Source organism: Littorina saxatilis, linkage group LG2 (genome assembly GCF_037325665.1).
Source record: "Littorina saxatilis isolate snail1 linkage group LG2, US_GU_Lsax_2.0, whole genome shotgun sequence".
In the NCBI taxonomy this organism is placed as follows: domain Eukaryota; kingdom Metazoa; phylum Mollusca; class Gastropoda; order Littorinimorpha; family Littorinidae; genus Littorina; species Littorina saxatilis.
Genome location: NC_090246.1, coordinates 80,170,726 through 80,242,094, shown reverse-complemented (window position 1 = coordinate 80,242,094; position 71,369 = coordinate 80,170,726). Strand labels below are relative to the sequence as shown.

The 71,369-nt window shown below is 43.8% G+C and overlaps 2 protein-coding genes across 4 annotated transcripts; one reads left to right on the top strand and one right to left on the bottom strand.

Moving 5' to 3' along the window:
* Window positions 1–15,963: 15,963 nt before the first annotated feature.
* LOC138959847 (uncharacterized) lies at window positions 15,964–34,801 on the bottom strand. 2 transcript variants are annotated; one of them, XM_070331489.1, is made up of 9 exons: window positions 34,716–34,801; window positions 32,324–32,510; window positions 31,542–31,771; window positions 25,847–26,093; window positions 23,890–24,127; window positions 22,002–22,177; window positions 20,113–20,328; window positions 19,132–19,354; window positions 15,964–17,730 (listed from the first exon to the last, which is right to left on the bottom strand). In XM_070331489.1, the coding sequence occupies exons 2-9, from the start codon at window positions 32,432–32,434 to the stop codon at window positions 17,222–17,224; spliced, it is 1,950 nt and encodes a 649-aa protein (XP_070187590.1). In that variant the 5' UTR covers window positions 32,435–32,510; window positions 34,716–34,801; the 3' UTR covers window positions 15,964–17,221. The 2 variants fall into 2 exon arrangements, with proteins under 2 accessions (XP_070187590.1, XP_070187591.1); XM_070331490.1 differs by lacking the exon at window positions 34,716–34,801 and adding an exon at window positions 34,183–34,316.
* Window positions 34,802–34,879: 78 nt separating this feature from the next.
* On the top strand, window positions 34,880–56,271 carry LOC138959846 (uncharacterized). 2 transcript variants are annotated; one of them, XM_070331487.1, is made up of 9 exons: window positions 34,880–34,931; window positions 37,486–37,619; window positions 50,625–50,749; window positions 51,309–51,411; window positions 51,957–52,045; window positions 52,429–52,486; window positions 52,890–53,017; window positions 53,884–54,123; window positions 54,729–56,271. In XM_070331487.1, exons 2-9 carry the CDS (start codon window positions 37,505–37,507, stop codon window positions 54,846–54,848), a joined length of 978 nt encoding a protein of 325 aa, XP_070187588.1. In that variant the 5' UTR covers window positions 34,880–34,931; window positions 37,486–37,504; the 3' UTR covers window positions 54,849–56,271. The 2 variants fall into 2 exon arrangements, with proteins under 2 accessions (XP_070187588.1, XP_070187589.1); XM_070331488.1 differs by having other exon boundaries at window positions 34,923–35,038.
* The last annotated feature ends 15,098 nt before the right edge of the window (window positions 56,272–71,369 follow it).

Below are 71,369 nucleotides of genomic sequence, written 5' to 3'. Positions count from 1 at the left end.
TGGAAAAGAACTCAACACCAATTGCGCCCATTCCCGGCATAATAGGCAATTTCACTTTTCACTGGAGTGGCGCGATGCAAGAGGAACGTACTCTACTTACTTTTCTTTTCATCGCAATGGCACAGTCCAGGGGCGGACGAGGGGGGGGGGGGTGCACAGGGTGCAGGTGCACCCCCCCTCCAGCAAAAAAAAAATAAAAAAAATTGGAAAGCTGATTCTATGACCATTAATTTTCTAAGTTCAAATGGCACCAGATGGCACCATTTTGCTTCTTTGGGCCAACATTTTTTCCAGGGGAGCATGCCCCCGGATCCCCCTAGCAAATTCGGGCGCTTTGCGCCCATCACATTCACTTTCGATTCAAAGTGCACCCCCCCTTACAAAGCAACTGATCCGCCCCTGCAGTCTGCAAGATCTCCATTGTAGTTCGCTGCAAGGCCAGTCAAGTTAGCGGTGAGGTGTGTTTGTGTACTTTGCTCAGGTAGATACAAAAGAGCCGCCGTTTGCCTTCTAAATGACGGTCAGTTTTGGAAGGTAGTTGGGTAATGTGTTGGCTCAGGTTGCACCAGATCAGTCAGTGTTCCTTGTTTTGATCCAGTTTTTTAAATTAACTGTTGGAAGGTGTATTAGGGAAAGTTTCTTGGCTCAAATTGCACCAGATTGCTTGATTTTCCTTGTTTTTATCAACATTTTCGTGGGGGGAGCATATGTTGGAACCCCCCCCTGGGAGAGCACTGGACTTGTGATCGAAAGGTCGCTGGTTCGAATCCGGGCCGGAACGGACACCCACCCCCGTGTCACCACAATGGCACGTTAAAGATCTTGGTCATTCTACCATAAGTGCAGATGGCTGATACCACCTAAACACGCATACACCAAAAGCCGTGAGGGCGTAAAAACTCGAATCGTATAAACCAATTCATGTCCAATATAGGCAATTAAGACCTGACGGACAATAAGCCCCTTAAAATTTACTTTACCCCCCCCCCCCCCTTTAAAAATTATGTGATCCGCCCCTGGTTAAAAAAAAAAGTAACCTTTCTTGTTTTATTGTTGTTCTGCAGTCTATCTGTTTCGGTTTTCACTACATGAAAGCAACAGTCTGTTAAGAAATCAGTACACAGATGAAATTCGTAAACGAAAAAGAGATTATTTCTTAGAACTTGATGAGAGGATAAATTGTAAACAGAACTTCGGAAGCAAAAATTGGTGGCAATTTGTTAATTCCTTTCTGAAGAAAAAAGGTGTTGCATGTAATGAAATCCCACCGCTAGAGGATAATGGAAAAATTATTGATAACATTTGTGAAAAAACGATTTTGTTTAATAACTATTTTGAAAGCCAGTCTAAAGTTGAAAATCCAGACGATCCCCTGCCCGAGGCAAATTGGTGCGGTATGTCTTTACTGACTTTTGAATTGACAGAAGCAGAAGTTGTCCAAGTGCTAAGGAACTTAGATTTATCCAAGGCCGTGGGCCCTGACGGAATCTATATATATATACGACTTGTGTCTGTGTGTCTGTGTGTCTGTGTGTTTGTGTATTTGTGTATTCGCCATGCACGGCCAAAGTTCTCGATGGATCTGCTTCAAATTTGGTGGGCTTATTCAGAGAGACCCCGGACACAACCTCATCGATGAGATATTTCAACACGTGCTCTCAGCGCGCAGCGCTGAACCGATTTTGGTTCCACATCAGCTATTTTGGTTCCACCTCAGCTACCCGGGCCCCCATACCGACACACCATAGCCGCTACACCACATCACCACGCCAAAGTTCTCGGTGGATCTTTTTCAAATTTGGACACCGTATTCAGCTACACCCCGGACACAATATCATCGATGAGATATTTCAACACGTGCTCTCAGCGCGCAGCGCTGAACTGATTTTGGTTTTTGTGTTCATTTCACCATTATAAGTAACTCTTCCTTATCTTCTCCAGTGTTTGGCGTTTATCTCCCTTCCTTCGTGTGGCTTTCCCGTTCAGTTGTAAGTTACTACTATTTTTAGAATGTCACTGCGCTGTCCACTGCGCTGTCCACAACGCTTCCCTTGCACCCGTAAGTTGTTCTTACTGTCAAAGTGAAAAGGTCGAATCAATTTATAGCCACGCGAAAAATACACTCTCACCTATCTCTATATATTTATAGATACAGATATGCATATATATATATACGGCTTCTCTGTGTGTGTGTGTGTTTGTGTGTGTGTGTGGGCAAAAACCTGTGGATTGTAGAGTTCTGTTTGTGATGTGGTCTAGCGGCATTGGTGTGTCAGTATGTATGCGGACCACATTGTGCACGTCACTGAAAAAATCAAAAAGACCTTGGCACATAGTAATAATTCTCTTCTTGGAACCTTCTTTGATATTAAATCTGCGTACGACAGCGTCTGGCATGCTCGTCTACTCCTAAAACTCGGCAGAATCGGTGTCTCTGGCCACATGTACCAATTCATCAAAAACTTCATCAGCAATCGCAAGATGTCTGTCCGAGTGGGCTCTTCGGTGTCCGAAACCCATGCGCTGGACATGGGGGTTCCCCAGGGCAGTATCATCGCGCCAAACTTATTCAGCATCATGCTCTATGACATTACTTCTGTTGAGGTTGACGGTGCCAGTGTACTTCTGTATGCGGACGACCTCGCCTTAATAGACACTAATAGACCACGCCATAACAGAGTTACCAACACTGTTGACTTATCTTCTTACCAAACTAAAATCGACAACCTCTGTCAATATATGTACACCAACGGCTTCCAACTAGCCTCAAATAAAACAGTCTTTCTTGTTGTCTCCCGTAGACAACTGTACAGGAACTGCAGTATAAAGATAGGTTGTGATATTATCAAACCGAGCTCAGAAGTTAAGTTCCTCGGCGTTATCATCGATACCCGACTTAACTGGACCAGTCATATCGAACATCTGATCAATAAGGCCAACAAGGATCTTTATATCATACGCTACCTGGCGTCCCAATCCTGGGCCAGAGGACGTAAGTGTGTCACAGAGGTAGTGCGGGCATTAATTCGCTCCCGCCTCCTTTACGGGTGCGAAGCTTATTTCGCGACGCGCCCGGCGCTCATGAAAAAACTGGCTATTATAGAGTGCAGGGCGCTCAAAATAGCTCTGGGACTCTCCCAACAAGCGAGTAAGAGTCGAGTCTACAGCGAGTGTGGGTGGCTGCCCCTTGTGGATGAGATAAAACTCCGTTCAGCTCAGTATGCTGTCAGAGCCCACGCGGTAGAGAACTCTGCCTGCGAGGTCCTGACTGACTTTTTTCCTCAGCACCAAAATTATGAGGCCAACACCAAACATAGCACTCAACTCTTGGCCAAAACGCTACCCTTATCCGACACAGTAAACCGCATTCTAGCCGATAGCGGGGTGAAGGTCAGTGAGCTGGCCAGGGTCCCCCCGCCCTCCTACCCGCCTTGGCTTGAGGAAACCCCTACTATCATATACGACAGTGAAGATAATACTACCAAAAAAGATAACCCCGTCTACCTAGCTACTGTTACAAAAGAAACCCTAAACTACAAATTCTCGGAGCATTTAAAAGTCTTTACTGACGGATCCAAATTTGCAGACGGCAGCGTTGGCTGCGCCTTTGTGATCCCAGATCTCAAAATCTCAAGGAAATACACTCTTAATAAAGACATCTCCATATTCTCAGCCGAGCTATTTGCCTTGCTCATGGCATGCACTTTTATAAATGACCTCCCAGTCACACCGCGTGCGGTAGTTTTCTGCTCTGACTCGCGCTCTTCATTACAAGCTCTGCATCGAAACACATCAAATCGGGCAGAGCTACAAAGAGAAATCCTCTTTATATGTCACCAGTTAATCTCATCCGGCACATCCGTATCATTTCTCTGGGTCCCCTCTCACGTAGGGGTCCGGGGAAATGAACTGGCGGATGTCGCTGCCAAAGAAGCGGCAGAATATAGCCCAGCTAACACTAACATCGGCTACTCAGTAACCGAGTTCTACAGTAAAATCCGTAAACTCATTCGAAGTCAGTACGTAACATCTCTGTCCTATCAACCCATTGATATGAACGATCTACACCCCGATCTCCCAACAAACCTCCTCACTATCTTCAGACGCCTCCGTGCCGGCGGCTGCCGCTTCCATATCTTTAACAAGTCCTGCCATTGTGGAGAACCCTATTCATTTCAACACATTTTCGCTCCATGCGCTACAAATAGAATTACCTTTAAAACCTTATATGACCATATGCAGCTCCATGGTCTGAGTCCCCAGGATTATCTGCGCAGTAGCAGTTCTCTAGGCTGGTCACACAGCTTGCTGCTGTGCCGACTGGTCAGGGACTCGGACATGGGGCTGTGGGTATAACTAAGCCCAGATTATCACATCAGCGTGTTTCAGTTTGAGGTCGAGTGGCTCCCGCCATCCCTCCTGATTCCAGCGACTACCTTCTAGACAACATATCCTCACCCAAGGCCCACTAGTCGCCAAACTGTACATATTGTTTTTATTACCACGGCCTTCGTGGCTTACATCTTAATCCTTTTATTTGTAAAAAGTTTTGAGATTTATTGTTCGTGTTCCTCTTACTTGCTCATCTATTTGGTTTTATTGGTGATCCTGAAAGGTTCCACTTTTTAACTCGATTTGAAATAAAATAAAAATAATATTACAAGCCCGTTATTCAAGATATAGAATACAGACTTATAATTCTTACCAAGAAACATCTTAACTACTTTTCATTTTAACAAATTCCACAGAGCATTGTCAACTCAACCCCACCCCCTGCCCTCCTCTCCTTATTTTTTGTTTCTTTCTTTCCTCTTTTTGAAAGCGGACAAACACTCAAGTCCTTAATGGCTCAAAACCGTAGGACTTTTAATATTAATTTTAACTAACTGTCTGTATGTTCTGGCATGTGAGAAGCCACAGCAGATAATATAGGGCTAAGAAATAAGCTCTAAAATTCTCAATCCCGTTTGACAGGACTTCGCCTTCAAAGGTGATTGTGGTGAACCGCAACGCTGTCTGTCTCTATCTCGCGCCGTTCACCCCAAATTCCCGTTTCTGAGTAACTATTTTTAGAATGTCACTACGCTGTCCAGAACGCTTCCCTTGCACCCGTAAGTTGTTCTTACTGTCAAAGTGAAAAGGTCGAATCAATTTATAGCCACGCGAAAAATACACTCTCACCTATCTCTATATATTTATAGATATAGATATACATATATATATATATACTAGAGGAATACCCGGCTTCGCCGGGGTGAATCGCGAGACAGAGACAGACAGCGTGGCGGTTCATCACAATCACCTCTGCAGGCGAAGTCCTGTCAAACGGGATTGAGAATTTTAGAGCTTATTTCTTTGCCCTATATTATCTGTTGTGGCTTCTCAAATGCCAGACAAAAGCCGCTAGACCCCATCACAAACAGAACTCTACAATCCACAGGTTTTTGCCCACACACACACACACAAACACACACACAGAGAAGCCGTATATATATATATATATATATGTATATCTATATCTATAAATATATAGAGATAGGTGAGAGTGTATTTTTCGCGTGGCTATAAATTGATTCGACCTTTTCACTTTGACAGTAAGAACAACTTACGGGTGCAAGGGAAGCGTTCTGGACAGCGTAGTGACATTCTAAAAATAGTTACTCAGAAACGGGAATTTGGGGTGAACGGCGCGAGACAGAGACAGACAGCGTGGCGGTTCACCACAATCACCTTTGAAGGCGAAGTCCTGTCAAACGGGATTGAGAATTTTAGAGCTTATTTCTTAGCCCTATATTATCTGCTGTGGCTTCTCACATGCCAGTACATACAGACAGACAAAAGCCGCTAGACCACATCACAAACAGAACTCTACAATACACAGGTTTTTGCCCACACACACACACAAACACACACACACACAGAGAAGCCGTATATATATATGCATATCTGTATCTATAAATATATAGAGATAGGTGAGAGTGTATTTTTCGCGTGGCTATAAATTGATTCGACCTTTTCACTTTGACAGTAAGAACAACTTACGGGTGCAAGGGAAGCGTTGTGGACAGCGCAGTGGACAGCGCAGTGACATTCTAAAAATAGTAGTAACTTACAACTGAACGGGAAAGCCACACGAAGGAAGGGAGATAAACGCCAAACACTGGAGAAGATAAGGAAGAGTTACTTATAATGGTGAAATGAACACAAAAACCAAAATCAGTTCAGCGCTGCGCGCTGAGAGCACGTGTTGAAATATCTCATCGATGATATTGTGTCCGGGGTGTAGCTGAATACGGTGTCCAAATTTGAAAAAGATCCACCGAGAACTTTGGCGTTGTGATGTGGTGTAGCGGCTATGGTGTGTCGGTATGGGGGCCCGGGTAGCTGAGGTGGAACCAAAATAGCTGAGGTGGAACCAAAATCGGTTCAGCGCTGCGCGCTGAGAGCACGTGTTGAAATATCTCATCGATGAGGTTGTGTCCGGGGTCTCTCTGAATAAGCCCACCAAATTTGAAGCAGATCCATCGAGAACTTTGGCCGTGCATGGCGAATACACAAATACACAAACACACAGACACACAGACACACAGACACAAGTCGTATATATATATAGATACTGCTTCTCTGTGTGTGTGTTTGTGTGTGTGTGTGTGGGCAAAAACCTGTGGATTGTAGAGTTCTGTTTGTGATGGGGTCTAGCGGCTTTTGTCTGGCATTTGAGAAGCCACAACAGATAATATAGGGCTAAGAAATAAGCTCTAAAATTCTCAATCCCGTTTGACAGGACTTCGCTTGCAGAGGTGATTGTGATGAACCGCCACGCTGTCTGTCTCTGTCTCGCGATTCACCCCGGCGAAGCCGGGTATTCCTCTAGTACATAATAAATTGCTTGTAGCTGGACTACCTGTTATTATTTCACCGCTTACAGTTCTCTTTAACAGATCCTTGTCCGAGGGTGTCTTTCCAGTTGTCTGGAAAACTGCTCACATTACGCCCATTTATAAGAAAGGCGATAGGAGTGCTTGTTCCAACTACCGTCCAATCTCTTTGCTGAGTTGTATTGAGAAGGTGCTCGAAAAATGTGTACAAATCCGTGTGTTTGGTTATTTGCACAATTATAATCTGATTACACACTGTCAATCTGGTTTTACTACTGAGTATATATGACGATTTTTGTGTTGCACTTGATACAAACATTATGTCACAGGCAATATTTTTTTATGTATCTAAAGCTTTCGATAAAGTTTGGCATCGTGGTCTGCTACACAAGCTTGAGGCGATAGGTATAGGGGGTCCCTTGCTTGTTTGGTTCGAACATTACTTGAGTGATCGCAGACAAGCAGTAGTACTGAAAGGAACCAAATCAAGTTATGTCACCCCTTCTGCTGGTGTCCCTCAGGGTTCTGTTTTAGGACCTCTATTATTTCTCATTTATATTAACGATATTGGTACTGGTCTTGAATCAGTGTTGAAACTCTTTGCAGACGATACGAACATGTATTATGTTTAGATAACGATGTTACACGAGCTGAGATTTTGAATTCTGATTTGGATAAAATTTGCGCATGGGCTTTAAAAATGGAAAGTCACTTTTAATTGTCAAAAGACAGAATTGTTGGACATTAGTAGGCAAAAAAATGTGTTACTTCCACCATTGTATTTTGAAGATGCAGTTTTGATTGATGTTGAAAATCACAAGCACCTTGGCATCATCCTACAAGGTAATTGTAAATGGGATTCCCACATAAAAAGTCTCATTGCTAAGTGTAGAAAGTCAATTGCGTGTTTTGGTTTATTCAAGTATCGTCTAAACAGAAAATCGCTTGAAGTTATATACAAATCCTTTATATTACCATTGTTTGATTACGCGGACGTTATTTGGGATAACTGTACAAAGTGTTTGGCAGACGAGTTGGAGACCTTGCATCTCGATGCAATCCGAATTATTGTAGGTGCAGTTTGTGGTACAAGCCACCAAAAATTGCATAATGAATCGGGTTTTGTGCCCCTGAAAGAAAGGCGACGTCGTCATAAACTCTTGCTGTATTATAAAATCGTATTGTAAATCGTTTAACCCCAGCATATTTATATTCCAAACTGCCGGTCTTGGTTTCCGATGTAAATCCTTACCACAGACGACGCCCTCTTGAACGTAAGGTTCCATTATGCAGAAGTGAGTTATGTAAATCTTCATTTTTTCCTTCAACGACAGCTTTGTGGAATAATCTTCCAGAAAATATACGACAAACGCAGTCAGTTGGTGAATTTAAAAGATTTTTGACCAATGGAGATGTTGTTGTTCCACAGTATTATTATTTAGGCAACCGTAAGGCACAGGTATTTCACAGCAGGTTGAGATTAAATATGAGCGATTTGCAACAAGACCTTGTTAACCGACACCTCTCTGATAATTTAGAATGCACGCGTGGAGTACGCCCGGAAGACGCTGAACACGTTTTGTTACATTGTCCAAAATTTAAAGAACATAGAACCATTTTATTCAATAGTCTGCTCTGGATTGCAAAACACTTTTGTTTGGAAATACTGATTTAACTATATCTTTGAACACGAACATATTTTCTGCTGTACAAGATTACGTTATGTCAACTGATCGCTTCGGCTGATATTATATTAACAGTGACAGCAATAGATGTAGCAAAGCATTCTCTCTCTCTCTCTCTCTCTCTCTCTCTCTCTCTCTCTCTCTCTCTCTCTCTCTCTCTCTTTTTTTTTTTCTCTCTGTCTCTCTCTCTGTCTCTCTGTCTCTCTCTCTCTTTATTTGTATAAACTATTATGAAATATTTTGAAAGAAAAGGGTTGAAGTTATTACTTGTTCGCCATGTCTTGTTATCAGAATGTGTATTGATTATCAGTTTTAGAACGTGTCCATAAGCAGGGCCGGACCCAGGGGGGGGGGGGGGGGGGGGGGGGGTTCCAGGGGTTCCGGAACCCTACCCCTGGAAAAAGCATGTACCTTGCTTTGAGTGTTGTTGTTTTTTTTACTAGTTTTAGCACCAAAACAATGCTGCTCTTAACCCTCGAAAACAAGGCCCAGAATGCACCAGATTGCACAGATTTTAACTGTTTTTCAAACATTTTCCGGGGGAGCATGCCCCCGGACCCCCCTAGTTCGAGCAGGCGCGCGCTTGTGGCTTCGCCACTTCGCTGATTTGCCCCCCCAAAAAAGGAGGAACCCCCCCCCCCCCCCCCCCTTACAACTCATTTGGTCCGGCCCTGATAAGCAGTCTGCTTACATGTTAACGTTCTTAATGTTGTTACTGTATTTAACATGTATACAAGAAATTAATAAAAACACGCTTAAACCAACAGTCTGTTAAATGCTGATGATGCCATGATGATGCTAATAAACCTTGTGGTATGGGGCATACAAAGCATGGTTTAATGCTGTGTGGAGAAAAGCGACTACAGGAATATTTTTGTCTTTTCTCCATATTATGCAATTTTCTTCTCAAAGTATATAGAGTGAAGAAGAAGAGAAGGCGTAGAGAGCAGAATATATTATCTAAGTTAGTATTGAAACTGTGTGGAATTAAGATTCACACTCTAAAATCATATTTGTTCTTTCGCTTAGTAAATGGTTTGGAAATAGGTATGATACAGTCCTTTTCCATTGTTCTCTTGCGGTAGAATTTAATTGGCTCTGACACGATGGCGCCGAACTGACTGGATTCAAGCCATGGAGGTCGGAGAGACCAGTCTGTGAACCTCCCCCCCCTCTCCCATGTAACCTAAATTGTCCTCCGGGGTCGGAGCAACCAACCTGGCTTTAAGTGTCTAAATGGTATATCGGACTCCGCCCTGTGGACTGAACTAACAGGTTTAACAAAAAACGTTCCGCAGTCCCAGGTTACCACACGGCGAGTAGAGTGGCGTCGCTTTACTCTTTTACTTTATTTTTACTCAGGCCCCGAACCCCTGCCCAAATTTTCAGCCATTTTAGGACATAGGATATTTTTTCAGTAGCGTATTTTGCTAAGGGTACCTACCGGTCATGCCCAAATTTTCAGCCATTTTAGGACTTAGAATATATTTTTAAGTAGTAGGAAAATTACAGGAATAGAGTGAACCAATGTACAGATATACTTTCTGAAAAGAACCTACGCCTTGTATTGAGTTGTTTCATAGACCTATATTCTAAATATAGGTCCCTGGTTGTTTTGATTCAATACAATTCTGAACTTCACCTGCCTCTTCTTAAGTTTATATTCTGTGTGTCTGTTTGTCCTGTCGTGCGATTGCCATCCTGACAAAGGACCTTCAAACACGTATAACATCTAAGACACAGACACAGACAGTTAGAGTTGATGTGAAGCTAAGACCGCTCGGCTTTACACCTGTAAAGTTGCAGTCGGTGATCATTCCATGATGATGCTGAGAAACCTTGTGGTATGGGGCATACAAAGCATGGATAATCAATGCCTTTAAAGTTGCAGTGATCATTTCATGATGATGCTTAGAAACCTTGTGGTATGGGGCATACAAAGCATGGTTAATCAATGCCTTTAAAGTTGCAGTGATCATTCCATGATGATGCTTAGAAACCTTGTGGTATGGGGCATACAAAGCATGGTTAATCAATGCCTTTAAAGTTGCAGTGATCATTCCATGATGATGCTGAGAAACCTTGTGGTATGGCATACAAAGCATGGTTAATCAAAGCCTTTAAAGTTGCAGTGATCATTCCATGATGATGCTTAGAAACCTTGTGGTATGGCATACAAAGCATGGTTAATCAAAGCCTTTAAAGTTGCAGTGATCATTCCATGATGATGCTGAGAAACCTTGTGGAATGGGGCACACACAAAGCATGGTTAATCAAAGCCTTTAAAGTTGCGGTGATCATTCCATGATGATGCTGAGAAACCTTGTGGTATGGGGCATACAAAGCATGGATAATCAATGCCTTTAAAGTTGCAGTGATCATTTCATGATGATGCTTAGAAACCTTGTGGTATGGGGCATACAAAGCATGGTTAATCAAAGCCTTTAAAGTTGCAGTGATCATTCCATGATGATGCTTAGAAACCTTGATGTATGGCATACAAAGCATGGTTAATCAATGCCTTTAAAGTTGCAGTGAACATTCCATGATGATGCTGAGAAACCTTGTGGTATGGGGCATACAAAGCATGGTTAATCAATGCCTTTAAATTTGCAGTGATCATTCCATGATGATGCTTAGAAACCTTGTGGTATGGCATACATGCAGTGATCATTCCATGATGATGCTTAGAAACCTTGATGTATGGCATACAAAGCATGGTTAATCAATGCCTTTAAAGTTGCAGTGAATCATTCCATGATGATGCTGAGAAACCTTGTGGTATGGGGCATACAAAGCATGGATAATCAATGCCTTTAAAGTTGCAGTGATCATTCCATGATGATGCTTAGAAACCTTGTGGTATGGGGCATACAAAGCATGGTTAATCAATGCCTTTAAAGTTGCAGTGATCATTCCATGATGATGCTGAGAAACCTTGTGGTATGGCATACAAAGCATGGTTAATCAAAGCCTTTAAAGTTGCAGTGATCATTCCATGATGATGCTGAGAAACCTTGTGGAATGGGGCACACACAAAGCATGGTTTAAAGCCTTTAAAGTTGCAGTCTTCCCTGTGAAAAGTTCTGCTCACAATCTTCGTGTTTCCACTTGTTTTCCAAAACTAAGCAAGCAAAGTGTAGGCCTACCTGTGTGTCACCCTAAATTCACGCGTAGGGTAAACCCCTTCTTCGAAGACGATCCAATTTCAGACACCCAACCCTCTCCTTTCTCCGCATAACCTCTGAAGTTACCCCTGGAGGTTTAAACAAATATAATGGGATCTACTGTTCTGGGTGTTGACATACAAATGCCTGGTTTGTGTGATTCAGTGTCGCTCCCTGCTGTTCGCTACAGGGTACCCACACACCTGCTGCCTTAAGGTGATTTTGTTTTTGAGTGGAAAAAGACAAGACAAAGTGTATAGCATGCTCAATGCCGAACAGCTGTTGTCCTTCACAGGCAGTTACACACACAGCTGCGCAACTAACTTAACTAAAAGACCACAAAATGCTATCGATTCACACACCGACATACACACATTGACACACCCACACACTGAAATACAAACACACACACACACTGACATACAAACACACACACTGACACCGACATATACACACACTCTCACACACACACACAGCCTGACGTACAGACACAAACACACACACTCACATTGACATACACACACATGCACACTGACATAAACACACACACACAGAGAAACATAACACATCTTTTAATGCTGAAAGCATGCAGTTTATTTGACTTCTCATTATGCATTGGGAACATAGATTTTGTCTCTGTTCTTTCTTTATTTGGTGTTTAACGTCGTTTTCAACCGTTCAAGGTTATATCGCGACGGGATTTGTCTCTGTGGTACAACAAATACAGACTTGGAAAAAAAAAGAATCAAGTGCCCCACAAAGTTAAATTCACGCTTGAAGCAAACATGAAAATAACTTCATAGATAAATAAAGACATAAACTGATTGTGATAAACAAATATAAGCATACATCGATAATAGATTACTAGATGCCATGACAAAAAGTGGGAAAACACATTTGATATAAATAATCAAGAATAATGTAAACAAAACCCTAACAATTCAAAACTAAAGTAAAAGTGCGTCGCATAACCTATAATGAATCTATTGACAATTTGTGATTAATCTGAGTAACAGAAAATATAATATAAAAACAAAAAACAGAAGGTGTACTCAAATTAAAAAAAAATTCAATTGCGAAATAATTAATCATCACTAACATAGCTTAATGTGCTAGCATACAAGTAACCCACAACCATAAAGAACAAACAAAAAATCTGAAAGGAAGAAGAAAAAAAGCAAATAAATGAAAGGCAAAGAAAACTTTAAAAGGATAATGACGCACAAAATCAAATGATTGTGACAAGCTACACCAATTGAGTGCTGGATTTTCTTTATTAAACCTGACGAGTAATTTTCCCCAATGCATCAAGTGACAGACACTTGAGTGAACATGACAAACACGAATGCTACATCCAACGTACCACACAACGATCACCGTTCACACACAGTACCAATGTTCACCACCGTCAGTGTAAAACTTTAAACAACCACAGCAATTCTTACTTTGTTTCCATTCAACATTCACTCTTGCACCCCTGCATTCATTCTGACAATTCTGTCAAGAGTTCGAGTTTGTCCCTTAAAAAAAATAATATATACAAAGTACCAATTTTAATTACCGTCAGTGTAAAACTTTAAACAACCACAGCAATTCTATCTTTGTTTCCATTCAACATTCACTCTTGCACCCCTGCATTCATTCTGACAATTCTGTCAAGAGTTCGACAGGGTCCCCACTGGTTTTTAGAAACAAAATTCCATGACTTTTCCATGACTTTCCATGAGCCCCAATAACATTTTCCATGAATCACAGGTCGCCATTTCCGAACACGCAAACTTTTGACGTCTTGTCACTGCCAGTTTTGACACTGGCTTGCTTTGCACTGAATTTGAGTCAGTTTCTACGCAGTTTCTACGACGAAACCGACTCAAATGCAGCGCAGACGACACGACGAGATAACGGAAGGAAGTGAGCCTCGCTTTGGCTCAAGTGCCGTTAAAAATACCGTTATTCTCGTATGCAAATACGAACGAGAAGTTGGTCATACGAACAAGCCTTGTTCTGGCGACACAAAGGGGGGGGGGGGGGGGGGGGGGGGGGAATGGCTGGGCGACGAAAATAGCCGCTGGCTTGCTAAAGTTTAATTATTTTTCTTTCTTATTTTTGTTAAATTCCATGACTTTCCATGACTTGCATTGAAATTCCATGACTTTCCAGGCCTGGAAAATTAAAAATCAAATTCCATGACTTTCCAGGTTTTCCATGACCTGTACGAACCCTGGTTCGAGTTTGTCCCTTAAAAAAAATAATATATACAAAGTACCAATTTTAATTACCGTCAGTGTAAAACTTTAAACAACCACAGCAATTCTATCTTTGTTTCCATTCAACATTCACTCTTGCACCCCTGAGTTCATTGTGACAATTCTGTCAAGAGTAAGAGTTCGCCTCCACCCACCCCCCTCCATAAACAAGCTTCCCCCAAAATGACACCACCAACCACAAAAGCCCCCAAACATTCCATCTTTGCCCCTGTGGCTGTGAATAAAACCTTGTTCCCACAAAGGAAAGTATCACAAGAATGGAATCCTTTCACACGAAACGTTCCCATTTTACTGCAGGTCATTCCCAGTCAGACCTTTGACTCGTCACAGTGTCCGAGACACAGGCGAGACACTGGTTTGGAAAGGAAAAAAAACGGGTTTTTTTTTTTCAGTTTTCAGGCATAAAAACTGAAAAAAAAAAAAAATACTGAAAAAAAAATTCGAAGGCGCGTAGCGCCAAGTTTTGCAGGCGCGTGGCGCCAAGTTTCGCAGGCGCGAAGCGCAAAGACTTCTAGGGGGGTCCGGGGGTGCATGCACCCCCGGAAATTTTTTTTTTCAAGGGTGCAATTTGGTGCAATCTGGGGCTATCTGAGCCTTAAAATTGGATTCAAACATGGCCCCAAAACTATTTTACTATAACTGTGACTAGGAAAAAAAAAAAAAAAAAAAAAAAAAAGGAAAAATACGGAAATTAAAAAAAAATACGGTTTATTTTTTTCAAAAATACAGAAAATACGGAAAATACGGAGAATTTTCATGCCTGAGTTTTCCTGGTGCCTTTCCAAAATTCAATTTTTGAAGTCCATTGATATTTGTTGTGTTATCAGCATTTCTCTGTATAAATCGACGTCATCGAGGAATTTTGGCGTAACTCGATTCTTGGCTTTTTTTAAAATTTTATTTTTCTTTAGCTTTAGACTAGGTATTCCAAAGTGCTCTTCGCGGGTGGCGAAAAGTGACGCCGAGTGTGATTTTTCACTGGTTTTTAACTTGTTCAAACTCGCCGGAATGAGATGAAATGAATAAAAAGAATACACCAAGATGATAATTGATTCTTCATAGTTACTTTAATACAAAAATGAAGTATTAGATTCAAAATCTAACATTTGAAATACGCGTGTGAAAATGGTTGCAAAGTTGTGCTTTTCTGACGTCGGAACGAAGTTTTTGCTGTGTTGTTTTGACCCCAACCGGGAAAACTCCGCTCGCGGAGATAAGCCATTAAAATTAGCAACAACCCGCTACTAAAGACATAAAGAGGAAAGATTAAGCTTTCCGACGATATCAATATTATTTTGATTGGCTTCCGTTTAAGAGTAATATTATCTAATCTAGTTTAAAACTACGCTCGAAAATTTTGCCATCTCAGAACGAACAATATCCGGTTTTATGCATGCGAATGGCAAGGTCGGAGTTTGAACTTTCACCTGGTCTATTTTCATACTACTGATGCAAACAAGGTAATTCATTCTCCATGAGAAATATTCCATGCATGATTTAAAAAAATTTCAACTTCCTATCCATACCAGGAACAAATATAAACACTATTTCATAATTATAATAATCAGTTTTGTCCTTCTCCTAAAAAATCAGTTTCAAAAGAGTTACGCCAACCTTCCATGACAACGACACACTCCTGCTGTTTTGTCCTGGGTAGTACTGAACTGTATTGTTTATATGTGAGTATTACTCAATCTTACATGGAACACAAGTTAAAGAAATATTCCTAGTACTGATCGCAAAATGAGCAGACTACGAAACTGGAAAAAAGGCATTTTTCACAACACAAAATAATTCACCTTTCCTCGGGTTAGGTGTGTAAAGGGAAGTAACTCCCTCAAGTTCAGAGCTACACTTTAGTGCTTTTTCTGAAAGCTGAATGGTTATTTTAAATTAGTGTTGGCTACCCTGTTGACCGAGTTTGATGCAATCACGAACCATGCGTGGATTGTACAGAACAGAAATATAGAGCAGGTCAGTCAAGTCAAGACGTCCACAACCTTATAAGCCTGAATAACAGAGGCGCCAGGAAGACTGCAACATTCTTACCTCCAAACAGTGTCATGTACCTGTGGTCACAGATCTTTTACTGCCTCTATTGTTTTCTTTTTCCTTAAAACCTGATACAGATGAACCCCCCTTTTAAGATTTGTATATTTGTTTGCTTAACGCCCAGCCGACCACGAAGGGCCATATCAGGACGGTGCTGCTTTGACATATAACGTGCGCCACACACAAGACAGAAGTCGCAGCACAGGCTTCATGTCTCACCCAGTCACATTATATTATTCTGACACCGGACCAACCAGTCCTAGCACTAGCCCCATAATGCCAGACGCCAGGCGGAGCAGCCACTAGATTGCCAATTTTAAAGTCTAAGGTATGACCCGGCCAGGGTTCGAACCCACGACCTCCCGATCACGGGGCGGACGCCTTACCACTAGGCCAACCGTGCCGGTCCCCCCTTTTAAGATCCCCCCAATTAAAAACATCCTGCCTTTTTAGACACTTGTTTTCTGAGACTTGGTTTTTCATAACCTCTGTAAATTTACCGCCATTTTAAGACTCCCTCATTTTTAAGACTTGATTTTCTCAGATCTTTGGAAGTCTTAAAAGGGGGGTTCCACTTTACATATATATTTGAAAAAAATATCAGTCATATCAACAGGTTTCTTCCCTGTGTCATCTTCACATGATTTTCATAATTTCAACTGCAAAGTTCAATCTTCTCTTCCCATCTCCAGTAGCCACGCCTTTCTTTCAAATATCTCCACTTTCAACTAATTCCGATCTCACCAGCAATAAGTGTGTGCATTCCTGTTTGAAATGCTCAAAAACACAATCAAATTTTAATAAGATTTCTTGAAGCAAAAGCGTAAATAAAAGGTATTCAGAAATCCATTGGTTGACCTCTCCTAAGTCGGCTGCAAAATCCCTCTTGAGTGTGAGTGTGTGTGAGTGTGTGTGAGTGTGTGTGGGTGTGTGTGTATGCAGGTAACACATTTTCAAGTATAATTGTTACATAACCTATGCAATCATTTGTCTACATACAATTTTGTTGGGTAGGGTTTCAGCTAAAAAATTAACTACAACAACAGAACTCCAAGTGAAAGTGATATTTGATGAAATCAAGGTGTTACTAGCCATTAGCCATGGGACTGTGACAAGCAGACTTGAGAGCAGAGGATTCAGACACCAGGTAGGATCCCCGACACCGGACAGGATCACAGACACTTCTGGTAGATCCAGGCGGCCAGATCCGGTGGGGGAGCCTGGCAACCGGACGAAACCGACTGCAGGGAAGATACCGACGACAGCGACGATTCCGACGAGCAGACCGTCCATGACTTGTCTGACTTGGACGCGTCGTCGTCCCTCCTCTCGCCACCCAGCAACCAATCAGCCGTGGTCATGTGACTGTGGGACTGGCGCAGACTGTCGAGCGGGGAGGAGGGGAGGGTGGTGGACTTTTCCGTCAGACGGGACGACCCTGACCTCAGCCACATGTTGCTATCCGCCTTGGCTGCGTTTCGCAGGTCGATGGCGCGTGAGGGGCTGGAGTAGCTTCCCTTGCCCTGGGTGTTTCTCAGCCAATCAGACTTGTTGCGTGATATGTGGGAGAAGAAGCTACCCGTATCGGTGGAGAGCTGGACTTCTTCCTCCTTCTCTTCTTGCTGGGGGCGAGCCAGCCAGGTGTTGTTGTTGATATTGCTGTTCAGGTAACTCTGGATGCCTGTAACATGGTGTAGTCACACAATTAATGTCAGGCAATTGCGCAAGCATTATGGAACTACCACTATTCACCTGTCAAAACATCTAACAGCGAAAGCCTCTTGTCTCTCTAAAGCCCTACCACTAACTTAATGAAAACCAACTGGACTTCTATTCAGCCCTGAAAGTGGCGAGTAAAATAGCGAGCAGAAACATGTAACTGGCTAGTAGAAATGTTCATCTACTCGCCAAATGCAAGTAAAGTTGCTGAAAAAAATGGTTGGTTTGGCTAGTAAAATTTGCTCTCTGGTTAGTAAATTTTTAGAAGCAATAGCCAAAGGCTAGTACACCATTGTTTTGACTTTCAGGGCTGCCATTACACTTGGGTTTTTTCTTATTCAAAGCACAGCTTTTCCATGAGAACTAAATCAACAAGCCCCAAGACCACAGGAACTGACTCCTCTCAACTTTCACAGCAGTGACCAACATTCACTGGGCTATTCCCACTTTATGGAACTTAACGCTTTCAAAACTCAAACAGAAACAACCTCACTGGACCTAGTTGTTGTCAGTTACACAACGTCAATGATCAACCTAATTAATCTAGCAATTTAATCTGGCTTCAGGACAAACGGTAAGAAAAGGCCCATCCTTCAATCTTCATCGTTCGTGTGTGTGTGTGTGTGTGTGTGTGTGTGTGTGTGTGTGTGTGTGTGTGTGTGTGTGTGTGTCTGCGTGTGACTATATTTTGTCATAAAAGCCCTGTTTGCTTGGTGTTTTTGCTGTTGTTGTTTTATCTCAGTTATTTGTATGCTCCAATGCTCGTTAAATTTTTGCTTGTTTGTTTTAGGATGGAATTGTAAAGCATCTGGAGCCAATTGATTGGACCCACGTCATAGAAAAGTTCTTTATTATTATTCTTATTATTCTTGTTGAATAGTTAAGTTCAGTTACTAATCAGCGCCTATAAATCCTTCCGACTCACAGTTTGCTGTCATTGTAATAATAATATGGGAGATTTATAGAGCGCTTGACGTTCTCTAAGCGCTTTACAATGAATTGGTGAGAGGTCAAGGCAGGTAAGGTAGCCCGCACGTTGAACATCTCTCATGCTGGGTATTTTCGTGTTTCTATAACCCACCAAACTCTGACATGGATTACAGGATCTTTTCCGAGCGCACTTGGTTTTGTGCTTGCGTGTACACTTGAAGGGGGTTAAGTCACTAGCAGGTCTGCACATAAGTTGACCTGGGAGATCGGAAAAATCTCCACTTTTAACCCACCAGGCGGCAGCGACCGGGACTCGAACACACGACCTGCCGATTAGGAGGCCGACGTCTTACCACCACGCCACTGCGCCCGTCGCCCATTGTACATATATTAACTAGAAGAATCCCTGTAGTAAACCTTGTGTACAACTCACCAGGCAGCTCAGACAAAGTGACGTCACTGGGAGACACAATGGCGCCACCAGCTTCCTGTTGTAGCAACCAGCACTCCATGGCCGGGGGAGCAGACGTCAGGTAGTCTTTCATCACGTCGGGGATGGAGCACAAGGGGGTGGGGAACAGGGAGGGGGTGGCCAGGTAACTGCTCTTGCCCTCAGCACCTGTCTTCAGCACGCTTCTGGCTTCCTGGGCTTGCATCTGAAAGTGTCATCTTAAAGTGCAATATGAAGAACAGACTTGAGAGACAAATTTGTGTTTGTGTGTTTAAGAGAGAGAGAGAGAGAGAGAGAGAGAGAGAGAGAGAGAGAGAGAAAAAAATTATGTGACAGAAAACTGACAATAACAAAGCAAGGGAGGTAACTAATCAAACAGCAAAAGTCAGAAGGTCTGTAATGCCAATGATAATGGATTCCTAACATAAAATGACACAATTTCCTCAGAAAGAAAAAAAAGGCACAAACAAAAAACCTGAGAAAAAAACGGAGCATAAGGTTCTGGAACATATATATGGCACTTCATGTTTTAGCACAAGTGGATTTATACGTGTATTACTGTTTTTTACCCTACACTAATAACATAAAAGCTGAACACAGCAAGGGAGGTAACCAAGTAGAGAACACCTGTCCAATCCTAAGCTCTCTTGCTCTGAGGAATATAACAGTTGCAAAACAAGGGATACAATAAGTAATGTATCTACTGAACGCTGGACTTCATCGAACCGTGTGATGACAGACCTCACTAAAACTCATCATTAGTGCGCAGGATTTCTGAACAATAAAAAGCCATATGCCAGTGTAAATAAATAAAATAAAATAAAACTTCAATTAAAAAAATAAAATAAAAAAATAAAATAAAATAGAGAAAAGGAACCAACCTACCGACCCTCTTATTTTTGCCTTATCAAATACAAACATTGGGGGGGAGGGGGGGGGCCTTAAGTACACTGTGAAGCCTACCTCCACCTCCTCGTTAGCCGGTCGGCTGAGCCATGTGTTCCTGTCACGCGTGATGTGAGCGAACATGTCGGGCATGGCTGACTGGGCGCCGGATGCACGCTTGTCATGGGCACGACGCAGCCAGGTTGACATCTCGGTGGGGATGTGACGGAACCACCCGCCACGCTTCAGCTCATCCAGAGTCTCCAGCTGACGTCGGGCCGTTGCAAGCCACACCTGGTCACATCACAAAAAGCAAGGTAAGGTAAAGGTATTCCCATAACCATTATTTGAGCGTAGGGGAGCAAGATGTAGGAAATCTCAAATTTTCCAGGGCCAGCCAAATGAGGGTGGTGCCCATCTCCTATCCATCGCTGCTTTTGCCTAAAGAAGGTCAGGTACCCATTTCATTTCCACCTAGGCGGACTAGAGAGCACTCGGAAAACTTGGGTATTAGTATTCACCCCGAGTGGGGATCCATCCCTGACTGCCAGCCTGAGAGGCAAGCACTCTAACTACTGTGCCACTCCGACTCTCACAAGCCTTGGCTATGTGGATAACTTATCGAGTGGAAGGCACTACAAAGCTCACTGCTAACATAGCCCTGTGGACATTTACCTTTGGCTATGTGGATAACTTATCGAGTGGAAGGCACTACAAAGCTCATTGCTAACATAGCCCTGTGGACATTTACCTTTGGCTATGTGGATAACTTATCGAGTGGAAGGCACTACAAAGCTCATTGCTAACATAGCCCTGTGGACATTTACCTTTGGCTATGTGGATAACTTATCGAGTGGAAGGCACTACAAAGCTCATTGCTAACATAGCCCTGTGGACATTTACCTTTGGCTTTGTGGATAACTTATCGAGTGGAAGGCACTACAAAGCTCATTGCTAACATAGCCCTGTGGACATTTACCTTTGGCTTTGCGGATAACTTATCGAGTGGAAGGCACTACAAAGCTCATTGCTAACATAGCCCTGTGGACATTTACCTTTGGCTATGTGGATAACTTATCGAGTGGAAGGCACTACAAAGCTCACTGCTAACATAGCCCTGTGGACATTTACCTTTGGCTATGTGGATAACTTATCGAGTGGAAGGCACTACAAATCTCATTGCTAACATAGCCCTGTGGACATTTACCAAGACAGCTTTCTTTTGTCTTCAAGATGCCCCTCCTACCAAGTAAAGAACATGAGCATCTTTCCACCAAATACCCAAACAAAAACAAAACAAGGAGTGAATATTCATAAATAACAATCAGTAATCAATAACACCTTAACGGTAAGCAAACATTCTTTCTTTCCTGTCAGTAAGACTTAAATCATTCAATCACAAAATAAATCCACACCTGCCTCTTGATGACATTAACAACCACAAACTACACCCCGAAGGATGCCCGACGACTTTTTACTGTACGATTCACCTTTCCGGAACAACATGTCTAAAATGACCACTGTTGGTAGATCTCATGGGAGGTTGTTATATACAGGTTCAACTGTACTTTCATAAACTCTCTATCTCATCTAACATCTTAATTGAGTAGGCAATCTCTAAATACTGAGCAGACCTGAGAACCCCTGTTTGTACTTAGAGTATTCTCAAACAAACTTGGTGTATTTTCAGAAAAATGAGCATAATCCACAATGCATTTGAACATCCATGCTTCAAACGCATCCGTCACACCGTAATATTACTGGATCGGCCTTGGGATACACTTGCAAAGAAAAGTAGTCTTGGAATTTTTCTCGTCATATTTTTATTCCACTGAACGTACTGATCATATTTTAAACAATCATGTGTACAAAATACGGCAAAATTGTACGGGTTCCCAAGTCTGCCTGAGTGAAACCACCCCACCATCAACTGAAGCACATGTACAACCTAAGACATGAACACTCACGCTGGTGTCGGTGGGGATGTGCCTGAAGAAGGTGTGCAGGTCCTCCTCCACGGGGCCAGAGTTACCTCCCTGCAGCAGCCACAGACGCATGTCGCGAGGGATGTGACGGAAGACGTCAACGTACTCCTCCTGACACACGGGGGCCAGCGGCTTGTACTCTTCCTCCACCGGGCTCGCTGACACAACAAACATGAAATATTGTCATCATTTTCTCCACTTTTCATTCATAATCAGCTGGGTAACAAAACACATTGTCATCATTTTCACGAGTTTTCATTCACAAACACCTGGGAAATAAATCTCATGTTCCCCATGCAATAAATCGAGGTGGTGAATGGGTTTGAGCTTTCAGGTGAAACGTGGATTGTCAAAGTAAAAGCCAATCAGGCTGGTTGTTTCATGTGTGGAACCATCGCGGCTTTGGATTTGTGTTTCCGAGGACAACGATTGTAAGCATTCACTCTCAAAGACCCAATCAATGTTGATAATTACCGCGGCGACTCATGGTCAATTTGCAACTTATCTCTGTAATTGCAAAATCCACAACGAAAAGTCATAAACACTTAAAAGAAAAGAAATATGCTCAACACTAATTACTGAACTCACACGTATGATCGCAGCTCTGTACATTTTCAGACTGGAAGAAAAGCGTCAACAAGCTACGTTTGACGTCACATAAAAGTTTGACATGTTATCTCGTGCGACTGTGACGATGCTTTGTGGCCCGGAGTTGGATTCTAAAAATTCGTCTCCCTGTGGGTTATTGTGCATTTTGTTGTACAACCAAAATGATGACAAAAACGATGTTTGGTGGCTTGTTGTCAGACCAGCATTTTGTTGTTGGTCCTCGGGGAGCATATCGCCTTTTGTCTCATATTTATCAACCACGGCCTTTGGCCTTGGTCGATAAAGATGAAACAAAAGACAATATGGTCCCCTTGGACCAACAAAAAAGCTGGTCTGTCAACAAGACACCAAACATCTTATAATGTTCATATATGGCAAATCGAGGTAATGAATGGGTTTGATCGTCAGGTGAAACGTACATTGCCAAATCCGCAATGACTCATGGTCAATTTGCAACTAAGCTGTGCAGCCCCAATTTCCGCAATGAAAAGTCTTAAAACAATCTTCAATGATAATAAATTGAGTAGAAGTGCAGGTGGTACCTGTTTTGTTCCTTTTTTAAATATGAGAAATGTAGGTCTTTACAGAGGGGGTCTTTGGGATGGAGGTAAAATTAGTGACGCTTGAAGAAAACATCTCAGAAAATGCAATCTTACAGTAGAGGGAGTATTATAATAGAGGGTTTCAAAAAAACACGTGTACCTGAGAGATTCAGCCCATGAACGCAAAAGAATAAGATAATAGAGGGTCTTAAAACAGAGTTTCCACTGTCCTGCATATCCAAATGGGTGAAAATAATCAGAAATAGCTTACCTCTGTGACTGGAGCCGGGGTGATCGACAATCTCAAAGTAATCATAAGCAGCTTACCGCTGTGACTGGAGCCGGAGTGATCGACAATCTCAAAGTAATCATAAGCAGCTTACCGCTGTGACTGGAGCCAGAGTGATCGACAATCTCAAAGTAATCATTAGAAGCTTACCTCTGTGACTGGAACCGGAGTGATCGACAATCTCAAAGTAATCATAAGCAGCTTACCGCTGTGACTGGAGCCAGAGTGATCGACAATCTCAAAGTAATCACAAGAAGCTTACCTCTGTGACTGGAGCCAGAGTGATCGACAATCTCAAAGTAATCATTAGAAGCTTACCTCTGTGACTGGAGCCGGAGTGATCGACAATCTCAAAGTAATCATTAGAAGCTTACCTCTGTGACTGGAGCCAGAGTGATCGACAATCTCAAAGTAATCATTAGAAGCTTGCCTCTGTGACTGGAGCCGGAGTGATCGACAATCTCAAAGTCCTCATCCTCCTCCCCATCAGGGTTGTGTTTGATCTGCGACAGCCAGTGCTGGATGGAGCACGACGTCTGGGACGCGGGCGTACCGGCTCTCTCCGAGGTGGGCGATTGGACCTCAGGGTTCGACGTGGACAGCTGGAGTACCGGTCTCAGCAGCCAGTCCTCCACTCGCGTAGACAGCTTGGGCATCGTCACACGGATCTACAACGACACACAGTGAAAATACTGCATTAAAGGCCAACATCGTCACACAGATTTCCAATGACACACAGCAACACAGTCAAACTTTTTTGCTTATAGGCCCAACAGCAAACACATTTTTTTTTCTTCAATTTTAAGTATTCAAATCTATGTCACATCCTTTGGTTTCCATGTTAAGAAGAGGATGTACTTTGAAACCCTTGTAATTTACTAAATGTGGACAAACAAAATGTGAAAGTATTTCTAATTCTTTCTCTGCAGGCCAAGGATAATAATGCAGACCTGTTTATCCTAAACCCGAGGCAAGAGTACTTTCCCCAAAAGTCGAGTATTTTTCATAAAGTTGGTGTACTTTGCAAGCAAAGCCATATGGGGCTAGGGAAAATGTACGCGTGGGTGCAAACGTGTTTGTGTAAGAATAGCATGTCTTGTGAACACCTTCAGAATTTAACTCCTTCCAATACAACAGGGATAAAACAATTTTATTTACCTGCCAGTTTATAGCATTATAACCAGTGTCTTCCAAACAGATTGATAATGAAAAGATGAAGTTCGTGAAATAACATCTGCGGTTGACAGTGGCAAGTTCATATTTACAATCATCTCAGAAAACATTGCTTCAGCGCGGACTACAGCTTTTTCTTCTGGCAGGATTTGCTTTGCGGGAATGAACTTCATAATTCCTTGGCAGCTTTCAGCGGATTTCGTTGCAGCAACCTTGTCCAGGTGAGTTTTGGAACTGCAGTGTCGTTCGATGTCATATTTCCCAGCATGGGCAACGGAGAAATCTGATTTACAATACTTGCAGTGTGCATGACTTTTTCCCATAGTAGACTCCACAATTCCTGGCTCTTTCTTATATTTCTCCAAGAAAATCTGCTGCTTCTGCTGTTTAGACTTGGTACAGTCATCCAAAACTGGCACATTTTTCTGCTTCATTTTGCCACGATTGTCCTGACGATCGCACGTGCCAACTGAACAAGGTTTCCACAGCTTAAGACTCGCTGTCATGGTTATCTCCCTTCGACCGAAACCGGTATCAGTTGTACCATTCCGTAATCAGCACACCAACACCGGAAAACGTATTCTAGACTTTTTCTTAGGTGTATTTTGTGCATGTGTCGCGTATTTGCGTACCGATAATTATTTGGCGTACAAAATACGCCCAAATCGTACTGGTAAACAGGTCTGATAATGGAACAGTATTTATCATTGAAATAAATGTGTATACCGGGGGGGCGGGGATGTAGCTCAGTCGGTAGCGCGCTGGATTTGTATCCAGTTGGCCGCTGTCAGCGTGAGTTCGTCCCCACGTTCGGCGAAAGATTTATTTCTCAGAGTCAACTTTGTGTGCAGACTCTCCTCGGTGTCCAAACACCCCCGTGTGTACACGCAAGCACAAGACCAAGTGCGCACGAAAAAGATCCTGTAATCCATGTCAGAGTTCGGTGGGTTATAGAAACACGAAAATACCCAGCATGCTTCCTCCGAAAGCGGCGTATGGCTGCCTAAATGGCGGGGTAAAAACGGTCATACACGTAAAATTCCACTCGTGCAAAACACGAGTGTACGTGGGAGTTTCAGCCCACGAATGCAGAAGAAGAAGAATGTGTATACCGGTAGTTAACATTTCTGTCAAGTAAAGAAATGTCAACTTGGTAACATGGTTTCCAATGGAACCCATTTACCAAATAATCATCACCAAGTGAAACCACTTACACTGGAGCCACCGGGCATGCCGTCCTGCAGGGTCTTGTAGAAGACGTGGTGCTCCGAGTCCTCGTACTCCTCCAGGTGGCGCGGCAGGGATGCCGATGGCTCGTCTTCCTCGTTGAACGCCGACAGGAAGGGCAGGCCGTTCGAGTCCACGCGGCCGTAGCTCAGGATGGACTCTCGCAGAGCAGCCTGTTCCGCGCGGAAAGCAATGTAGGGCGTCTCCTCTGCCTTCAGTTCTGTGTTGCTCAACCTGGATACACAGAAATCGCCAGTAAGAAACCATGTACAGTGGAGTCCAGCTATAACGAACCTGGGTATAACGAAATCCCGCTTTTAACGAACTGCCATTGATTTCCCGGCAGACAGCCTTCTATTTCTTACTTAATTGTTACTTTCCGGCTACAACGAACCTTTTGAACTCATTTGCATAACAAACCCCTATTAAAACAAACATCGCCCCAGAGCCGTTTTGTCTCTAAAAGTCACAAGGCTACAACGAACTGATGTCAATAATTCTCTCCAAATACAAAAATACACAAACACAAGTAAAAGTATAGGGGTAACAAACGGTCCAAGAATGAAAATAAGCCGCACATCAAAGGAAGAATACAGAGTGGAAATATGTGTGCTCTGTGTGTGCCGGGAGATCAAAGGCAGGTCCATTGTGATGCCTTGACACTGACCTTCTTCCCAGAGGTCAATGACCCTGTTTTTGGTTTGAGAGGTGGTTCCCCTGTCATATCTGAGAGAGGAAACACTTCCTGCACCGGGGTCAGTGACCTATGGGGTGGTCTCTTTGATGTCTTGAGAAGAAACATGGCCAGGGTAGTACCTAGTAGCTGAAACATGCATTATCACAAGTTGTTTGGCTGGTACTCAGGCGGTCTCTTCGATTTTTTTTCATATTTTGATAACACTCGAGACATTGCCCAGACATTGCTGCTAATTTTTTTCTTATGTGTTGATGGTCGTTCCACATCTGAATCAGGATTATCTTCCAAATATGGAAAAATAAGATCTGGTTAATCTTCCAATAAATTAGGCACATACCGAGTCTGATGCATTCCTTTGTTAAAAAAATTCTTAGGTAAACAAAAAAACTGTCTCTAAGGTAATTTCTAACAATGTCAACCTCCCTACTGCTGCATAATTATGAACATGCTGAACTGAAATAAAAGCTGCATGACCAAAATGACTGGTCCATTCATGATAAAATTAAAATATTGATTTTGATATAACATGTAAATATATTTATGATCAGTTATTTGTTGTTGTGTCCACTCACTACCTTTTCAACTACAATATTGTCTTTGTATTTGTGTTGGTTTTTATCCCTTTTACTACTTACCTCATGCACTCAAGCTGCTGCTGCCTTACACCCACCCACCCACCCCCCACACACACTTTTGCAAGACACAGTGTTGTGGGCTTTCTGTTGTGTTACCAGCCAGTGGTTTTTCTTACTTTTTTCCCTCTTTAAACTCATGCATATATAGTTATGACCAAACAGAAGAAATTGACTGTTGTAATTTGTATTTGTAATACAGTAAAACCTGTCTCTAACGGACACCCTTGGGGAATGGTAATAGTGTCCCTATTAGACAGGTGTCCCTTCTTCACAGGTGGAGGGGCCGGGGCAATATTTTACAAAGAGCACGTAAAATGAACAAGACACTTTTTGTCAGTCCTGTAGTATGTATTTATTGGATTGAACATGAGACTCACTGAAAATGTGAGTAAACAAATGATACATGTAGCAAACAACAACAACAACAACAACAACAACAACATATCCCCCCCCCCCCCCCCCCCCCACCCTACCCCGTTCCCTACACACACTGTGCATTCAAACTTACGCAAGTCGGACGTCACAAAGCTAAAAATAGCTGACTCTTCATCAGTCATTCAACGGGAAATTCCGCAGTGTGTCTCGACCAAATTGGGTCAGCTCTTGTTTCATTCAGTTTTTCTAGTCTCAGCATAAATGCATGGAACAGTACAAAACCACTCCCATACCACGTTGTTCAGGTCTTCATATTGCGTTTTCCGACGTTTCACAGTTTTTTGGTCGATTCGCGCACCTGACTCCCACTCCTTCATCACATCTTCTTTTTCCAATTTGATCCTCGCGATCTGTGTTTTACCACATCCCATCTCCTTCGCCACATCTCGGCATGATTGGCCGCTATCCAGTTTTTCCAAGGCAGCGACACGCTGCTCTAAAGTCAACGCTTTTCTTTTTCCTGCTGGAGATTCCATTTTCAAACACAGTAGTCTACTGTTGCTTTTGGTTGTGACTGTATCCACAATGCGGAAAAGCGAAAGTGAGTGAGCGAAAGTGGGTCTCCATCTAAACAAGCCACTGATTGGTCAGAAAAGGGACAGGACAACCAATCAACAACCATTTGTGCTACGGCTACGGCTGCCGAGCACTGACTGCATAACAGTCGAGTTTTCGAAGTTGCGTTTTTATGTACGTTGTGTCCGTTTGTGACAGTGTTTACACTTCCTACGGTCCGAAAAATCGTGTCCGCGTCCGTAAGTGGCAGGTGTCCGCCCGTTAAAGGTTAGTTATTGTTGAAATCGTGTTCGTGCCATGATAAACTGTCCGTATGTAGCAGGTGGCCGTTACAACAAGGGTCCGCTAGACTCAGGTTTTACTGTAATTACAATACAACACAATGGGTAATTTTAATGATATGAAATATCAAAGTGATAAAATTACCATACCCAAAAAATCCTATGAAGGGCATACAGAAAGTTATAACTTGATCCAATATCGTACCTGTTTCCCAATTTGACTGTGTACTCTATTCGTGTCAAAGTCAACACTGCCCCCCCCCCCCCCCCCCCCCCCCCCATCCCATCATCACCACCACCATCACCACCACCACAACTGGTCAACATGCTTCACCTTCAATTCAAACTAAACTTCCATCCGCACAGTTTCTTTTGTTTGCCAGTTTGAGAAATATCAGCGTGAACGAATCAGCCTAATCATTTCAACACGCTATCCGACTCGCTGTCTTCCGCCATGATGATGATGGCATCTTCTCACTTTCGGTTTCGCCAATGCATTCGAATCGTCGTCAGCCATTTCTTTGTTGGATTCCGTACTTACCAAAGAACAGTTTCGGCGATTTAGACTTTCATCTTTCTGAAAAAAGTATCCATACGCAGAATTGCTGTGTGAAGCGTCGGAAAAGCGCAGATGTGCCACATTGTCGGAACAACAAAATAGCAGACAACCGCCAAAATTATACCTTCGGGTCACGTGACTCTCGCTCGGAAGCCTTCGGCATTCTCCGTAACTACTTGTCGAAGAGGGGGGTAGGTCGTTTCCTCCGTTGAAATGGGAACCTTTACGGAACTTTCCCCTTATTTTTTCAGTTGCTAATGAAAGATGAAACGCCCGACTACGTTCTCATCAACTTATTTCGGTGGTGCACTCGCCCTATCGCAAAAAGAAACAAATGACAAAAGTTCGCTTGCATTTATTTTATAGAATTCTCGCGACCTGGCGAAAACAATGTCGATGCACCTCTAGCCCTATGTATCTGCCAGTGGTACCGGTCAGTATCGTCCACAACCAACCACTCAAAACGACGTACTTTGCCGTAACCTGACCCTGGGGTCCGGAGCCAAATCGCCGACCGGATTTTTGCGTGGGCGTGGTTTGCAGCGAGAGTTATCTTTTCCTAGCTTGCCCCATGCTACTATGCCTCTCTATGGATTATATTATGAAGCTGTTGAAAACATGCAGAGATTGTACTCTCCAAGGAAAGATCGATGGGACGATCATTTGAAGGTGAGTGGGAAAACTTGTCTTGAGGCCATTTAGGGTTGAAAACTCTACAGCGAATTACTGATATAACGAACTAAAATGTATCTCCCTTGAGATTCGTTGTACCCGGACTCCACTGTATATACATCAACTATATCGTTAAAACACCTCAAATCTGGTTGCTAGTAAAACTTAACAGTTCATTCCTGTCAGATTTTACAAAGGATTTATTTTCACATCAACAAAAAAGTGAGACCATGAAGTGTAGCTCTGTCACAAAAACAACAACACAGGGGCCCGGTAGCTCAGTTGGTGGAGCACTGGACTTGTGATCCTAGTGTCTCAGATTCAATCCGGGCCGGACGCGGGTCAACTTTATGTGCAGACTCAGAGACGGTATATATATGTTCCACCCCCATGTCACGGCAGTGGCACGTAAAAGACCCCCGTCAATCTGCCATAAGTGCAGATGGCTGATTACCGTATTTGACGGACTACAAGCCGCGACTTTTTTAAAAAAAAAAAAATCGCATTGCGGCTTATAAAAAGATGCGGCTAAAACGTTACCTAAACTTGAACAGCATTCACCTAATGGAAGTCGCCGCGGATTTTCATTTCGCTCGATTAGCGATTACCGGTACTTTATTAGCTCTCTACTCAAGACTCGGCGCTTTTCTCTTTCTTTCGCGAATCTTCGTTCGTCAACAAGTCGTCGTGACAAGATAGCGAACAGAGAAACACCGGATGTATCAGGATCTCGCGCGCGCGAGATTTCGGTTTTTTGTGTCTCGCGATAGTTGGAGGAGCGAGAGCCGCCATGCTGTGTTTTCGTCTGCTCGAAATGTGCGCAAAAGTCGTAAATCATCCCCAAAAAGCTTATTCTGGGCGGGACTATATGTGTGTGTTGGTTACAAATTGTGTGTGTGATATTTTTCTTCAAACTTTTTCACTTTTCTTCTTTGTTTCACTTGTTTACTCTCGGAGCCGATTTCGCCAAATACCGTACTTTTGTTTGCCTGGTTGTTTTGATTGATTGACACGATCTGATTATATTTTTTTCGACGGCGGCTAATATAGTGACGCGGCCTATACGTGGGTCGTCCCAATTTTTTTGAGTCACTTGAGAAAAAGTGACTCTATGTAATCGGTCAGTGTTAGTCTGTCCGGCCGGCCGGCCGGCCGTAGACACCACCTTAACGTTGGACTTTTCTCGGAAACTATCAAAGCGATCGGGCTCATATTTTGTTTAGTCGTGACCTCCAATGACCTCTACACTTTAACGATGGTTTCGTTGACCTTTGACCTTTTTCAAGGTCACAGGTCAGCGTCAAAGGAAAAATTAGACATTTTATATCTTTGACAAAGTTCATCGGATGTGATTGAAACTTTGTAGGATTATTCTTTACATCAAAGTATTTACATCTGTAGCCTTTTACGAACGTTATCAGAAAAACAAGGGAGATAACTAGCCTTTTCTGTTCGGCAACACACAACTTAACGTTGGGCTTTTCTCGGAAACTATAAAAGTGACCGGGCTCAAATTTTATGTGAACGTGACTCATTGTGTTGTGAATAGCAATTTCTTCCTGTCCATCTGATGCCTCATATAATATTCAGAACTGCGAAAGTGACTCGATCGAGCGTTTGCTCTTCTTGTTTTGTTAAAAGTCGGGGGTGCGGCTTATAAAACGGTGCGTCTTGTAATCCGTCAAATACGGTACACCTAAACACGCACACACCTGGGTAGCGCGACTTGTTGCTGTTAGCTTTCCACAGGGAGGAAGTGACCCGACTTTCCCAGCTTTAGGACAATAAAGTTATGAAAATGAAAAAACAAAACACTCACTGTTCCAAGGCCAGCACAAGGTGTCTGGTGGCAGACAACAACAACAACAACAAAACCAAAACACTCACTGTTCCAAGGCCAGCACAAGGTGTCTGGTGGCGGCCTCATCGTCGCTATGGGCAGCGTGGGTGAGGGAGGAGTGGAGGATGCCGAGCGCCTTGTTGAGTCGCGCCTGCTGTCCGTGCAGAACCTCCTCCTTGCCCCCCACCACCGTGTCCACCTGCTCCAACAGCCACACCTCGCGCTGACGCAGCGTCTCCAGCTGACGGCTGATGGACGTGTGGATCTGGGACTTGATCTGAACATTGATTTTAAAAAAAAGTCTCTCATTTCACACGAAGGCTTTCAAGCAAACCTCTTTCAAAAACTTAGTCTGCACACGGATGATAAATGTTTTTTAACGCCCTTGCGATTCAACCATTAGGGGCATGTTTTAGTGTTACCCTGACTTAAGATAATTTAAAAACAAAATGATAAAAAAAATAAAAAGAGCCGCCACGAAGGAGATTTGGCTGTCGTGCTCGAGCTCCTAGCCACCAATGCACGAGAGCTGGAGCATGGTGCCTGGGAGCTGTGGGGTTGGCTTAGAGATCCGGCTGGGTCATCATGTGTCAGCACATTAGCTTGACAAATACACATGAAAGCTTGGAAGGTCTCACACTTAAAAACATCAAATTAAAACCATATTCTTTGTCGGTTTTCATTTTTGTTGGCACTTCCTGTACTTTCATGCTTGCAGTTGCAGGGTAAGAATCTACATAAAGAGGACACAGAATTCAGAATTCAAATAAGAACGAATGAATTTGTTGGACGAGGCCCTCCTCGAGACATCACCAGATATTCCACCAACCTGTGATGAGTTCTGGTTGAGGTGTCGCTTGACGTAGTCCAGACGCTGAATGGCTTGCTCAAGGTCCTCGATACGCCGCTTGACCTTCTCCACCACTGCCATGTCGCTCATCCTGTTGATCTGATCACACGTCACACGATCACAGTCACAGTCCTCAAGTCCTCCTACCTGACGAGTCTCACTGGCCCTGAAAGCAAAGAAACAAACTGTTACATTGGAACCCCCTTTAAAGACTCCTTTTTAAGACCTTGATTTTTTTTAACATCTTCCATTCATAACGTAAATAAATGTACCCCTCTTTTTAAGACTCCCTCCTTTTTAAGACCGGATTTTCTCGGATTTTTTTAGGACAAGTTTACAAGGGGGTTTCCCCTGTATTCCAAAGCCCTACTTTACCAAGAACACACAGAAACACACAGAGGCATCCCAGGAATGTTGCTTGAAATCAGTTTTCTCAGAACAATTGCCGAAATATATATGTATGGCAATAAAACTTTAGACAATTTTCCTTGTCTTCATAGTTTGGAAGGGTTGGTTTGTAAGAATCCTATTTTTTATGACCGAGACACGTACACATGGATATGAGCACAGACGCCCTCACGCATGCGGCTTAATGGTAAACGCAGATGTTCAGAATGTGCTCGTTTGCTTATTTTAACATGTGGAAAACTTTCTTTTGTTTTCTATTGTATTTTATGTTTGTATAAGGGGCTATTCTTTGATTTAAAACACATTTTATCAAATAAAAAAACTTTCTTGGGATAATTTATCATTCAAACGCTTGTCAAAATACAAGAATGTAACTGTGTTATTTTTGTCTAATTTTTCTTTCTTTATCATAAAAGAAAAAAAAATTACACAAAAATAACAGTTACCTCCTTGTCTTTTGACAAGCGTTTGAATTCATCAGCTCGTGAGATAAAATCTATTGTCATCATTTTCACGAGTTTTCATTCACAAACACCTGGGAAATAAATCTCATGCAATAAATCGAGGTGGTGAATGGGTTTGAGCTTTCAGGTGAAACGTGGATTGTCAAAGTAAAAGCCAATCAGGCTGATTGTTTGATGTGTGGAACCATCGCGGCTTTGGATTTGTGTTTCCGAGGACAACGATTTACCGATTGTAAGCATTCACTCTCAAAGACCCAATCAATTTTGATAATTACCGCGGCGACTCATGGTCAATTTGCAACTTATCTCTGTAATTGTGGCCCGGAGTTGGATTCTAAAAATTCGTCTCCCTGTGGGTTATTGTGCATTTTGTTGCACAACCAAAATGATGACAAAAACGATGTTTGGTGGCTTGTCGTCAGACCAGCATTTTCTTGTTGGTCCTCGGGGAGCATATCGCCTTTTGTCTCATATTTATCAACCGCAGCCTTCGGCCTTGGTCGATAAAGATGAAACAAAAGACGATATGGTCCCCTTGGACCAACAAAAAAGCTGGTCTGTCAACAAGCCACCAAACATCTTATATTGTTTTACCTGCAAACCTTAAAAGCAAAAATGACTGGCTGAACCATATCCAATATCTACGTGTACTTGGTATCAAAACATCATTGAGTGCAAACAAATGACCGAGCTAAATATGTCATATTTTAAAGAGACTAATGATTCTTCCCAACCAGTCATACAAACTCAAGTCAATGGAAAAGTTGTAACTGCAGAATACTTTGCTTTAATACATGGTTTGTCTGCAAATGATGTCCTTGGTCTAGTAATAATGAATCACCATGCCAAAAGTGGTTGTAGCATTCAAGGAGTTTAGCTGAAGAGGGTCCAGTAATCATGCATTCCTCGGATCCTCTATAGTACAAGGATCGAACTCTCTCGCTCAAAAGAAGTACTTCTGCTGACCTTATTCCCACTGTAACCAATCACGATGCATTCGTCGAACAATGCCCCTGTACGTGAACGTGACCCACAGAGATGTACTCAGTGACTTGACCACGCGTGGATTCTGAACCACGCATTCTTTCAGGTCAAGCTCAATTTCAAGTTCAAGGTTAATCCGCCATTATGAGCTTGAGTCTCCTCACGTACGCCCTGTTCATAGCACTACTCCGTCAGTCTAACAAACATTAAACGACGCAGCTTTTACACAATCGTCAATCCATCCAGTAAACAACACCTGATGTGTCAAATAAACGTTACAGAAACAGACGATCGCCGTTAAAACAAACAACATGGACTTTTGTCGAGATCTCATACACTGAACATCATCATCATGTTGAACATGTCATAAACGTCGTCTGCTTACTCAAGCATGCGCCGCACCGCATTATCAAATCTTCGCGATCTAAAGACAAATATGCATAATGTCTTCTATATCGTCACGTCATTAGTTTGTACTAAGTTTTTCACACATAAAATCAACAATGGTTTCTTACCTTCGGTGTTTCAGACGGTCTGTTGTTGTCTGTCGAGTCAGTCCGTCTTTACGTCAATATGCTGAGGGTAGCCGCACATTATGCTGATTTTATCCAATGAAAATACTCGAAAAGTTGATGTTAAGCTGTTTCTGATTGGCTGCTCTCAAGGAAAACATCCTCCAAGGGACATCACTCCCACGTGAGAAATTTCTACAGCATTGTTTGGTTGCCACAGTAGGTTTTTGACATTAATATCTTTCTTTTTTTTCTCTCAAACGGTTTCAGCCAGTCACGTACGGCACTGTGCTATGTAACTTACATTTTACCACACACGTCGTAAGGTACTAAAGACTGGTCCAGACTTTGATCTAGCTATATAGTTTGTTGGTTATGTTTGGTCGGTTTCTTTGCCTGTGCGTGTATAGACTATAGTATGCTTGGTCGATGTATGTATTGTAAAGCGCTAAGAGTAGACATTTTTCTAGAATAGCGCTATAAAAGTTTGCATTATTATTATTATTATTATTATATCCTCGAGCTCTCTTACTTGGCTTCTTTGCCATTCATCATTTCATGCCAAGTCTTTGGTTCCTTTCACGCACGGTGTACGTGTTCAGTTTGCCGTTGATCACGTTTGTCAAAACACGATCCTAGCTTGGGATTACGCTAGCCTTTTTTGTTTTGTTGTTTTTATACACTGATGGCAAAACTCTACAAACATATACAGTAGATTGTTTTTAGCCAGATTTTTAACCGGAACTTTAACTGAAACCATCGAGCTGGCGGACCAGGGCCGGACCAAATGAGTTGTAAGGGGGGGGTTCCTCCTTTTTTGGGGGTGCAAATCAGCGAAGTGGCGAAGCCACAAGCGCGCGCCTGCAAAGCAGGCGCGCAAACTAGGGGGGTCCGGGGGCATGCTCCCCCGGAAAAGTTTTGAAAAATGGTTAAAATCTGTGCAATCTGGTGCATTTTGGGCCTTGTTTTGAGGGTTAAGAACAGCATTGTGTTGGTGCTAAAACTAGTAAAAAAAAAAAAACACTCAAAGCAAGGTACATGCTTTTTCCAGGGGTGGGGTTACGGAACCCCTGGAACCCCCACCCCCTGGGTCCGGCCCTGCGGACTGTCCTCACGACAACAGCTGTGAACAGTACATGAACTTTTTTTTAAAGAACTGAAGTGCAAGGAAAGTGTGGCATAATCTTAACATCACTATGCCCAAATACAGAGGTGACTCGCAAATAGGCGGTCTCCCAGTTTTTGTTGCCACGATAGCCAATACTGGCTCCTGCAAGGTACCAATACCAGATCCAGAAGATTATATGTTGCTGAGGTGGCAAGATGCAGGTTATATGTCTGTAGTCTGTGCAGTATATATATGCATATATATCTGATACTAGTTCTTTCAATGAAACTAATGATGGGTATTCAAGACTGCAGGCTAAATATATAGGTTCAGTCTGTTATATACATGCCACAACTCAGCAGTTGGAATGAAGGTCATTAATACTGGTCAATAATATAATGATTCTCCTTTTCTCAGAAAATTCTAGTTACTTTTCTTTTTGTCTCACTTTCTTATTTGCTATACTCTGCAGTAGGGCATGCCTCAGTTCTCTTCCAAGCGGAAGAATAGGTAGCTGGATCAGTTTATTCAGTTGAGGGGAAGGATAAATGGGAAAGAAGGGGGTACTGTTGGTGGTTGTAGGCTGGTATTGGAGGGTATAAGTCTAGATAGAAAATGAGGATGACATTAGAAGATGCTTTGAGCGGCCTGCTGGTATATATTACATGTACAACATTTGTAAAACGAGGTGTGTGTGTTTTTTCGGGGTGGTTTTTTGTGCGTGTTTTGTGGGATGACTAGATGATTTTCAGAAATAACTCTATTTAGGTTTGTGTGGCCCATGGAAGAGTTGTCTTTCTTGAAGGTGAGGGAAGCTTACTATATCACATTACCAGTGGAGACATGCCCTTTGGCGCTACAGTGGATAAGATGCCTGCCTCCCAAGCGGAAGGTTGTGGATTCGAAATCCGGCCGCGCCTGGTGGGTTTAGGGTTGAGAATTTTTTAATCTCCCAGGTCAACTTATGTGCAGACCTGCCTTATCCCCCCCCTCTGTGTGTACATGCAAGCACAAGACCAAGTGCGCACGGAAAAGATCCTGTAATCCATGTCAGAGTTCGATGGGTTATAGAAACACGAAAATACCCAGCATGCCTCTCTCACAAGTGGCATATAGCTGCCTAAATGGCGGGGTAAAAGAGGTCATTCATGTAAAAACCCACTCGTGCACTTGAGTTTCAGCCTTATGAACGCAGAAGAAGAAGAAGGACCCCCCCTCCATTTTAAGATTTCCTCACTTTTGAGATCCTACTTTTCCAGAAATTCTGTTCATGGCATTTGCTAATTTGCTTTAATTTTAAGACCTGATTTTATCAGATTTTTGGAGGTCTTAACTGTAATGACTTGAAGCACAGCTAATGTGTCAGTTCAGGTGTCACTGTAATGACTTGAAGCAAAGCTAATGTGTCAGTTCAGGTGTCACTGTAATGACTTGAAGCACAGCTAATGTGTCAGTTCAGGTGTCACTGTAATGACTTGAAGCAAAGCTAATGTGTCAGTTCAGGTGTCACTGTAATGACTTGAAGCACAGCTAATGTGTCAGTTCAGGTGTCACTGTAATGACTTGAAGCAAAGCTAATGTGTCAGTTCAGGTGTCACTGTAATGACTTGAAGCAAAGCTAATGTGTCAGTTCAGGTGTCACTGTCTTATACTTTGTGTTTGCAGCAGCATCTGCAGCCGCGTCATGGGGGTGTACAGCAGCAGTTTTGTGGTGACGCCTCAGAGCAGTAACGCTGTCTCTGGCTACAGTCATCCGTCCAAGGCAAACTGGATCACCGCTCACGCTATTTCTACCGAGCGTGAGTCTCGCCCTTTTTTTTAATTTTTAAAAAAATTTATTTTATTTTACACAAGTAGGTGCATGCATTCCATAATCATAGCTTTTGTGTTGTGAATGTTTCAATTTAACAGTTTCCTATCAAGGACAATGGAGCACTTGTAAAATATGGCTCCCTTAGCTGTATTATTTCCCAATATTGACGGACTGTGTGATGATATCTTCTGCTATGGTCTGTTGAGACAGTGATATCAAAATCGAGACCGGAGGTCGAGATTTTGATATCACTGTCGAAACAGACCAATAGCAGAAGATATCATCACACAGTCAGTCAATGTTAGATATATTGCTAATTCTCTGGTCATTTTGTATTTACTGTAAAGAAATTACAAAAGTATTTGTCTCAGTTTTGGCTGTTCCATATCCCTCCCTCTGATTATTATTTCTTTTTGTTCACTCTTTTCTTGTACTTTTCAGTATTTCAAAATGTCTTTTCTTTCAAAAAGTCTTTAGTCACTTGCTCAACTAAATTCTGGGATAATTACATTTTCTCCCGCAGTGGGGCACTGCGGTTATGAAATTAAAGGCCCCTCCTGTTTTTGGAACCGCAGGAGCTTTCTAGTTTGCTGTTAGGTAGATTTTTGGTTCCTCTTTCCTGTCATGCTCTCTTTTTCTTCATGAATTCTTTTCTTTTTTCTGCCTTCTTGCTCATTCACCTGTATTTTTTCCAAAAATCTCTTCTCTTGCCGCTTGTCTCGCGATTCATGTATAGTTTAATCTGTTAGTGTTCTGATGTAAGTCCAGCAGTAGATAGGTTAAGCCTATTTTAACATACTGGAAACTGGTAATCTTCCAGTAGGTATTAATTTAGTTTTACTAAAGCCTGCTGGGACACAAGTAATGGGTTAGTGCATTTGTAAACAGGAATCGCTTGACAAGTGGCCCCCTTCATCCCCCCCTTCCTCGTCCTGATATGGCTCTGCGTAGTCGGCTGGACGTTAAGCAACAAATAAACAAACAAACAAACAATTACATTTTCATATATATATATTTATTTGTTTTTAAATTTAGGTGTTTTTGTTTTTGAAGTGGGGAAGCAATAAAGAGGTCGTCGATATCAAAACTGATATCGACGGAAATGTCGCGACGTCGTCGATATCACTTTTGCACTGAGCTCAGTTTTGCCCAATTGACCAATGGAAATCCATGTAACATATGAAATAGCAATATATATATATACTAGATGATTACCGGCTTTGCCGGGTACCTGCTTCGCCGGGATGATCGCGAGACGGAGTTTGAATACCCGGCTTCGCCGGGAAGAAGTAGAGCCGAATACCCGGCTTTGCCGAGTGAGTTGCGCACCGTACGCCGGCTTCGCCGGGTACCCGCGATTGACGCCACACGAAGGAAGGGAGATAAACTCGCAAAACACTGGAGAAAAGATAAGGAAGAGTTACTGGGAATGGATGTACAGAAAAACCATAAAAACCAAAATCGGTTCAGCGCTGCGCGCTGACAGCACGTGTTGAAAACTTTCATCGACCAGATTGTGTCCGGGGTCTACCTGAATATGCCCACCAAATTTGAAGCAGATCCATCGAGAACTTTGGCCGTGCATGGCGAACACACAGACAGACAGACACACACAAGCCGTATATAGATATAGATGTGGGGGAATTTTTCGTTTTTATTTTATTGATAGGCTGAGGATAGAGATTTTTCCCATCTCCCAGGTCAACATGTGCAGACCTGCTAGTGCCCTCATCCCTGGTCACTGACCCTTCCCTGATCAACAGATCAGTTGAACTAACAGTGACTTACACGTTGTTGTTTTTATTTTACATTCAGTCAAGTTTTGACTGAATGTTTTAACATAGAGGGGGAATCGAGACGAGGGTCGTGGTGTGTGTGTGTGTGTGTGTGTGTGTGTGTGCGTGTGTGTGTGTCTGTGCGTGTGTGTGTGTAGAGCGATTCAGACTAAACTACTGGACCGATTTTTATGAAAATTTACATGAGAGTTCCTGGGAATGATATCCCCGGACGTTTTTTTCTTTTTTTCGATAAATGTCTTTGATGACGTCATATCCGGCTTTTTGTAAAAGTTGAGGCGGCACTGTCACACCCTCATTTTTCAATCAAATTGATTGAAATTTTTGCCAAGCAATCTTCGACGAAGGCCGGACTTTGGAATTGCATTTCAGCTTGGTGGCTTAAAAATTTTAAAAACTTTGGTCATTAAAAATCTGAAAATTGTAAAAAAAATAATTTATTTTATAAAACGATCCAAATTTACGTTCATCTTATTCTTCATCATTTCCTGATTCCAAAAACATATAAATATGTTATATTTGGATTAAAAACAAGCTCTGAAAATTAAAAAAATTAAAAATTATGATCAAAATTAAATTTTCGAAATCAATTTAAAAACACTTTCACCTTATTCCTTGTCGGTTCCTGATTCCAAAAACATATAGATATGATATGTTTGGATTAAAAACACGCTCAGAAAGTTAAAACAAAGAGAGGTACAGTAAAGCGTGCTACCGCGCCAAACAGGCTCATCACTTTCACTGCCTTTTGCACTAGCGGCGGACTACGTTCAGTTTCATTCTGTGAGTTCCACAGCTTGACTAAATGTAGTAATTTCGCCTTACGCGACTTGTTTTCTTTTATTTTGTATGAGAAGTTTTTTATTTTTCTATGTGCACATTAAATTACATATTACTTCCCCAAATCTCATAAATAGCAATTTACTTCCGTTAAGTGCTTAAACGTTGAACACGCTTCCCTGGTAACACAAGGGAAGCCACTCCCCTAAAGAAAAATCACATAAACAGTCACTAGACCACGTGATACCTCAGGGTAGGCTCCCCTTATCGCCACGTGACACGCGGCCGCCATCTTCAATTCACTTCTCTTCCAACGCCTGAGCTGCTCAGACGTGTTGGTTCACGCTCCGGCCTTTTGTGGCCGTTTCAGCTTTTTTGAAGCTGAGTTTTTCCCTGGTTTTCTCTACGTTCGGGTGAGACCTTTCTATTCGTATTGTGGCTAGCGTTTTCTGTTGTAGAAATTGTTTGTTACAACTTTTTCGGTCAACATGTCTGACAAAGAACATAAGAAACGTGCGTCTGCATCAGCGAGTTCAGATTCTTCTTCAAAGCGGTCAGCTAAGAAAACGAAAGCCAATCCTACTGTTCATGTCACGGACCCTATCAATGATACTTCATTTAGTGTTGTTATTGATCCTCCTGCTGAGTCTCTTGTTGATTCTGCCGCTCCTGTACTTAGCATTGAACCGGCAGACAAAGCTCCGTTAGACAAGGAGCAAATGATGGATATTTTTCATTCCTTTGCTGGTCAGCTTAAAGACATTTTTGCTGAGGAAAGGAGAGCGGCTAGTCGTGTTACGTCCATTCTTCCTTCTAGAGTTGGTGGTGTGCAATCTTTGGCTAAATTGCGTACACCTTCAGCTACCGTTACGTCGGCCGACGTCTCGGTTGAGTCTCCAGCTTCCGGTCGGTACGAGTGGCCATGCTCGTATCCGGAACTGGCTTCAGGTGTCCCTCACCTTCAAGGTATGTCTGGTCAGGCACAGGAAGTCAGCTGTCGTTCCGCGACAGTGGGTGACAATCGTGTCTTACAAGAGCGTCCAATAGCGGGTACACCTTCCTTTCTTGCGGACGTTTCTTGTGCCACCCCACTGGGGGTGCGTCGCGAGCGTATTCTACATAACGCTTCGTCGATAGCACAGGCATCTTCCGGTCCGCGTGCGGAACCGGAAGAGGACATTGGCCAGATGTCTCGAGAGGCGGTCACTTCCGGTGATCGACCTCGCTCGGTTCCGGTTACCGCTGCCAGTAATACTGAGTGTACTGAACGCGGTTTCTTACCGGAAGGAAGCGCTTTTGCGCAAGACTCTTCGTCTGTTTACGGAAGTACTAATTCCGAACAGGATGAGGAAGTTTTCCGGTTACCGGCAAGGTTTATCCAGGCTCTTGCTCTTGCAGCAGAGGTGACCTCACGGTATTTTCCGGAGGGAGTGGTCGCAGCTGTAGACGATTCTGCTCCTCCTAAATCAGCGGTTGACGATTTTTTACCATCGCAACCTGTCGCCTCGGGGTTTCGTTTCTCAGAATCTCCCTTGGTGGCTTATGAAATGGCGAAAGTTTTGGCTACTCACCCACCGCTGGGTAGTAACATTCCTCTTCGCCCAGTGCCACTTCTGGTGGCGCATGGACCGGTTCCTCCTTCAGTGGATTCATGGCTGGCCACAGAGCAGCAGGCTTCTGTGTTTCGCCATGCCACACACAGGAAGTTAGTGTTGAAACAGTCCAATCGCGGGTTGATTCAAACTTTTGCCCTACCTCGGGCTCCACTTCCGGTGACTCCAGCTGTTGACTTCCTGCGTTTTGAGCATTTCAAGAAGGATAAAGCGTTTCCTTACACTGAATCTTCTCTTCTGGGGTTAGAGGAAACAGGCAGATCTGCACTGGAACTTGCATCCCTCTCGGATACGCTGCTGCGTTCTTTGACGCGGGCGCTTACTTCTTCCCTAGAACCATTTGAGTTCAGGCAAGATGCAAGCGAACAGGATGTGGCGGCTCTTTTGTCGGCATTGGCTAAAGTTTCGGCGCAACAAATGGCGTCATCAGCACGGCTCTACGCTCATGCAGTTTTTACTCGAAGGGATAACTTCCTCTCCGAGTCCAGACTGCAGGATCGGCGAACTATTGACTCTTTGCGCACATCTCCCTTCACGGAGGAGGCGCTCTTTGGTCCTTTGGCTCTTGATGCTCTTCACAAAGAGACCCAAGAGGCAAAGGATTTGGAGTTTGCCAGATACACTCAACGCTCCGCTAGTCATACCATACAATCCGACTCTGCTACCTACATGGCCCCTGCGGTTAAAGGTAGCTTTAAGCAAAACTCTGGTTCCTCTCGAGGTCGTGGAAGGGGTGCTTCTTCTGGCAATAAGAAGCCTTCCTTTGGCAAGTCTCGGGGGTCTGGGCGAAATCCCAACCCCCAGTGATTCCCCCCTGATCTGATTATCCCTGCAGCCGCCATCCCCGTGATGGTGGGCGGTCCGTCTCGGGCGATCGTATTTTGGATGCAGAACGTAACCAACAATTGGATCGTAGGGATAGTCAGATCGGGGTTCCGGCTTCTCTGGAAAGAGGAAAAGGCTCCTCTTACCAGAGTTCTCCCTCACTTTTCTTTTCCGGCCAACAAGGAATCAGTCATGGTCATAGATGCCGAGATTCTGGCCCTTTTACGGAAGCAAGCGGTGGAGGTAGTATTAGATCATTCCTCCCCCGGATTTTTCAACCGGATTTTCGTGGTACCCAAGGCCTCAGGGGGGTGGCGCCCAGTTCTGGAACTTTCCTCTCTGGACGCCTAAGGGACATACGCTTTACCATGAAAACACCAGCTACAGTCAGGGACACCTTTCGCCCGGGCGATTGGGTCACCTCCATCGACCTCTTAGACGCGTATTTCATCTTCTCATCCATCCTTGCGACAGGAAGTGGTTGAGGTTTCGGTGGAGAAACAAGGCATACTAGTTTCGGGCCCTGCCCTTCGGCCTATCCTTAGCACCATGGATCTTCACAATGGGTGTTCGATAGATTTGTGCTCTTATTCGGCAGAAGGGGGTACGTCTTTGGGCGTACCTCGACGATTGGCTGATTCTGCATCAGGCTCGAGATCTTTGCCTTTCTCACACTCATGTCGTCCTGCGCCTCGCATTGGATATGGGTTTTGCAGTCAATCAGACCAAGTCGGATCTCACTCCCGCTCAGGAGTTTTCTTACCTGGGCATGAGATTCAACACAGTAGCCTGGACCGTTCGGCCCTCTCTCAGGAGAGTGGACAAACTCCAAGACTTAATCAGAAATGGACAAGCCAACACTGGATCCGGACCTACTACGTCTGTCTCGGGGCTCCCCCGTCCCTCTCAATCTCGTAAAGGGAGAGCTTCTACAACCAAGAACAGGCATTCCTCACGGAAATCCGCAGTCTCTGCTTCTTCACGGGTGGATGTTGTGAGAAATTCTCTTCTGCACGCAGGTGCTTCAGACATCACTGTTTCGTTGATTCAGAAAGCTCACAGAGCTTCCACAAATTCGGTTTATTCCTCTCACTAGAAAGCTTGGAATACTTGGTGTCAGTTAAACAACGTCAACCCAGTAGCGCCTAGGTCCATGCAAGTCGCTAATCATTTGGCTTGGTTGTCTTCACAAGGTTGTTCTGCATCCTCCCTTAAGGTTAGAAGATCAGTTATATCTTCAACATTACGACAGTTAGGGCATGTTATCAATCTTGGCGGTCCAATAGCTTCAGTGCTGAAAGGCGCCTCGATTGCAGATATTAAAACAAACAACCAGTACCGGCTTGGGATCTCTTTCTTGTTCTTGAATTTTTGAGATCGTCAGACTTTGAGCCTTTGCATGCTGCAAGCTTACCAAATCTAACCCGCAAGACATTAATGTTACTGTTGTTAGCTTCAGCCAGACGCGGTAGCGAGGTACATTCTTTATCTGGCCTGCAGAAAGACATTTCGTTTCAAGCAGACGGTTTCGTCTCGCTTAATTTTCGACCAGATTTTCTAAATCAGAGACCAGATCAGCAATCACCAGTGATCACAGTTCATCCACTGTCTAATATATTAGCTCCAAACGATCCAGATCTTATGAACTGTCCGGTTCGTGCGCTAACGACTTACTTATCTCGTACAAGCCCCATTCGGGCTAGTAGTCAGAAGCTGTTATTCATCTCCACGAACACAGCTAGACACAAAGACATTGCCAAAGTCACTTTAGCAAAATGGGCTTCCACTCTCATTAGACAAGCCTATGTGTGGTGGCAGCAGAATGATGGTGGGCGTTCTTCTCAGTTCATCCTTCCTCTCTCCTCGGCGAGGACTCATGAGACCCGTGCTTGGGCCTCATCTCTCGCTGTCTTCAAATCCAGGCGTCTATCTGAGGTCTTGGGCGCCGCTTACTGGAGATCAGAAGACGTCTTCCTGAATTACTATTTGAGGGACGTCTCTGGCACTCGTCCTTATGGATGCAACGTCCTACCTGCGGTCGTGGTTGCCGGGCAGGCTCTACCCAGAACTTAGGGTGAGTTGTCTGTCTGCTTATATTCATGTTTTATGATCCCACCTCCTTAAGTAGCAATCTGCTATTTATGAGATTTGGGGAAGTAATATGTAATTTAATCAAAAATTTTAGTGTAAATTTTCATTTGATTAATATACTTACCCAAATCTCATATCAAATGCCCTCCCACCTACCCCGCTTTCAGACTTGCTCAGGCTTGTCAAGAAGTGAATTGAAGATGGCGGCCGCGTGTCACGTGGCGATAAGGGGAGCCTACCCTGAGGTATCACGTGGTCTAGTGACTGTTTATGTGATTTTTCTTTAGGGGAGTGGCTTCCCTTGTGTTACCAGGGAAGCGTGTTCAACGTTTAAGCACTTAACGGAAGTAAATTGCTATTTATGAGATTTGGGTAAGTATATTAATCAAATGAAAATTTACACTAAAATTTTTGATTATAACTGTCAATAAGTGTCGACACAGTTCGCAATGCATGTTGTTGTTGTTGTTGTTGTTGTTGTTGTTGTTGTTGTTGTTGTTGTTGTTGTTGTTGTTGTTGTTGTTGTTGTTGTTGTTGTTGTTGTTGTTGTTGTTGTTGTTGTTGTTGGTTTGTTTCTGGGGATTGTAGTTACTAAATAAGAGAAATAATGTTGCGTTACCTTGTTTCTGTCCTTACCTTAATTTTGACTTCTATGTCTTTTTTGCCCACAGGCATAACATAACCGAGAAAAGTCTTCACAGTGTCTAGGATAACACGCACAAGCGAACTAGATTTTGGACAGAGACCTTCAAACGTGCCAGCAGCTGACCCCTCTTGTCTGTGCATTCACCTGGCTGATTAGAATACGTCAGTGCACCACCCATTGTAGGACCTAAACAAATCTGAGAATATCAAGATTTAAAAGGCGTGAGTCTTAAAATGGGGGTAAATTTACAAAGGTTATGAACAGAAAATGTGAGAAAAAGGGGTCTATGAATAAAAATAATAACACTTTATTGTCCGTGAAATTGAGTAGATTAAAATGGAAAATTTTCTTCAACACATCCAACCTGCCTGGTAGTGTTAACGATTTTACATTACAGTATGAATTTGAGGACATACAGTAAGGGGGAGTCTTAAATTGGAGGGGTCTTGACGTGGGGGTTTCCACTGTATTGGCCTTCAGAAAATAATGTAGAACAAAGAACGCGGCTTCCAGCGTTTAATCATTGGCATGCATAACTAATGATTAATCATGTGACGTGAACTAAATGGGGTGAACAGGGGTGCATGATCTCATGCTACGTGACAATGGTTTGACTTGTTCGACATTCATGATTGCCAAGATCAGGGTCACAGTTATACTGTGAACTCTAGCTGACAGCAATGTATCCCTGACAGCATCTACACTGTGATGCCCGTTTCTTCGGGGCAAGAATTGCTTGATGCTAACCTCTCTCTATGCAAGACAGCGAGGGTGTATATATGAAACAATTTGGGGGCTAGCTTGGCAAGATTGGTTGACACCGAAAAAGCGGTCAGCACTGATCAGTACACAGCTGTATACAGCCAATCGGATTGGCAGCTGTGTGGCTGACGTTTTTTTTTTCTTCTTGTGTATAGCTTGTCTACTCATGCCAAATCCTAGCGTTCATCGCAGCCAGAATTCCCTAAGAAACACGAATTCCTCGCCCGACTCGCTTCACTTACCAAATCTCGCCTAGAGAAATAGGGGACTGGTCTCTGGACGGAATAAATAGGTCATGAAAAAAGGAAGCTGTTTGTTGTGTATATATGATAAGGGAATTATAATGACCTTTCATACAGAATGTGTGTTGTTAATATTAACATAAACAGCTTTCATCATACAGATGTGCTCCAAAAAGCACCTGTCTATAATAAGTTTCTTGTGACAAATAGCAGTTATAGGAGCTATAGGGCTGCCCACAGATGCTGTATCAAGGAACCCCTCAGAAGAACTTAGTCTAGAGCTAGCTAGGGTCCCAAGACCAGAGGACTTGTTGACGTTCTGTTAGACCTTAATTTGTGTGTTTAAAAAACAACCACGTGATTATGAATAAAAAAACAAGAAAGGTAGGTTCTCTTTTGCTCTTTGTTTTTGGATTCACGTGATTATGACTTGTAGAAGACTACCATGTACTTACAAACTTTGAATAAAGGCTTACATTCAGTGACAACTGTTGGCCAACTTTCATGGCTAGAAAAGATAAGAAAAGCAAGTCATGTACGTGACACCAGTGTATCTGATAAACTGGACAGACAGAATAAACAAAGTCTGTTTGAATGTAATGCAGATAAACACTGTCAGTCTGTTATCACAGAATGTGGAAATCTAGGCCTCAACAATGTCATAGTGAAGGTTAAACAATGTGACGGTCAAGTTGATTGTTGATAAACACAGCACGTCACTTGTCCCAGGTGTATGCATTGCACTGTGTCTGCTTAACATCGGCATACAGTGTGTTGTTTCACATCTTCACAATGTTTTTACCTAGCAACTATATATCCTCAAGAAAAGCATCATGGTTTTCAGCCCTCCAGCAAAATATTCAAGAGAAAGCATGAGGGTTTGTGACTGATAATCAATAATCAACCCTCTTTATTGTTGGTAAGGAGAACATCAAGTCAGATTTGTGTCTCTCAAAGACTCGACATATTTCTTGAAAAGAAAGTTCACAAACATTCAGTTTTAAAGTCAGCTAGAAGAAGCCAAGATTCTTCTACAACGGAAGAAGAAAGAAAACTGGAAAAAGAGAAACGGAGACTACAACCCACAGGAAGACCCCATCAACAAACTAGACCGGAGAAGCCAAACCACCATCTTCCGTCTAAGGACAGGGCACTGTGGACTGAAGAAACACCTCAAGAGACTGGGCCTTGCGGATGACGCACACTGTGAATGTGGCTCGGAAGAGCAAACTCCGGAGCACATTCTCCAGAACTGCCCCCATCTAGAGACAATACGCCAGAAGTTCTGGCAAGAAGAGACCAGTGTTGGAGCCAAACTCTGGGGTCCTGCCGACGAACTGCGCAAGACTGCGGACTTCCTGGCAACCACTGGTCTGAGGATCTAGCACGGCCACCAACATCGAACGCAGAAGAAGAAGAAGAAAGTCAGCTAGACAAGTGCAATATCTCATAAGCACAAATATTCCATGTGTGCATCACCTCCTGAATAACATTTTGTATGTTTTAATATACCTCTTGACTCGATTACTACAGTGGAACCTCCTTTTATGACCTTCAAATATCTGTGAAATTGAGGTAATAAAACGAGTCAAAATAGGGGTACGTTTACAGAGGTTATAAACAACAACAAAAGCAAGGTCCCTGCAGCTCAGTGGGTAGAGCACTGGACTTGTGATCCTAGGGTGACGGGTTCGAATCTGGGCCGCGACAGCCACGGGTCAACTTTATATGCAGACTCAGAGATGGTATCCATGTTCCAGCCCCGTGTCACCACTGTGGCACGTAAAAGACCTCAGTCATTCTGCCATAAGTGCAGGTGGCTGATTACACCTAAACACGCACACACCTGGGTGGCGCAACTCGGTTGCTGCTAGCTTTCCACTGGGAGGAAGTGACCCGAATTTCCCAGTAATGATAATGAGAGGTCCCACTGTATTAAGTGAATGTTTATGCCCCTTATTTTATGTGATATGAAACACTGAAGTGGCATCTAGACCAGAGTGGTCAGGGTTGTTGCTGGTCACTAGACTGCTTGACCCTAGGGCAGTGAATTAAAAGGTCGGAGCAGTGTCCTCTTCAGGTAAGTGACCTGGGGTCAGTGCATGCAGTCATGACCTGTAAAACCACTGATAATTATTGATTAAGACAGCATGATACTGCAGGTGAAACAAGTGTCACTGCCAGTACTTGGCATTACATTTGGCCTGTACTTTTAGTTAACTTAAGAATCTACTTTGGTTTCTGTGGAAAGAAATAAAAAACAGATTTAGGAGGAAAAAAAAGAGACAGTATGAACAAAACTACAGTATAAGACAAAATATAATTTTGCAAAAATAATACAAGAACGTTTACAGTATTGTGTACAAATATACTGTGTACAAATTTAAGAGAAAGAAACAGATTGTCAACATGCAAAATTGCTACGTCTTGATTATTTGGGTACATGCACACATGCATGGCCTCAAAATATTCTGCTGCCTTCAGAAAGAAAGTGGTCCTCCATAAATAGTGTGTTTTGGTGTTCTCAATGTTGTTGTGTTTCAGTGAGTATAGTGGAGGTGGAACGTCTGTGGCTGAGGTTCCAACAGATGGGGTGCAATGCTGACGGTGTTCTCAATGTTGTTGTGTTTCAGTGAGTATAGCGGAGGTGGAACGTCTGTGGCTGAGGTTCCAGCAGATGGGGTGCAACACTGACAGTGTTCTCAATGTTGTTGTGTTCCAGTGAGTATAGTGGAGGTGGAACGTCTGTGGCTGAGGTTCCAACAGATGGGGTGCAATGCTGACGGTGTTCTCAACGTTGTTGTGTTCCAGTGAGCATAGCAGAGGTGGAACGACTGTGGCTGAGGTTCCAACAGATGGGGTGCAATGCTGATGGTGTTCTCAATGTTGTTGTGTTCCAGTGAGCATAGCAGAGGTGGAACGACTGTGGCTGAGGTTCCAACAGATGGGGTGCAATGCTGACGGTGTTCTCAATGTTGTTGTGTTTCAGTGAGTATAGCGGAGGTGGAACGTCTGTGGCTGAGGTTCCAGCAGATGGGGTGCAACACTGACAGTGTTCTCAATGTTGTTGTGTTCCAGTGAGTATAGCGGAGGTGGAACGTCTGTGGCTGAGGTTCCAACAGATGGGGTGCAATGCTGACGGTGTTCTCAACGTTGTTGTGTTCCAGTGAGCATAGCAGAGGTGGAACGACTGTGGCTGAGGTTCCAGCAGATGGGGTGCAATGCTGATGGTGTTCTCAATGTTGTTGTGTTCCAGTGAGCATAGCAGAGGTGGAACGACTGTGGCTGAGGTTCCAACAGATGGGGTGCAATGCTGACAGTGTTCTCAATGTTGTTGTGTTCCACTGAGCATAGCTGAGGTGGAACGTCTGTGGCTGAGGTTCCAGCAGATAGGGTGCAATGCTGACAGTGTTCTCAATGTTGTTGTGTTCCAGTGAGCATAGCAGAGGTGGAACGACTGTGGCTGAGATTCCAACAGATGGGGTGCAATGCTGACAGTGTTCTCAATCATCAATGTTGTTGTGTTCCAGTGAGCATAGCTGAGGTGGAACGTCTGTGGCTGAGGTTCCAACAGATGGGGTGCAATGCTGACAGTGTTCTCAATGTTGTTGTGTTCCAGTGAGCATAGCAGAGGTGGAACGACTGTGGCTGAGGTTCCAACAGATGGGGTGCAATGCTGACAGTGTTCTCAATGTTGTTGTGTTCCAGTGAGCATAGCTGAGGTGGAACGTCTGTGGCTGAGGTACCAGCAGATGGGGTGCAATGCTGACTGTGTTCTCAATGTTGTTGTGTTCCAGTGAGCATAGCAGATGTGGAACGACTGTGGCTGAGGTTCCAACAGATGGGGTGCAATGCTGACAGTGTTCTCAATGTTGTTGTGTTCCAGTGAGCATAGCTGAGGTGGAACGTCTGTGGCTGAGGTTCCAGCAGATGGGGTGCAATGCTGACGGTGTTCTCAATGTTGTGTTCCAGTGAGCATAGCTGAGGTGGAACGTCTGTGGCTGAAGTTCCAGCAGATGGGGTGCAATGCTGACGGGGTTCTCAATGTTGTTGTGTTCCAGTGAGCATAGCTGAGGTGGAACGTCTGTGGCTGAGGTTCCAACAGATGGGGTGCATTGCTGACAGTGTTCTCAATGTTGTGTTCCAGTGAGCATAGCTGAGGTGGAACGTCTGTGGCTGAGGTTCCAACAGATGGGGTGCATTGCTGACAGTGTTCTCAATGTTGTTGTGTTCCAGTGAGCATAGCTGAGGTGGAACGTCTGTGGCTGAGGTTCCAGCAGATGGGGTGCAATGCTGACGGGGTTCTCAAACCTGAAGCCATCAACACGCCTGCCCTCTCCTCCGACGTCTTCATGAAAAACGTGCGTGAAATAAATTATCTTGATAAATTCACTATTCAAAATGTGCCATATGGAGGACATACATTTTGAGTTTGTCTGTGTTTGCATTAACTTTTATTTGTATTTATTTATTTTTTTAAGAAAAAGGGACAGTTAAGTTGTGAAAGAGAAAAAGAGTGACAAATGATAAAACTGGTAGTGGTAGAGTTGTAAAAACAAGCTAAGAGTTAATTGCACGCTTTGCGGTGATTCAGGTCACATTAAGACTAAGGCTGTGACTGTGACGTGGACAGGGTTGGGAGAAGGGAGGGTTATGTTGAAGTTAAGACCTGCTCAAAAAAAGTTATTTTCACACTAACAAACAAGCGATATTGGCATCGTTGAATGTGTGACAGTTCACAGTTGCCTTTGAAGAGATCTTGAGATTTTCACACTTTTTTGTAAGTGACCTAACTGATGGAATCTCTGATGGCATCCAATAATGTTGAACAATATTGATGGGATGATTTATGGGCTTCATGGCAGATTACTGCATTTGTCCCCATAAAGTAAACTAAACTAAAGTAAACTGATGTTTCAGATCATGAAGTACTTTAAGAATCCAGACGGCACCATCACGTTTGAAACGTTCCTGCGAGCCCTCAAGTGGTGCGAAACACAGGACCTGAGGCAGAAAGCAAGAGGTTAGAACGACATCACGTCTGACATTCTTACTTGATCTTCTTTTTTTTCCATCTGCAGCATATTTTAGAATGATTTCTTCTTGTCGATCACACGTCTATACTGTTAGACCGGACAGCGAGACAAATGATGCTGTCTTCTCCAGGTCCTCCTTTCCTCCGTACAGCTGGCAGCGGAGGGGGACTGCAGTTGGCCACACAGTTTTCCTTAGGCTTTCTAAAATGGGGCATCTCTGGAGGATGTGGTCTGTGGTTTGATCCTGAAGACCACAGCTGCAAGTAGGGGAGGGGGCATGAAGTATTTGAAGTGGGGAGTTTGAATGAGCTCACGGGTGCCTTTAAGCTGGGTTAGTGTAAGTAGCTAAAGCTTGTTGATGTGTGTGCGTCTGTCTGTGTGTATGTGCGGGTGTATGTGTGAGATTTCAATCGAGGTGAAGTGCAATTTGACATAACGTGTGAAAGATGACAGCAACTGAAAGTGGATGAAATGATGAGATGATCTCATGAACCTCATTCATTGTTTGAATAATTGAACCTTTTCATTACAGGAATCTTTCAGATGCTCAACAATGGAAACCCAATCCCCAAAGATTTGTTTGGAAAAATCATGAGCAGAGTCTACCCCAATGATCGGCCAGTGAGTGTCAAATTGGATTATTCATGGTTTTTTTAACATTGTTATTTACTGTTCACCTTAACAATTTCCCTGAACGCCAGCCAGGGGAGCTTTACCTTTTGTTTCATGTGTGTGTGTGTGACTGTGTGCGTGCGTGTGTGTGTGTGTGCATGTGTGTGTGTGCATTGCAGATATAAATAATGTGATGATTAAGGCAATCCGCAGATATAAATAATATAAGGCAATACAAATTTGAGTCTTTGAGTGACATTGTTTTTGGAAAAAATGCAGTCTGTATTATGATAGCTGACACATATATTACTTTCGGTGATGTTATGAACATTCTGATCTTCAGTACTGACCTTGTTGCAGAATTATTTGACTTTGGTTTTCTTCCATTACAGGAAGAGGTGAAGAGAGTGACAGAAAGTTTCTTCAAGACGGTTGACAAACGCAATAGAGGTATTCTGCTCTGTGATAACAATTTTGAGATGGAATGAGTCAGATTATTAGAGACTGTAAATTCACAGTACATGTACTGTACTTTTGTAATAAAAATGTTACATGTTAGAAGTCGATAAAGCATCGAATTTATCAGAATAACCAGTAGTTTTGTTTGTATGATCCCTTGCAATGGACCAATGAAAGCTGAATGCCGTTTCTATTCTACCCTTCATAAAAAAAACACTAGGCAAATGTGTTTGAGTGCAGGTCTTTGTGATGAGGCGATTTATTTTAAAACCCATCGTGTGTGTGTGTGTGTGTGTGTATATGTGTGTGTGTGTTTCTCTGTGTCTGTGTGCGTTTCTCTGTGTCTGTGTGTGTGTGTGTGTGTATGTGTGTGTGTGTGTGTGCGCGAGCGCAGGTCAGCTGGAGGAGAACGACTTTGTGGAGACGGTGATGAGTCTCCCCACGGACTCTGCCACCAGCATCCTCAACTTTCACATCCTGCCCGAAACCATGCGGGAAAACGTTCACCGCGAATTGCCTGAGGTCAGTCTGGGTTGGTTACATAAATGCCACACAGTTTCAGAGGCAGAAAATGTGTTATGCTAATGCATGCAATTGGCCTCTGATCCCATCATTAAGGTGGAGGGGCTTATCAGCCTTTGTTCATCAGTGCCTGATGGACAAAAACAAAAAAGTAAGCACCGAAAATCATACTTGTCACTGGTCACAATGTATTTTGTAACTTAAACCATATGCTTTTAATATGTCAATCATATTAGGCGTGTTCCTGTCCTGTTTTGTGTGTTGAGGTACTTTTGTTATGTTTCTGTGGCTTCCATGTCTTCAGTCTTCCAGTAGTTAACTCAGTGTCTCCCAGGTACGGATATATCCGTACCCACTCATATGGCTCTATCTGACCTGGTACAGATATATCCGTACACACAGTCACTTCAGTCGCTTCCTGTAACGTCGATCTAACGCCTGCATTCCAGCGTGTTGATACACAGTTACTACACAGTTACTACAATTCTGAGTGACCTGCTGCAGCACAGCTGGTCTCGACTAAAAAAAACTTGGTCAGCATAGCCGGGGTAGAAAGTGTTAAGCAAACTTCTAATATGCTAATCCCAGCAGTCAGTTTGTCTGGGGCAGCAGGGCTAAGGTGGACCAGATGGGTGGCACCCAGTTTTGCTTCGTGCACCTTAGCCCTGCTGCCCCAGACAAACTGACTGCTAGGATTAACATATTGGGCCTGATTGGTTGAAATTGATATTTTTTGTGCACCTAGGGGAGTTTTACTTCATGTATTTCAGCTCTGGTCTTCTCTGCTCAAGGGAGCCAACTCATATGAGTTATTGCGCTCAATTTAAATGTTTAGATGCCTCATCCCGTTTCATTTCTGCTTACAGTTCAGCAATCGTCAGAGCAATGTTGGAGGCTACACCCCCAACCCCTACCCATCCCCCGCCTCCATGCGACCCCCCTCCATGGACCAGATGGGGGCACAAGTCCCCCCGGACGTAGTTCTGCGTGAGATCGCGGAGAAGGTTCACCGTCGCGACTGGGACATGCTTGCCAACAGTTTGGGCTTCCTGTCTGAAGACGTTGAGAACTACAGGCTGCAGAACCCCAGTAGCGGCTCACAGCAGGTGGGTTGTGTGGCAGATTGCAAAAAACTATTCAGGTAGCAGGTAGGTTTCATGGCTCAAGATGTCGAGAACTACAGACTGCAGAACCTCAGTAGCGGCTGGCAGCAGGCGGGATGTGTGTTCTGCCTGAAATACTGTAGAGAACTACAGACTGCAGAACCCCAGCAGCTCACAGCAGGTGGGTTGTGTGTTGGTGTAAACACTGTTTATTCACATACATGTTTACAGAACCATGGGATTTTTGCTATAACCAAGGAGCACAACAGGATTTTTTTTTTTAAACATTTTTCATCACATTCTTGGGCATACAGAGAGAGAGAGAGACGCGAGAGAGAGAGAGAGTTAGTAAGTTCGTTCTGTCAAAGGATGTAGAAATCTGATGGAATATCATCTACTGTAGGTGGCAAAAGAAACGTGCCACAGACTCACAGTCGCGTCCACGGACTGTTGCAAGTTAACTTTTCGTCGTTTTCAAACTGCTGTAATGCATGAACCAGATATGAACCTTGTTACATGCAACAGTGGGCGTGGCTGTGTGCAGTGGGTCTCTGGCTTGTGACTTGCTGGAGAAAGTGGTAGACTGACAGACGGACTTGGTGTTTCAGGTGTTGGAGATGCTGAAGGACTGGAAGATGAGGGAGGGGAGACAAGCACAGTCACACGTGTTGGAGAGGGCGCTACGGGACAACGGCATGACGGACGCCTCTCTGCTTCTAGCTCCTTGAACACTTCAGACCTCTGTTGTATCCCGTCTTGCATAATCATCACTCTTTTTTTATGACACAGCAGTAGAACATTGCTTTCGGAAAAATGAATTAAGCTCTGGGAAGGACGCAAAACTGTGTGCATGAAAATGACAGGAATTAAAGACTTCAAGCTGAAAAAGATTTAAATGCGATTCAAATTAAAATGTTTACCTTCATGCAATGCCATTAATTCACAGCAAAAGAAAATAATGCAGCAGTTGCGTTTTTTTTTAAAGTGCAACTTTTTTGGTAAAGGTCTTGTCTTGAAGACATTGAAGAACATGTACAGAGGAGCAAGAATAGTCATGGGAGTCTACTCATGCAGTTTTCTGCCTTTCTGTCTTTTCTTCGTGGTTACTTCCCTTGGACCCGAACTCTTATCGTCCATTTGGGTGCGTTGAAACTCTCTCTCTCTCTCTCTCTCTCTCTCTCTCTCTCTCTCTCTCTCTCTCTCTCTCTCTCTCTCTCTCTCTCTCTCTGTTCCAAGCACTGACCTTCCATTGTAATTGATTCCATGAGCCAGCTGGTAATGGGTCTTGAGGTTTATGAGTGGTGGGGAATAAATGGACACATGTATCGAGGCGGGTGTCACGAAGCATTGACCACAATGAAAAGGATTGTTCAGCACTGAGAGGTTTCAGTTCATGACACCGGTCTTAGAGAGAAGTACATTCAGTTGTTATTGTGGCTTTGGTTAAAGCAAGACTGAAACATTCCGTCCAACACCGTTGTGTGTGTTTTCTGTGATTTTCTATTGTTAATATTTACCATTTACACATTGACCGTGTTCACATTTTTGCAGGCATTTTCATTGAAAAATATTCTTGACAAATCCACATTCCGTCCACATGTCTGTCTGTCTGTCTGTCTGTCTGTTCGCGATGCACGGCCAAAGTTCTCGGTGGATCTTTTTCAAATTTGGACACCGTATTCAGCTACACCCCGGACACAACCTCATCGATGAGATATTTCAACACGTGCTCTCAGCGCGCAGCGCTGTGCGCGCTGAACCGATTTTTTTGTTTTTGTTTTTTTCTTGTCGGGATCCACTACCAGTAACTCTTCCTTATCTTCTCCAGTGTTTTCAGCCGCGATTATCTCCCTTCCTCCGTGTGGCGTCAATCCATATTCCCGTTACTACATTACTATTTTTAGAAGGTCACTGCACGTTACTATTTTTAGAAGGTCTCCAGTGTTTTGCGCGTTTATCTCCTTTCCTTCGTGCGCCGGCAAAGCCGGCGTACACCCGGCAGAGCCGGGTCCCAGGCACAGCCTGGTATTCGGCTCTACTTCTTCCCGGCGAAGCCGGTACCCGGTTATATATTGTTCTACTTCAAAGTGATGCAATTTTACTTCCCTGCATTGTTATGTTGATAAAGTGAAATAAAATGTTCAGATTTGTCGAATTGGTTTCTTGTGGATAATCTGAAGTATTTGCGTGTACATGTGTGTGCCTGTTGAACAGGTGGTTGACTGAAGAGCTTGAACAATATCTGTTAATGTTTTTTTAATCAATGAGTCTTAATAATGAGCAGTGTCCGTCTGTATGGACTGGTGACCAACCGTCATTGAGGAAACAACAACCTTAACGTTAAGTTTTTCTCGGATGTTTTTGAAGCTATTGGGCTTTTGTAGCTTCATACAGTTCTAGGCTTTGAATGACCTTTAGACGTGACCCAAATATGGTTGACCCTCGACTATTGTCAATGCCACAGTGGGGTCAAGGTCAAAACAGTTGGAGAAACACAAATCTCAAAACCGTTAGGCTTTTTCTCTTTTTTCACTTTTGGCAGCGTTCACTCTAAATTTGCCGCCTAAAACGGACTCGTTTCTGTCTACAGCCCTGGTAATAACCTATAACTAGCCCTCGAGATTTAAAAAAAATGCAACGAAAAGTCTTCTATTCGTGGAAGTTGATAATTTCACTTATTTTTACTCTGTTTTTGTTAAGCTTCTTTAGCTTCCTGGTGTGCTTCAAATAATGCTCTCATCAACCCGAAACAGATAAATCCAGAGCATATTTTAATTAGGCTGACTTGTACAGTAATTTGTATCATGTTATTTTGAAATATAGGGGGCTTTTTACAGTGATTCGTGAAGGCTGACATATGACGTACATAGCTGTCAAGGCTGCGAGTCTTGTCCGACCATAGACCATTTATCCTGGACCGCCAACTATAGCTCTCTCTCCGCTCTTTCTCTCTATTACGAGGTAGCGACTCTCACATTTAGAAACCTACGCTAACATGGCCTTTCAGAAATCATGGGGATGTCATATCCGGTGTCGATTGTAAACATGGACGAAGTTGCTGAGGTCAGTTCTGAAAATGCTAAAATAAACTCAGCAAAAGTGCATATGGAACATGTTTTTCGATGAGTTTTGGTTTAGTTTAGAGTTTTGGAAAATCCAGTTCATTGTCACCTCCCATTGTCACAAATAACTGGAGCGTGCTTTCTTTTCACTGTCTTCGAATCGCTGGTCTTTCAAACCGGACGTAACGCGCCCCTGAAAGTCGAGAGTCGTAACATCGAAGGGTCACGTGACGAGTTGGCGGTCCAGGGTCCGACCAAGCCTGCGCCGAAACCTCATTTTGCACGTGCACGTGAGTTTGTTTCCTGTCACCGGCACAGGAGTAAAGTCTATTGCTTGGCGGTCGCCGCGCAAATACCAAGCTGGCCTGCACTTTGCACTCTTATTCCGCTCCGTCAAAGGGGCGCAACAGGGCGGCCTGATGATCACCTGCAAGTGGCGAGGATTTCTCCTCAGCCAGTCAATTCAGCACACCGTAGTGTCTGGCGAATTTAAACTGGACATCATCAGCAATAGATATACTGTGGTAAAAAAAGCGGACAAACACTCAAGTCCTTAATGGCAAAAAAACCGTAGGACTTTTAATATCAATTTTACTACAATAGATGTACACAGTTTGGTTTGTAGATTGGACAATTGACAACACACATGTATTTGTATTCAATAGTATTATTCAGTTTTAGGCGCTTTTAGAACTACAGTATTGTATTATTTGTGCCATAACATTCCAGTAGTTGTTGTTAGTATACATCAGGAATACCTAAACATAAGTGTTTCTAAAGTTCAGTTATTCCAAGTTGGAGCCTGTTTGTCCCGACACCATTGATAACGTTTTCTGGCTGAATTGACAATAAAGGTACCGTCCTTCCCGTATGAACAGTTCGGGTCACCGTCGTAGATCTGGCCTGGATTTTACCTGGGATAAGACCATCCCTCTACTTGGTCACATACCAAAGATCAAAACCCTTACTGCTTGCTGTAGTGCCTTGGATTTTTTAATTTAAAACAAAATGTTAATACAAATGTTGTTTTCAAAACTAATAAATCAACAACAACAACACCAAAACTCGCACTGCACAGAGCACTCAGTGTGTTCATTTTTGGTATGTGACCAAGTGGGGGGCTGGTGATATCCCATGTAAAAGCCTGGCCAGATGCGAGATAGCAAGATGCGTTAACCCGAGGAGTCTGCCTGCAGCGATTTGATAGAAAATGCTCCGTATAACCATCATGCTTACATTAATGACTGTGAATAATGGAACCGGCCTTGCTCTTCAGGATAGGAGTCGCGATTTGTCATCGTCATAGTTTGCAGTGCTGATCGATTGGGACGCGTAAGTATGAGTCTAGCAGACGAAACCCGTTGGGTATTAGCAAAGCAAACCGCTATCAAGCTAATGCCAACCAGAAATGCAACGTGACAATGACTGCAGACGTAGGTAAAAGCGAAAGTGACTTGAATCGAAATCCGCTGCCTGCAGGCTGTTTAGCGCATCACAGTCATCCAAAAAGAGATAGACTACTAACGTTCCAAAATTCAGAATCATAAAACAAGAATTGTAGGTTATTGGAACGTTTGATTATTTATTGACGGTGCATTTACATTTGTGTGCATGATCACGGTCAATATCCGAGTCCAAGACATGTTCCAGCCAGCCGTCTGCGCAAACTGCCCTGAGAAAACGCTTAACTTCTTGCAGGAAATGAACTTTCCAAACACTCATTTTAAGGTATTCAAGTGTGTGATGTCATTATGTTTAACCCCGAAATGCCAAAACGCACAATTCTTGGAGCAGTTTGGAACACTGTGTATGTGTGGTGTGTGTGTGTGTGTGTGTGTGTGGGCGTGCGTGACATGCCTCAGTGTCTTGTCTGTCTGGTTATCTTTGAGTGGTGTGTGTGTGTGTGTGTGTGTGTGTGTGTGCGTGCGTGTGATAGTGCGTGCGTGCGTGTGACTGTCTGGGCGTGTGCGTGCGTGCGTGCGTGCGCGCGCGCACGCGCGTGTGTGTGTGTGTTTGTGTGGAAGGGGCCTTTAACTTTACGTGTGACAGAAACCCTGTCTCCGGTCCATTAGCCCCATCTCCATGTAATGTCCCCGCCCTCAATGAGGGACGCGGACCAGGTTTTCACCCCGCTCAACACCGGGAGGAGAAAGTCCAACTAACAAGGGGTAAACAGAGTAACGGGTCTTGGTGCAACCGTTTACTTGTCGTCTGCCGCACTTCCAGGGAAACGATGCAAGGAGCTATCGTGAATTCATTACAAAAGGCATCCCTGGATGAGCTATAGGGATGTTTCAAGAGTTGACCTGGGGTGGCGTAGGCGAGGAAATGCCCAGATGTGTGCAAACATGTACTAAGATTATGAACAGAAAATCTGAAAAAAACCACCCAATTAAGTTCTTAAAATGGAGGAAGTCTTAATTTCGGGGGAGGGGAGGGGAGGGGGTGTCTTATAAGGGGGGGTTCCATTGTACGTTTCCCAAGTGCTATTAACTTCTCTCGGGATGATTTTTATGTGGGCGATGTCCATCTCCCCGCCCTCGCCTCTTTCCCGGTCCTAAACAGGAGCTTGCTTGGTCATTTGCCGTCCGCCTGGTCAGCTCCACACACTATAGTACTCTCCTCAGCGCGCGCGCTCGTGTGTGTTTGTTCGTGCGTGCGTGGGTGTGTGTGTGTGTGTGTGTATGCCGTGTGTGTGTGTGTGCGTACCCCCGTGCGTGCGTGTGTGTGTGTGTGTGGGTGTGGTGTACACTCATCAGTGCGTTCCCGCCAGAGCCGACCAGCTTTCAGCCAGCATCAGTGGCGTTTTTTCGGCTTCATCTCACTCGGCTTGAGAATGGCGGGCAAAACGGAAGTAATTAGAGACTGACGACAGCCCCCGTGACACAAAGTGCTGCCTTTTAACATCGCTAATTGAGGGGACCGATGTGTCCACCAATATAGGTCCCAGTAACCCATTGACGATCGACGCGTACAATTTGACCTAGTGAAGTCATTCCCCCCAAAACAAGGCGTCGCAGGGGGCTTGACTGTGCTTTTGCAAGGTTGGTTGGTTGATGTGTTTTTTGTTTTTGTTATGTCCTTTCAACCTATTTGGCTATTCAAGGCCGATTAAAATAAAATCTTTCTCGGTTTACATGGTGGTCCGATCCCCGTGACCGATACATCAGAATTAATTGGTTCCTAGGCTGAGGCGCACGAGAAAGTTACTAACCGGGTGGGAGCCAGCCGCGGTGTTGGATTGGTTGAAATTTAGATTTTGTGTGATTTTAACCGGCAATGAGACCCCGCGGTTGGTTTTCATCCGTTTTGCTAGCACCCACTTTCACTTCGTGCACGTCAACCACTGAACTAGCCCATAGATGATCGACGCATACCGCACCAAGTATTAACAGCTAAATCCGCACCGTCATTCACCCAACAAGAACTTAGGACTTTGACTTTTCTTATGTAAGGGACAACATAGAATCATGCAGAATTATTCGAAGTAGGGCCTTATTATTTGGAAGAGAAAGTCTACCCAACGAGTTTACTTTCACTGGCACAAAGACAGTGGTGAAGTTGTCCACAAGAGCAGTCTTTTAAGAAGATTGCGCTGTGCCCAACACTGTCAATTACGGTGGTCTACTGTAAACGATTCCATGATTGTCAATTCGCAAATCATGCTGACAAATCTTTTTTTTTAAGAATGACGTGAATAATTCTGTAGAAAAACTCTAAATTTAATTGAAGCAGAGACTATAGAGTATACAGAGACGCTTCATCCTTCTTTGCGCTGCGGTGCGAAAGTGAGACCGGCCAGCCAGCGCGCGGGAAAAGAGCCACTCCCTGCCGCACAAGGAAGTTCGCGTATAGCGGCTGCTGTCGGCTGTGTTTATATCACGTTTATATTAACATACTGTCTGTTCTGTCCGGCTGACAGTGCTGCAAAAAGTAACTGAACGAAAAAATATGTTTGTTTGTGAACATCCTTTTTAAATGACCATAAAAACACCGCAGAAAATGGTGTAGATTAAAATTAAATCAAATTTACCGTTAGGCGGCAATACCCGCTGCATCACTGTGGTTATGTAAACATGATTCAAGTCAGTGTCTTTTCATGAACTAACTGTCGTTATTTTTGTGTGTTTTAGTCAAATACAAATACATACTGTATACACCTGAAAAAATATGTCAGGAATAAATCGTTAACGAAATAGTTACCGGTCAAATCGGTAACTTAAGGCGGCACTGATTTAGTCAACTTGGCGTCGTCCCAGCACGGTTCTAAAGTGAAATGGTTAGTCAATTGCCGCACGGTGCTAAGAAATTATCATGTGAGGAAAACTAAAATACAGCAACTTAAACAACATTATTGTGACCTAGCTGACTTTAATTAAAGAATCTTGATCGATCGATGATTGTCTTATTTCTTATCGGTTGCTTCTTTCTTGTTCAGAAAGCTCTCTCTCTCTCTCTCTCTCTCTCTCTCTCTCTCTCTCTCTCTCTCTCTCTCTCTCTCTCTCTCTTTTTTTTTTTTTCCTAGTCATAGTTATAGTAAAATAGTTTAGTCTCTCTTTAGGGCGAGGGCCAGATGCAAAAAACATATCTATGCTTATTCTTGTCACCCTCGTAAAATAAAGATTTGTCATTGTCATTGTCTCTCTCTCTCTCTCTCTCTCTCTCTCTCTCTCTCTCTCTCTCTCTCTCTCTCTCTCTCTCTCTGAGTCAGTTACACACACACACACACACACACACACACACACGCACGCACGCACACACACACACACACACACGCACACACACACACATACACACACACACACACACACACACAAACACACACATGAATTGAGATGAATTAACGAGGTACGGACCGACTGGATGACACTTTGAACAGCATCGTCACAAGTATTCTAGTTTGAGAAGTTTTCGACTTTTGCGCTTGGACGAAGAATAGAATCAATTGTTCAGTTGTCCTTCAAAACAAAATTAAGCCTGATGTTAATTAAACAACTGCGCAATCACATTGTTGAGCTTGTATACAGTGTGTGTTTTCTCTGTTCTGGTAGAATACACGCAGTTCGACGCTACACTTTTTACTGATTTTCCGACATTTAACGAGAGAAAGAAAAACAAAAAAACAATCCTCACTTGGTCTCTTCCTCAGGAAATGTGAACATCCTGAAGCCTTTGGCATGTGAGTTTGAGCAATTGATGGCCAAAGACCATGCCCCGCTGTGTTTTCTTTTTGGTGCGGCCATGGTGTGCTGCACGATATCGCTACTGCTGTGGAAAGGGAAAGTAGGTTTTTACATGTTTCCGCGTGGTGGCTTCCTGTTTCAATTTTCAGCGCCGAATGAAGCGTCTCTGTGTACTCTACAGTCTCTGATTGAATTTTGTACACACACACACACACACACACACACACACACACACTTGCACACACACACACACACCTCGCCCTCCACCTCACCCTCCACAAAAACCTTGTTATTCAGATTTTTTGTTCATAACCTCCGTAAATGTACCTCCCACATTTTAAGACCTGATTTTATCAGATTTTTGAAGATCTTAAAGGGGGTTCCACGGAACCCGACGATATAAAATCCTGATTCAGTTTGCTTCGGGGTCACGTTCAAGTTAATCAAGGGCCGTTGGCGACTCCTCCAATGATGGTTAACGGCCACGCGGACCACCAAGCTGAGTGGCTTTCCTCTGAGCCACCGCGAAGGCAATCTTTTGCGACCAATCAGTCTCGTCTAAGCGCCGATACGAGTCTTTTACCGGCATGGAAAACGAGTATGAAATATCCATCAGATTGTTTGTGTGTGTGTGTGTATGTGTGTGTGTGTGTGTGTGTGTGTGTGTGTGTGTGTGTGTGTGTGTGTGTGTGTGTGTGTATTTTACATTCGTCTCTCTAATGGTCTTACAAAATAAAAGTACATAAAATAAAAACATTAAGAAAAAGAAGAAGAAAAATAAAAATGGACGCCCCACGGTCGTGCGATTTACAAGGATAAGAAATATATTAGCTCGGTTAACTCAGTTTTACTGATTAAATCAAACAAGGCAAGCAGGATTACAGTACACACTCAAAGATATAAGATTTATTTCAACCACGTGTAGTACACAAGAGTATCAAGAACTACAGCCCGGTAACTGACACCCTCTCAGTCAAGCCCATGAACAAAACGTCAAATGTGTCACGTGATTAGCGGTGGACCAATGAACGATACATCCTGGTTGTAGGAGTGTAACTAATAACTATCACTGACAGAAGGCTTCTCCGCTAGACAGCTGATCAATGTCCCCCTCGCCCGCCAGCACTGTTACGATCACCGCCACACATCTGACGCCCGTTTCTCAGCCGCAAGATTTGACGAATGAAGCGAGAGAGGTGATGAAGTAGCAATTCATGAGGAAGACTAGGATTTGGCGAAAGTAGGCGAGCATGTCCATGGAGGTGTGAGAATGATGGCGGCTGCATGGCTACCCATCCGGTTGGGCGTTCTTTGCTCTTTCCCGGCGAGTGCATCGGACGGCCCTTTCGGTATCAAACAATCGCGTTTAATGCTTGCTTGGCTAGTGACAAAATCGCGTTATATACTGACACAATCCCTGCCTTGCAGAGCGAGAGGTTAGCTGCAAGCACTCCTTGCCTCCACGAAACGGGCGTCAGGATCTCTCAGGGGAGATGAGCATGCCTTCAATACGATACGTACCAATTAAGTAGATGTGCAACGCCAAGGCACTGCATACCCCAGCGAAAGACAAACCTCTCTCTCTCTCTCTCTGTCTCTGTCTCTCTCTGTCTCTCTCTCTCTCTCTCAAACACACACACACACACACACACGCACACACACACAAACACACACACACACTCACACACACACACACACACACACACACACACACACACACACACACACCCCAAGTCACACACGCACGCATACACACACTCACTCACACGCACTCACTCACTCTCTCACAAAAACTTCATACACACAAAACACACACCCATACGCACATATGGACAGACAGACATACACACCTTTACAAACAAACACACATACACGCACACACATACACGTATGCACACACACACACACACCTCACACACACACACGAGTACAGACTCATGCACGCGTGCGCGCACACACACACACACACACAAATACACACATACACACACACACCCCACACACACTCACACACACACGAGTACAGACTCATGCACGCGTGCACACACACACAAATACACACACACACACACACACTCACTCACACACACGAGTACAGACTCATGCACGCGTGCGCACACACACACACACACACAAATACACACACACACACACACACACACACACACACACCACACACACACTCACACACACACGAGTACAGACTCATGCACGCGTGCGCACACACAAATACACACACACACACACACCACACACACACTCACACACACACACACACACACACACACACACACACAAATACACACACACACACACACACACACCACACACTCACACACACACGAGTACAGACTCATGCACGCGTGCGCACACACAAATACACACACACACACACACCACACACACACGAGTACAGACTCATGCACGCGTGCGCACACGCACACAAATACACACACACACACACACACACACACACACACACACACACACACACAAACAGTAACACTAACACATGTGCACAAAATGAACACAAACACACACACCGCGCGAGAGAGAAAGACTACAGGGAGGCATGACGTCATGATGCATTAATTGACGTCAAAGACTTTCGACCGTGACGTATTCTTCTTACGCGAGCTTTATCCATAGACTTGGAAACTACGGAATTTCTACCCGTCCAAAGCGGCCTTGGGTGGCGTTTGCTCAAAAAATGGGGGCGCCAATTTTACCCACCGTATTTTTGTTAGTATGGTCCCAATTTTTGGTGAACTTCCATCTCCAACTGTGGCCCATTTTCGGGCACAAAGAATCCTTCTTTATCATGTATTATTCGGTATGCACATTTCTCAAATCGATTACAGTATAGCGTTCACGGGATACCTCCAGCTTCGCTGGGATCATGAATAGTGAGGGTGTTTGGGATAACTTTTTGGTTCTTGGTTTTCACGTCCATTCAACCTGTTTGGCTATTCGGGACCGATTCTGTTTCGTTTCCTTTCCTCAGTTTCCTTTTCTCATGGTGGTCTCCGTTCTGGAACTATTTTCACTGTTTGACAGTACAGTGAAGAAGGTTCTAAAAAGATCATGTCTTTCCACACTTGTTACTTCAAACATTGTTTAACATTGAAGACTGCTTTTTGATTCTAAAACCGGAGAGAAGCAGTGCCCTGAAGCGCGTTCACTCACTTTGATTTAATTATTTACCGTATTTGTGGTGCGTTTTGGAGAACATTGTTCAGTCTGTGTGCGTCAAGATTAAGGTGCAATGGATTCCCCAGATTCTAATCTTCAGATTCGTCGGAATTTCTCCCAAACGGTCAGATCAATTGTATCCTTTTAAATATACAACCCTCGTAAATTAGGTATATCTTATCTTATAATTTCTTATCTTATCTTATCATATCTTTTCTTTTCTTATTTTTATCATATCATATCATATCATATCATATCATATCATATCATATCTTTTCTTTTCTTATCCCATCTTATCCTATCTTATCTAATCTTATCTTATCTTCTCAACGCCTCATCAGATCTGTGACGGCGAAGCCTTTCATTGACAACTGAGGAGCGTGAGAGTAGCCTTCAGACATCGGGACTTCCCTCGTCATGCGCATGCAGTGGATGGCTGGGGGCTTCTGTGCCAGCTTCAAGAGCGAGTCAAAAACTGTTCTTTGCACGTTTTAACTCGTTTAAGCCTAAACTGTCCCTCTTATTTTAATTGCCACCCCCAGGCTTTGGGCTTGAGTTTTAACAGAGAGAGAGAGAGGGGGGGGGGGGTTAGAGGGGAAGAGATAGAGGGAGAGTGAGAGAGAGGGTTATAATGGCCGGAGGGAGCTCGAGAGGGCGAGAGATGGTGGATCGAGGGAGGGAGAGCGATAGGGGGACAAAGAGGAGAGGGGGAGGGAGGGGGAGAGTGAGAGAGAGGGTTATAATGGCCGGAGAGAGCTCGAGAGGGCGAGAGATGGTGGATCGAGGGAGGGAGAGAGAGGGGAGAGGGGAGAGAGAGAGAGGGGGGAGAGAGAGGGGGAGAGAGAGAGAGGGGAGAGAGAGAGGGGGTAGAGACAGAGAGAGAGGGAGAAAGAGAGAGAGAGAGGGGGGAGGGGGGCGGGTTAGCAAACAGACTACACAAACAAACAAAAGTGTCAACAGCTGCGTAATGTTTGCACGCCCTCTTCAATGTTATTTGGATTGATGGGAAGGGGTCGCATGTGCAGCAAAACTTAAAATATAATAATAAAAAATAATTAAAAGACGCTTGATCTCAAAAATGAGAGTGCATTCGGCATTATTCGTTTACCAATTCATTCGTTTTACCTCCAGATTTCCAGCGGATCTTTTTACGATTACCAGGCCAGCAAAATCTGACTGCAACTGCTTATATCTTTTTAACCAGATCATTCTCAGACTTGCTTTTTACATTTAGTCAAGTTTTGACTAAATGTTTTAACATAGAGGGGGAATCGAGACGAGGGTCATGGTGTATGTGTGTATGTGTGTATGTGTGTGTGTGTGTGTGTGTGTGTGTGTGTGTGTGTGTGTGTGTGTGTGTGTGTGTGTGTGTGTGTGTGTGTGTGTGTGTGTGTAGAGCGATTCAGAGTAAACTACTAGACCGATCTTTATGAAATTTGACATGAGAGTATCTGGGTATGATATCCCCGGACTTTTTTTCATTTTTTCGATAAATGTCTGATGACGTCATATCCGGCTTTTTGTAAAAGTTAAGGCGGCACTGTCACACCCTGGTTTAAACAAAACTTTATTCAATTTTAATCATGACAAGAACAATGCATGGATGATTACATACTCAAGCATATAATGCTTATTTTAAGCAATCATAGTAATTACAAAACAAAGGTTAGCATGATGGCGGAATAAGTACATTAGCTCATTTCAGGAAACGAAAAACAAAACAAAAAACAAAACAGATACACAAACAAGCAGAAAATGGGAAGGGGTTGGTGATACAGGAGGTGGGGAAAGGGCAGCTAGCTAGTAGCTAGCTTAAGGGAAAAAGAAGAAGAAGAAGAAGACTTGGAGCGCCAATATTTGAGGGGATTTTTTCAATTGTAATAAGTGCACATAAGACACTCGCACAAAGTTAATGCGTATTGTGATCAGAGGAAAAGTCACTACATTGCGCATAAATCGAGACATAATTGATAAGTCGGAAAACAACAAAAGAACATGAGAGAGGTTATGGGGAAAAATTTGTCAGGCAGCATGTCGCATGACAGCGTCTAATAAAAGTAATGAGTGAAGTATAGAGGCTCATTTACGGAACCTGCCCGTCTGTCTAATATAGTCCTGTACAGTTATGAATATGGTCTGGTTGACATTTCGTGAATATTGCGCGATGCCTTTCAATAATATTTCGATATACTTATAATCTTTTGTCAAATTATCAATGGACAATAATCTTATATCTCTATACAAGGGACAATGCAATAAGTAATGTTCAGCAGTCTCGCTGGGATAACCACACTCGCATTGAGAGCAATCCTTAAGGTGCCGCTTACATAAATCAAAATTCAAATCACTCATACCAATACGCAATCTGCAATGATGTACTTGTTCAAATCTTTCTCCAAAATAATAATGGCATGGTACTTTAAAATCAGCACTTGACAAATAATTTTTGAACTCGCTCAAGGAGGTGGTCATTTTAACGTTATCTGGTAAGGTGTTCCATAGTACAGTCGTTTTGGGGATAAAAGAGTTGCGAAATAATTCGGTTCTATGAGGAGGCACATATCTTTCTAATGGTCTTCGTCTATGATACGGATTAATGTCAACTACAAGAGGGGGCAATACATTTACTAAGTACTGGGGGCATTTGTTATGTATCATCTTATGAAAAACAATTAATTTATGTCTTTTCCTTCGTTCTTCAAGGCTACATAGCCCACTTTCCTCATACAGCTTTGCATGGCTAGTGCCCTTAACTCCACCTATTATAATTCGTAGGGCTTCTAAGTGTAATTTTTCTAATGCATCTGCCATTATCTTAGTGCAATTATCCCAAACAACATCTGCATAGTCGAAATGGGGTAAAATAAAAGACTTGTACATTATTTCCAAACTTTTTCGACTTAATCTATATTTATAAAATCGTAAACAATTAATCAGTAAATTCGCTTTTTTAACTATGCTCTGGCCTGTCAAATGGTTGTGTGATGTGTCTAGTGTGTTGGCAAAGTGTTTCGTGCTTGTCACCTCTCGCTTTCAGCCCTCACCGCTGGCTAGCACCGTCCTTTTCAGGACAACGCGAAAAGAGAGCAGCTGCTTGCGTCAGTCTCTCCTGCCAGTACATAACCTCTCCACAGCAAGCCCTTTGTAGTGCCTCCATCGTGGCGACAGGCGTGAACTGGGTACCGAAAGGCCCCAGGCTGAACTACAAGGACTCGGAGGTGGTTGGCCCCTAGACGTGTGGCATGCAGGCCCACCGGCGTGTGGATACGCCCTGGTGCCCACGAACCAACCCCCAACTATGGGTTAAATAGCCGGGCAGGACAGGCTCGTCAACCCTGGAAGGCAGCTGTCCTAGGAGAAGATCACTCCAAAATTAAAACGAGGGCAGAGGAGGCTCACTATCCCTGCAAGGAAACTCCTCTAGGAGAAGGACCACTCCAAATTTAAACCCACGTAGTCCCCCGAAGACGGAAGACATCGGCCATTAGGCGGGGAGCAGACCGGATGTCTACGCTTACTACGACAAATGATTGTGTCTAGGTCGAATGTTCGTGATGGTGTCGCCTCTATGGAACCCAGCCAGGTAGAGGCGGTGCCGGGCTCCATGCCTCAAAGGAGCCCACCCCCAGCGACTGGCAGCTCCCACCCTTCTGAGATCGCCAGGGAAGGACGGAGTAATGCGACTGGCAACTTCACCCTTATGCATTGGAACGCAGAGGGAGTGAGAAACAAAAACAAGACCTTCAACAATTCCTGAAGACCCACAGCATCGACATCTGCTGCGTCCAGGAAACTCATCTGAATGAGAACCACCGCTTCACAATGAGAGGGTATGAAAGCTTCCGTTTGGACAGAGCCGGTGGACCCAAAGGCGGCGTTCTTACGCTTGTTAAAAACACCATCCCAGCAGCTGAAGTCTACAGGTCGAACGATGACTCCTCGGAACTCCTGGGGATCAAAGTTTTCACCGAGGACAAAGCAATGACCTTTTTCAACCTCTACTCCCCTCCGACCAAACCTCTGCATCTTCAGCATCTTCAGCCTGCCTCCGAACATTGGCTCATTGCAGGAGATTTTAACAGCCACTCTCCTAGTTGGGGCTATGCTGAACTGGACAGGAAGGGTGAAGACCTTGAAGACTGGATGTTTGAAAACAACCTGATCCTCCTGAATAGACCGGATGACCCTCCCACCTACTACTCCAGGTCCTGGCGCACCACTAGCACCCCAGACTTGGCCATCGCTACAGACGATATTGCCAGCATCGCACAGCGAGAGGTGAACCAGCAGCTCGGAGGAAGCGACCACAAACCAGTCATCATCCAACTTCAAGAACAAGTGAGAACCACCAGGCAGAAACTGAAACCAAGCTGGAACTATAAGAAAGCCAGATGGAACGATTTTGAACGAAAACTGGATGAGAACTGCAGGAAACTAGATCTCCAAGACGAAAACCTGAACGACCAAGCGGAACACTTCACAGCAGCTGTCCTGAAAGCAGCAAAAAAGACCATACCTAGGGGACGACGCCGCGACTACAAGCCTGGATGGAATGACCATCTTCAACAACTTCATGATGCTGTCTGCACAGCCAGAGAAGCCATGGAGGAAAACCCAACTGATGAACTTGTGACAGCCCACAACAAAGCCAAAGCCGAATTCACCAAGGTGAAACTACAGCAACTCAGAAACAGCTGGCATGAGAAAACACAGTCCCTTAGCATGGATAAAGACACCTTCAAACTGTGGCAGCTCACCAAAACTCTGAACAACGACCGACCAGAGAAGAGACAGACAGTCTTAGAAGCCAACGGAGAGTTTCAGACGGGCAAAATAGCAGCCAACACCCTTGCCAGGATGTACCAACAAGACAGCACAGTAACTTTGCCCAGAGAACGAACCAGAGCAGTACGAGAGCAGCTTCAACAGACTCTCATTCACGACAAGGCCAACAGTTGCATGTCTTCTGCACTCCGTATGGATGAGCTCGAGGAAGCCATCAGAGCCTTGAAATGCAAGAAAGCTCCGGGTCCAGACGGCATCAGCAACGACATGATAAAGCACTTTGGAAACAACGCCAAGCACGCCCTGCTGAAACTCTTCAACCACTCTTGGAGATCTGGTGCAGTTCCTTCATCATGGAAAAGGGCACACGTCATTCCAATCCTCAAGAAAGGAAAAGACCGAAAGAGCCCAGCAAGCTACAGACCCATCAGCCTACTTAGCTGCCTAGGAAAGCTGATGGAGAGGATCCTGAACCGCAGACTCATATGGCATCTGGAGTCCAACAACATCCTTGCCGCCACTCAGACAGGCTACAGAGGCCAAAGAAACACCGAGGACCAGCTGACGCTCCTGGCGCAAGACATAGAAGATGCGTTTCAGCAGAAGCACAAAGTGGTCGGCGTCTTCTTCGATCTCTCGAAAGCCTTCGACAGAGTGTGGAGGGAAGCCCTGCTCCTGAAAGTGCGCCAGAGCGGCGTCACAGGGAGGATGTACACATGGGTCAAATCCTTCCTTCACGAAAGGTCGGCAAGAGTTGTCCTGGATGGCTACCACAGTGTGAGCGTCAAGATGAGGGAAGGTGTGCCTCAAGGCGGAGTAATTTCACCCACGCTCTTCCTCATCTACATAAATGACATCACCAGCGCCATCCCTCGCCATGTCTCCAACACGCTTCACGCAGACGATCTAGCCATCTGGAGCAGCGCTGAACACACCACCTCAGCCGCTCACCGAATCCAGGACGGTGTGAAGCGCATCCACCAGTGGACCGAAGACTGGGGACTACAGCTCAACAGAGTCAAGTCCG

Coding starts and splice junctions, on each gene's coding strand:
- LOC138959847 (XM_070331489.1), bottom strand. CDS start 32,434: ATGAGCGACATGGCAGTGGTGGAGAAGGTCAAGCGGCGTATCGAGGAC. Junction 31,772..32,323: donor TCAACCAGAACTCATCACAG/GTTGGTGGAATA, acceptor ATCAATGTTCAG/ATCAAGTCCCAGATCCACAC. Junction 20,329..22,001: donor ACATCCCCACCGACACCAGC/GTGAGTGTTCAT, acceptor TGATGTGACCAG/GTGTGGCTTGCAACGGCCCG.
- LOC138959846 (XM_070331487.1), top strand. CDS start 37,505: ATGGGGGTGTACAGCAGCAGTTTTGTGGTGACGCCTCAGAGCAGTAAC. Junction 37,620..50,624: donor TCACGCTATTTCTACCGAGC/GTGAGTCTCGCC, acceptor GTTGTGTTCCAG/TGAGCATAGCTGAGGTGGAA. Junction 50,750..51,308: donor CCGACGTCTTCATGAAAAAC/GTGCGTGAAATA, acceptor CTGATGTTTCAG/ATCATGAAGTACTTTAAGAA.